This window comes from Pongo pygmaeus, chromosome Y (assembly GCF_028885625.2).
Source record: "Pongo pygmaeus isolate AG05252 chromosome Y, NHGRI_mPonPyg2-v2.0_pri, whole genome shotgun sequence".
NCBI lineage: Eukaryota > Metazoa > Chordata > Mammalia > Primates > Hominidae > Pongo > Pongo pygmaeus.
The window spans coordinates 32,337,193-32,409,281 of NC_072397.2; the positions used below are offsets into that span (position 1 = coordinate 32,337,193).

Sequence of the window (72,089 nt, forward strand, 5' to 3'; positions counted from 1 at the left end):
GAGAGGTTCTAAGAGGTGGGCTAGTGGCTTGTACTATAGAATAGCCTGCCTTTGCTGGTGTGTGGTGATTAGGCCTGGTGGAACTGCCATCAATAAATCAAGCATGATCAGGGTGAGGATAGAAGGAAATATGGGGAAATGGGGTGAATGTCAGGTGGATCTGAGAGATACAGTCATGGGGGTCATGTGTGGTATCAGGAATAATACAGGAGGCCGGATTGAAATCCGGGCCAGGACCAATGGTAATTGTGGGACTTAACAAATAGTGAGCACAGCTGAAAGAGCCAGGGAGCAGAAAGTATATGTATCAGGTATGAGGAAGAAAATAGATTTTGGAAGTTATGGGAAATGCAGAGACTGAGTTGAGCATAGTTTATGATTTTCAGGGCCTGTAAAATTATTAAAGCAGTGGCAGCCACTGCACACAGACGTGAGGGCTAGGCTAAAACAGTAAGGTCAAGTTGTTTGGACAGAAAGGCTACAGGGTGCAGTCCTGGTTCCTGTGTAAGAATTCTGACCACACTAACCATGCCTAGGAAGGAAAAGAGTTGCTGTTTTGTAAGGGATTGAGGTTTGGGAAATTAGTTGGGCATGATCAGAAGGGAGAGCACATACGTTTTTATGAGAATTATGCTGAGATAGGTAACAGATGTGGATGAAATTTGGGCTTGACTGAAGTAATGGGGGCTATCTGTGAAGCCTTCTGGCAGTACAGCCCAGGTAATTTGCTGAGCCTAAAGGGTTTCAGGGTCAGTCTAAGTGAAAGCGAAGACAGGCTGGGATGAGGGTGGCAAAGGAGTAGTAAAGAAAGCATGATTGAGATCTAGAACAGAATAATGGGTTGTAGAGGGAGGTATTGAGGATAGGAGAGTATATGGATTTGGCACCATGGGGTGAGTAGGCAAAACAATTTTGTTGATAAGGTGCAGATCCTGAACTAATCTGTAAGACTTGACCAGTTTTTCGACAGGTAAAATGGGGGAATTGTAAGGAGAATTTATATGTTTTAGAAGCCCATGCTGTAGCAGGAGAGTGATAACAGGCTTTAATCCTTTTAAAGTGTGCGGTGGGATGAGATATTGGCATTGATCAGGTTAAGGGTGATTAGGTTTTAATGGGATGATAAGGGGTGCATGATCGGTTACTAAGGAGGGAGTAGAGGTGTCATACTTGTGGGTTAATGTGGGGAGATACAAGGGGAATATGGGAAGGAGGCTTTGAGGCTGGGGGAAAAGGCAGCAATGAGGTGTGGCTGTAGCCTAGGAATAGTCAGGGAAGCAGATAATTTAGCTAAAATATCTCAGCCTAGTAAGGGAACTGGGCCGGTGGGGATAACTAAAAAAGAGTGCATAAAAGGGTATTGTCTAAGTTGGCACCAGAGTTGGGGAGTTTTAAGAGGTTTTGAAGCCTGGTTGTCAATACCCACAACAGTTATGGAGGCAAGGGAAACACGCTCTTGAAAAGAAGGTAATGTGGAGTGGGTAGCCTCCATACTGACTAAGAAGGGGACAGACTTACCCTCCACTGTGAGAGTTTCCTAGAGCATCTGTGATGGTCCTGTAGGCTTCTTAGCCAATCGGGCAGTGTCAATCTTCAGCTGCTAAGCTGAGAACATCTGAGAAGGAGTCGCTCAGAGAAACTTGGACCAGAGTTCCAGGGGCTCTGGGAGTGGTAGCCAAGTGAGTTGAACAGTCCGATTTCCAGTGGGGTAACACACAGGTGGGAGGAGGCTTTGGAGGAATCCTGGGCTGCAGGCATTCCTTGGTCTGGTGGTCAGATTTCTGGCATCTGTAGCAAGCTTCTGGGGGGAGGAGGTTCTGGAGGAATTCCTGGCCACTGTGATTCAGGCATTTGGAAATCCTTGTATGCTGGAGATGTGGCTGGGGTTTGTCTCATAGTGGAGGCAAGGAATTGCAACTATTTTCTATTCTTGTACACCTTGAACGTGAGGTTAATTAAGTCCTGTTGTGGGGTTTGTGGGCCAGAATTTAATTTTTGGAGTTTTATTTGATGTTGGAAGCAGATTGTGTAATAAAATGTATATTGAGAATAAGTCTTTTGACCTTTGAGGGTCTAGGGCTGTAATGTATCTCAGGGTTGCTGCCAAATGAACCATGAACTGGGCTGGGTTTTATATTTGAAAAAGAGTCTAAATGCTATCTGATTTGGGAGAGGTCAGATAAAGAAAAAGGAGCATTAACCTTGACTATGCCTTTAGCTCCAGCCACATTTTAAGAGCAAATTGCTGGGCAGGTGGGGGAGGGCTACTCACGGAATGAAACTGTAAACAAGACCGGGTGTGAGAAGGGAGGTAATAAAAAGATTATAGGGTGAAGGAGCAGAGGTTGAGGAAGAATTGGCACCTAGCTCGGCCTGGTGAGGAGCAGCCTGGGGAGGAGGGGAGAGGTCAGATTGGTCTGTAGAAAAGGAAGATTAGGAAGACTCAGTGACACTTGGGGTTGGGACTGAAAGGACTTGCTGGAGGGAAAGAAGAAAGATTTGGGACAAGTTGGACTGGACACAGAGACTAGTGAGGGACCGATGTGTAAAAGAATGCCTGGATGTCAGGCACCTCAGACCGTTTGCCCATTTTACATGAAGAATTATTTAGATCTTGCAGGATGGAAAAATTGAAAGTGCCATTTTCTGGCTATTTGGAACCATGGTAGAGTTTGTATTGGGGTCAAACGGCATTGCAGAAGAAAATAAGACACTTAGATTTTATGTCAGGTGAGATTTGAAGAGGTTTTAAGTTCTTAAGAACACAAGTTAAGGGAGAAGAAGGAGGAATGGAGGGTAGAAAGTTGCCCATAGTGAAGGAGGCAAGCCCATAGAAAAGAGAGATTAGAGACATGGAGGGAAGGGGTTAGGGGGTTCTTACCCTCCAGAAAAGTGGGAAAGGGGTCAGGGCACACAGATATGAGGTCAGGGTGTGGAAATAAATTATTGGGTCACAGAGATATATGAGGTTGGGGTGTGGAAATAAGGGATTGGGGTGCAGAGATATAAGAGATTGGGGTGCAGAAAAAAGGGATTGGGGCACAGAGATATGAGGTTGGGACACGGAAATAAGGGATCAGGGCACAGAGATATAAAGAGTTGTGGTACTTGTCCCTCCCCCAGAAAAGTGGGACTTGTAACCAAGGGTGAAGGAGAAGGGGTGGGAGCTTTCTTGCCCCCTAGAAAGGCGGGGAATGGGTAGAGACATGGAGAGAAGGGGTTGGGGTACTTGCCCTTCCCCCAGAAAAATGGGACTTGCTGCTAAGGGTGAAGGACCAAGACAGGCAGCCTTGCGTGGTCTGACAACTCTGAAACCTGGGTGAATAATCAGAGAGGCATCCCTGCAATGATTAAATACCAAGGGAAGGCTGCCTTCCCTAGCCTGTGACTGGTGCCAGAGTTTTGGGTCCAAAGATAAAACATGTCTCCTTTATCTCTATGAGAAAATGAAAAGAATTGAAATTAAGAGAAGGGAGAGATTGAAGAGTGGCATCAAGATTGAAAGGAGAAAGAGGTTGAGGGAAAGTGAGGGAGGTTGGAGAAGAGAGTAAAAAGAAGACACTTACCAGATTTGAAATTGTTGAGATATTTCTTGGGCTGGTCGGTCTGAGGACCTGAGGTCATAGGTGGAGCTTTCTCATGGAGCAAAGAGCAGGAGGACAGGGGATTGATCTCCCAAGGGAGGTCTCCCGATCCAAGTCTTGGCACTAAATTTCATGCACGTCCATGTGAAGAGACCACCAATCAGGCTTTGTGTGAGCAATAAAGCTTTTAATCACCTGGGTGCAGGTGGGCTGAGTCCGAAAAGAGAGTCAGTGAAGGGAGATGCGGTGGGGCTGTTTTATATGATTTGAGTAGGGAAAGGAAAAAGGGGGGTTGTTTTCTGGCGGGCAGGAGTGGGGGTCACAAGATACTCAGTGGGGGAGCTTTTGAGCCAGAATGAGCTAGGAGAAGGAATTTCACAAGACAATGTCATCAGTTAAGGCAGGAACCAGCCATCTGGATGTGTACATGCAGGTCACAGGGGATATGAGGGCTTAGTTTGGGCTCAGAGGCCTGACAATAACTTAATTAAGGAAACACATTTTTGAAGGCCCTCAAGCTCACTTATCCATTGTGCCTGAAGCTGAGGTGTTACATCAGGTGGCAGAAAATATTTATGGATTAAACCCCACGACTTGGATTAAGTCTACTGGGGGCCCCACTGTAGTAAATTTTGTAATTATGTTTCTCTGTTTAATTGGCTTGTTTTTAGCATGCCAGGCTAGTCAAATAATCCTGTGTCAAAATCAAGAGAATGAACAAGACTTCATCACCATGACACATTTATATAAAAAGAAAGGGGGAGATATGCTGTGGAGAGTCAGGTACCCCAAATGGAGTGACCGGCTGAAGTCATGGCAGAAGAACATAAATTGTGAAGATTTCATGGACATTTATTAGTTCCCCAAATTAATGCTTTTGTAATTTCTTATACCTGTCTACTGCAATCTCTAAATATAAATTGTAAAGATTTCATGGACACTTATCACTTCCCCAATCAATATCCTTGTGATTTCCTTGCCTGTCTTTACTTTAATCTCTTCATCCTGTCAGCTGAGGAGGATGTATATCACCTCAGGACCCTGTAATAATTGCATTAACAGCACAAATTGTACAGCATGTGTGTTTGAGCAATATGAAATTTGGGCACCTTGAAAAAAAGAACAGGATAAGAGGAATGTTCAGTGAGCTGGACAGAACAGAGCCTTATTTCTCTTCTTTCAAAGGCAAATGAGAGAAATATCACTGAATTCTTTTTCTCAGCAAGGAATATCCCCGAGAAAGAGAATGTAAACCAGGGTTGGGGATCTCGGTCATCTCTTATGGTCAAGACTGCAGGATGAAATAGACCCCAGTCTCCCATAGTGCTCCCAGGCTTATTAGGAAGAGGAAATTCCTACCTAATAAATTTTTGTCAGACCGGTTAATCTCAAAACCCTGTCTCCTGATAAGATGTTATCAATGACAATGGTGCCCAAAACTTCATTAGCCATTTAAATTTTGCCCCAGTCCTGTGGTCCTGTGATCTCACCCTGCCTCCACTTGCCTTGTGATATTCTGTTACCTTGTAAAGTACTTGGTGTCAGTGACCAACACCTATTCGCACACTCACTCCCCTTTTGAAACTCCCTAATAAAAACTTGCTGGCTTTTGTGGCTTGTGGAACATCATGGAACCTACCAACATGTGATGTCTCCCCGGGATGACCAGATTTAAAATTTCTCTCTTTTGTACTCTGTCCCTTTATTTCTCAAGCTGGCTGATGCTTAGGGAAAATAGAAAAGAACCTAAGTGAATATTGAGGCAGATTCCTTGATATGAAGTGATCTTGAATCTCTGATATACAAGGCTGATGTTGACATAGTATTCTCAACAAAATAGTGGTTTATTGCATGGTCTCAAGCTCTATCAAGGTTTAAATTGTGTCTGGCATGTTGGCTCACATTTGTAATCCCAGCACTTTGGGAGGCCAAGGAAGGAGAATTGCTTGAGCTCAGAATTTTGAGACCAGTCTGAGCAACATAACAAGACACCATCTCTACAAAAAAATTTAAAAATTAGTTGGGCATGGTGACATGTATCTGTAGTCCTAGCTACTGAGGAGGCTGAGACAGAAGGATCACCTGATCCCAGGAGTTTGAGGTTGTGATGAGCTGTGATCACGCCACAGCACTCCATCCAGGGTAACAGAGCAAGACCCTGCCTCAAAAAAAAAAAAAAAGAAAAAAAAAATCTTTACCAGCTCTAGGACCTAACACAATTTGTTTGAGTTTTGCAGGCCTCATCCAAAGACAATAATTGGACTTATCTTATTGGTTATGACAACTAAATAAAAAATAATACATGAAAAGTGCTTAAAATAGTTCCTGGCATTTAGTAAGAGCTTTGTGAGTATTAACCGTTTTTAGTAGCATCAGCATCTTTATTGCCACTGTTTAGTGGGTAATACGTACCAGACATGTTTAAGCACATATATATAGTACGTGCATTATTAGCCCATTGAACTTCACTTTGTTTGTTTGTTTTTCTGGGGTGGTTCTTGTTTTTTGAGATGGAGTCTCACTCTGTCACTCAGACAGGAGTGCAATGGTGTGATCTCAGCTCACTGCAACCCAGGTTCAAGAAATTTTCCTGGTTCAGCCTCCCAAGTAGCTTGGACTACAGGTTTGTGCCAACACACCTGGCTAATTTTTGTATTTTTAGTAGAGACAGGGTTTCACCATGTTGAATAGGTTGATCTTTAACTTCTGACCTCAAGTGATCAGCCCACCTCGACCTCCCAAAGTGCTGGCATTACAGGATTGAGCCATTGTACCTGGCTGAACTACACTTTGAAGTAGAGGTTAACCCTTTGCTTCAGTTGAGGAAATTAAAAATGGGAGAGTTTAGTAACCTACACAAAGTTAAACCTGCAAGTAATTGGAGTCAAAATGTAGACAAGGGTTTTTTGTTTATTTTTTGTTTTGGAGACAGGACCTTGCCATGTTGCCCAGGCTGAAGTGCAGTGGTGCAATCACAGCTCCCTTTAGCTTCAACCTCCTGGGCTCAAGCAATCCTCCTCCCTCAGCCTTCTGAGTAGCTGGGATGAGAAGTATGCACCACCACACCTGGCTAATTTTTTTATTTTTTATTTTTTATAGAGAGAGGGTTTCACTATGTTGTCGTGGCTGGTCTAGAACTCCTGGGTTCAAGTGAATCTGCCACCCGCCTTGGCCTCCCAAAGTGCTGGTATTACAGGCATGAGCCAGTGTTCTGGCCTGGAATCGAGTTTTCCTAACTCTGGAGTTATGTTGTTATTGCCCTCTACTACTGTCCATAGTAACAGGCATATTAATGAATACTTCCCACTTGCTGAGTAGGGTGCTGAGCACTTTACATGTCTTATTTCATTTAATGTTCACAATAATCCTATGAGGTAGTTTCTCTTGTTATTCCCATTTTAGAGATGAGGTAACCAAGGTTCAGAGCAGTTAAGCCGCCTCTACAGATTTATACAGTAAAGAAAGCCAGCATTTAAATCCAGGCCTGTATGACTCTAAAGTCTGTTCTACTGAGTTTGGCTGGCAAACAGGTAAGCACGATGCTCCTAGGAGAATAGTAGCAGTGATTGGTGATCCATGACATCTAGGATCCACTGAAACTCGGGGCTACAGTTCACCTAATCAGCCCTATTTTCTGAGCTATTGTTAGGGACAATTTTCACTTTCTCTAACACTTCATTTCCTTGCAGCTTCTGAAAGCTGCTGATTTGCTCAGATTAAGACCAGCTTCTGTGCGTTTCACATCTCAGATTGTTGTGTACATGCTCAAGTGTATGGAGGAATCATAAACATTCCAGAAGGAGACCCTGGCATACTATGCAAAGTTTTTGCCACATTGTTGTGGGAGGCATCTGTCTCTCTTGACCAAACACTTGAGGTTATGTGACTGCAAGATTCCAAATGTGCATTTCAACACCAGGTCGTGACGGGCAACTTGTTTTGTGATGAATAGCACTATAAGTAGAATATATAAAATAGACAAGGGATTCTTAGCCAGGGATGCAGGGCGGGGCTTCTGAGGCTCTGGGAACATTCTGCATGTGTGTGTGTATTTTCCTGGAGAGAGGGCTCCTAATTTTTATAATATTCTCAAAGGACTTCATGACTCAAAAAAATAATTAAAAAGCCATTGTTCTCTGGCCAAGTGCAGTGGCTCATGCCTGTAATCCCAACACTTTGGGAGTCCAAGAAGGGCCATTCACCTGAGACCAGACTGGCCAAAATAGTGAAACCCCATTTCTACTAAAATTACAATTTGCTAGGTGTGGTGGTGCCTGCCTGTAATCCCAGCTACTCGCGGGGAGAGGCAGGAGAATAGCTGGAACTCGGGAGGTGGAGGTTGCAGTGAGCAGAGTTCAAGGCTCCCATCTGCTTTTGCAGAATCAGAAAATGTGATCGCTGCAAGGGTTGAGGGGAGGGTGCAGAGGACTGAAGGGGGAGGGCCAAAGGCTGAAGGGACAATAGCTCACCCTGGACTGTTTCCAGATTTGGTGAAGATGACTCAGGAAACAAGTCGACACTGAAAATGTCACAGAATTCAGTGTTATTGCTTCTTTGAAAGGTGGGCAGTTCGTGTTTTTTCCTTAACAGTCATTCATATACTTCTAGAAAGGGCCATTTAGTTTCATACAATTTACATATACCTGGTTTCCCGGCATCTGGAGAGATTCAGGACAGTTCTTGTTAATGAGAAATCCCAGGGTGGAGCTACAATGCATTCTCCATTGTGAACCCTAATCACTTGAGACAGGTCTCAGTGAATTTATAAAGTATATTTGGCCAAGTTTGAGGACACACACCTGTGACACAGCTTCAGGAGGTTCTGAGGACGTGGCCTAATGTCATCAGAACAGTTTGGTTTCATACATTCTTTGAACACAGCAGACATCAATCAATGTGTGCAAGATTAACATTGGTTCAGTCTGCAAAGGCAGGAAAACTTGAAGCAAAAGCCGGAATTCTCAAAGCGAGGAGGGGACTTCCGGGTCATAGGTAGTTGAGAAACAAATGTTTTCAATGACAAAAATACTTATGATTGACTGCAGAACTGGAGGCAAAATCTTCATATTTGTATTATTTCTCCTTGTTCATACTACAATTTTTGGAGGGATTTCAAAAGGCTCAGGTGCACATTGCACATACGGAAGATTCGTATCACAGCTGAGCAACCTCAAGATTAAGAAACCTTAATCTTTTAAAAGTAGGTTACAGGAAAACCTGTCCAACATTTGCCTCACAGAGAAAAACTGTCTTTTTTATATTGGTTGAGTAATTTATCTGCCATTCACCTGAAAAGAAAAAGATTACTACCCTTTTCCCAGGCTATTTCCGTACAAAAATCTGCAAAAAATAACCTGGAAAGGGAGAGATATGTGACATAAAAATTAACAAAACAATAAACTCTGAAAGACTTTTGGAGAATTACATCTCAGCAGTGTGCATCCTTTCCATTTAATAATACGGTAAGCAATCTTCTGATGTAAAAGATCCATTGAAGATTTTTGACATGTAGACTAACTTTGGTTGTTTTGTGTTGTGAGATTGTTAAAGATTGTAAGAGACAGGAATAAATACAATTACCACGGCCTTTAGGGACATTAGAGGAATGGAAGTTGTTTGATTTTTTCTTTTTCCTTTTTTTTCTTTTTTTTTGAGATGGAGTTTCTCTGTCTCCCAGGCTTGAGTGCAATGGCGTGATCTCAAATCACTGTAACTTCTGCCTTCCAGGTTCAATTGATTCTCCTGCATCATAGCTGAGACTACAGTCTCCTGCCCCCCAGCCCAGCTAATTTTTGTTTTTTTAGTAAAGACAGAGTTTCACCATATTGGTGAGCCTGGTCTCAAACTCCTGATATCAGGTGATCCACCCATGCTGGCCTCCCAAAATGCTAGGATTACTGGCATAAACCACTGCATCAGTTACCAGAAATGAAAGTTCTATGTGTGAAATTATGACAGGTGAGAGGAAATGAAAATAAAACACAATTGAACATATTTAGAACACAGTGAAATTAGTTGGCTTATTGGAAATTGTTAAGTGACTACCAATATAAACAGCATATTTATTCTGAATGAATTGCAAAGTTACATTTGAGAGATAAAATCATTATTTCTACAACACAGAAACATAAACTGCATTTCCGTATGCCAACAATAAATTTGAGAGTAAATTAAGAAAAGAATTGTTTGCAAAACATTGAAATAATATAATGCTTAGCAATAAATTTAATAAGGAGGTACAAAACATGTGTGATGAGAACTACTAGATAATAATATTTATGAAATAAACTAAAAAATACTTAACTAAGTGGCAAGGAATTCTATGTTCATGGACTGGAAGACTTAATAAAGTTAAAAGGTCAATATTAGCCAAACTAGTGTACAGAGGTACTGTAATCCCAATTTTTAGTTTTTTCCACGTTTTCTTCTGCAAAAAAGAATAGCCGATTTTAAAATTCATATGAAATTTGAAGGTGATCTGAATATCCAAAATAATCATGAAAAAAAGAAAAAAGATAGGTGGCTCACATTTTAAACTTCAGAACATAAAATGCTGCTACAATTAAAAGTTTGATACTGGCATAAAAGCAACGATAGAGAGAAAATTAATAAAATAGATAACTTTGAAAAAAATACCTTGCATAAACTGTTGATTCTCTTTTGATAAGGGTACCTAAACCATTATGTAAAGGAAATGACAGTTTGTTCAACAAGTGATGCTAGGAAAACAAGTCCAAATTTAAACCAGTAAGTTTAAATCTGTATCACATTCCATGTAAAAAATTAAACAAAAATCAATTCAAAACATAAAAATGACTGTTAAAACTTTAGTGTTTTCTGATAGTTGTTTTTATTTATGTGGGGTCAGTACTACCATGAACAACTTTATACACACAATTTATAAAATTTAGAAGGGATAGATGCATTCCTAGACACAAACACACCCTTCGAAAACTAAGCTAGGAAAATATTGATTTCCTAAACAGACCAATAACGAGTTCTGAAATTGAATCAGTAATACATAGCTTGTAAGTCAAAAAGAGCGCTGGACCTTGTGAATTTACAGCCAAATTCTACCAAATGTTCAAAGAAGAGCTGGTACAATTCCTACAGAAACTGTCCCCAAAAAATGAGGAGAATTCCCCCCCCCTCCACAACTCATTCTATGAGGCCAGCATTATCTTGACACAAAAACCTGGCAGAGACACAAGAAGTGTAGAAAACTTTAGGCTAACGTTCTTGATGAACATCAACATAAAAGTTCTGAATAAAATATTTGTAAACCGAATCTAGCAGCACATCAAACAGATAGTCATCATGGTCAAGTAGGCTGCCTCCTTAAGATGCAAGGTTGGTTCAGCATATGCAAATCAGTCAATGTAATTCATCACATAGAATTAAAAAGAAAACACAATTATCTCAATAGATGCAGAAAATAATAACAGCCGTCTATAACAAACCCACACCCAACATTCTGCTGAATGGGCAAAAGTTGGGAGCATTCGCTTTGAAAACCAGTACAAGGCAAGAATGCCCTCTCTCACCATTTCTATTCAACATAGTATTGGAAGTCCTGACCAGAACAATCAGGCAACAGAAAAAAAATAAAGAGCATCCAAATAGGAAAAGAGAAAATCAAACTATCTCTGTTTGCAGATAATATGATTATATATCTAGAAAACCCTGTAGTTACAACTCTAAAACTTCTTTAGTCAGTGAACAACTTCAGCAAAGTTTCAAGATACAAAATGAGTGTGCAATAATATATAGCATTTCTCTCTACCAAAGACAGCAACACGTTAGCCAAATCAGAAAGGCCATCCCATTCACAATTGCCACAAAAATGATAAAATATCAAGGAATACAACTAACCAGGGAGGTGAAAGACCTCTACAATGAGAATTGCAAAACACTGTTTGGAGAAATCAGAGAAGACACAAACAAATGGAAAAGCAGCCCATGCTAATGGATAGGAAGATCCAATATGACTAAAATGGCTATACTGGAAAAAGCAATTTATAGATTCAATGCTATTCCTTTCAAATTACCAATGAAATTATTTACAGAGCTAGACAAAACTATTTTAAAGTTCATATAAAACCAAAAGGCCAGGAGTGGTGGCTCACACCTGTAATCCCAACATTTTGGGAGGCTGAGACAGGCAGATCGTGAGGTGAAACCCCTTCTCTACTAAAAATACAAAAAATTACCAGGTATAGTGGCGGGCACCTGTATTCCCAGTGACTCGGGAGGCTGAGGCAAGAGAATGGCATGAAACAAGGAGGTGGAGCTTGCAGTGAGCCGAGATTCTGCAACTCCACTCCAGCCCGGGTGACAGAGTAAGACTCTGTGAAAAAAGAAAAAAAAAAAGCACAAATAGATGAGGCAATTTTAAGCAAAGAGAGCAAAGCTGGAGGAATCACGTTACCTGACTTCAAACTATTCTACAAGGCCACAGTAACCAAAACAGCATGATATTGATACAAATACAGGTATATAGAGAAATGGAACAGAATAGAGAACCCCGAAATAAGGCTGCACATCTGTGACCATGTGATAATAAACAAAGCTGAAAAAAACAAGCAATAAGAAAAGGTTTCTTATTCAATAAATTGTGCTTGGATAACTGGTTAGCCATATGTGGAAGACTGAAGCTAGATCCCTTCTTTACAGTATATATAATAAATAAATAAATAAGTTCAAGATTGATTGAAAACTTAAATATAAAACCAAAAAGTATAAAACCCTAGAGGACAATCCAGACAAAACAATCCTGGACATAGGAATGTGCAAAGATTTCATGACAAAAACACCAAAAGCAATGGTAAGAAAAACAAACATTGACAAGTAAGATCTAACTAAACTAAAGAGCATTTGCACAGCAGAAAATAAAACTATCAACGGAGTAAACAGAGAACCTAGTGAGTGGAAGAAAACATTTGGAAGTTATGCATCTGAAAAAGATGGAAATTTAGCAAAATTCCATCCCTACAAATAGTACAAAAATTTGCTGGCCTTGGTGGTATGTGCCAACAGTCCCAGGCACAGTGGAGGTCCATGTGAATCAGAAGGTTCACTTGAGCCTGGGGAGACTGAGGCAGCCCTGAGTCATGACTGCATTGCTGTGCACTCCAGCCTGGGTGAAAAAAGACTCCATCTCAAAAAAAATAAAAATGCAATGCTGATACATGCTACAACATGGATGAAATTTGAAGACATTATACTATGTAAAACAAGCCAAATATAAAAGATAAATATTTAACGTCAAATTTTCTATGTAGGGGAATGTCATATGAGGCTGGCCCATTCTGAGAAGGAGAAGATTGTTGGGTTGTTAGAATACTGATAGCTCATGTTTACAAACCGGGTCATGGTTGGCAAAGCAGGAAGGCAAATTCTGCTGTGGTACCCATCCACCTGAATTGATTGTTCTGAGCCCTGGAGCTGTTATCTGGTACCTTCCAAGGCTGAAGGTCTGTTCAGACATAATTCTATGCCTTACCTGGGGAGCAGAAAGTTGCATGGGGTATAAGGAGCAGCAGTGATGACCAGAAATAGCTCTGAGTCTTCCAAATCTGGCTGCCAGTTACTGTCTTCACAGATCTCCACACAGGAGATTAACCAAAAGGTTTTAATCGGGTCACACTCTGTTTCCTCTGGTGCAGGGCAGAAACTTGCTGTTGCCAACAACGGCCAACATTGAAATTAGGTGAGTGGAAGAACAGAGGGTTCTCTAAACCAGCCCAGAGATGGCTGAGAAAGGCCCCCTGCACAGACACCGCCATGGCAACCCAAAAGGGCTCTGTCCCATATATTAACACACACATAGATACTGACACAGAGGTAGATATTTGTTCTATTCCTTCTATTTCTCTGAATAAGTCTAATACAAACTATAACTAGCAAAAGACTGCATAAATTATCAAAATCATACTAACAAGAAAAGTCGAAAATCAGATGGCTTCACTGATGAACTCTTTTAAACATTAGAAGATGTAAATCCAATTTATCTGACTCTAACAATTGCAATTAGTCAAGGCAATCAATATACCACCTCAACAGAATGAATTTTAGAAAAAAAAAGATCATCTCAATTGATGGAGAAAAAATTTGAAATAATCCAAAACATTTTTATAAGAGCACCTAGTAAACTAGATATAGACTAAAACTTCCTCAACATAAAAAAAAGGTACCTACAAAAAACTCAAAACTACCACTACATGCAATGGTGAAAGACTAAAAACTTTCTCCTTAAGATCAGGAACAAGACAAGGATAATTGCTTTCATCACTTCTGATCAAAATTGCAATACAAATCAGGTCAGAATTATTGAGCAATACAAGAAAAGAAACATTCGAATTGGAAAAGAAATAAGCTTATTTCTACATATAGATGTTATAATTTTATATATATAATTAAAATCCTAAGTAATAATAAAACTGTTAACACTAATAATCAAATTCTGCAAAGTTGTAGAATAAAAGATCAATATATACACATTAATGTAACAGAATTAAGGGTCAGGAAATATATCCATAAGTGTAATTTTTTTTTTTTTTTTTTGAGATGGAGTCTTGCTCTGTCGCCCACGCTGGAGTGCAGTGGTGCGATCTCGGCTCATTGCAAACTCAGCATCCTGGGTTCACATCATTCTTTTGCCTCAGCCTCCCTAGTACCTGGGGCTACAGGCGCCTGCCACCACGCCTGGCTAATTTTTTGTGTTTTTAGTGGAGACGGGGTTTCACCGTGTTAGCCAGGATGGTCTCGATCTCCTGACCTTGTTATCCGCCTGCCTCAGCCCTCCAAAGTGCTGGGGTTACAGGCAGGAGCCACCGCGCCAGTCCCCATACACGTAATTTTTTAAACATGGACTTGGCAAAGCTTCAGGAATTATTGGAAACCATTTAGTTCGTGTATTTGCCCTGTGTGTGTGTGTTTGTTTTTTTTTTTTTTTTTTTTTTTGAGACGGAGTTTTGCTCTCCTTGTCCAGTCTGGAGTGCAATGGCGCGATATCCGCTCACCGCAACCTCCACCTTCCGGGTTCAAGTGATGCTCCTGCCTCAGTCTCCCAAGTAGCTGGGATTACAGGTATGCGCCACCACGCACGGCTCATTTTGTATTTTTAGTAGAGACAGGGTTTCACCATGTTGGTTAGGCTGGTCTGAACTCCCGACCTCAGGTGGTGTGGATGACTCGCCCTCCCAAAGTGCTGGGATTATAGGCATGAGACACCATGCCCAGCCAACTCTAACCAATTCTAGAACTTGGCTTGCCTTCTTATGTACCTTATAAAAGCCTTTCCTGCATGTTTCTCGGGTGGACTACAAATCATGGCTGGGTGCTTTCCATTTCACTGATCACTGTTTGCTCAAATAAACTGGTTAACATTTTAACATGGACTCTCTTTATTTTTATTTTATTATTATTATTATATTATTATTATTATTATTTTGAAACAGAGTCTCGCTCTGTTGCCCAGGCTGGAGTGCAGTGGCGCGATCTCGGCTCACTGCAAGCTTCGCCTCCAGGGTTCACGCCATTCTCCTGCCTCAGCCTCCCGAGTAGCTGGGACTACAGGCCCCAAAGTGCTTGGATTACAGGCGTAAGCCACCGCGCCCTGCTCAACTCCCTTTAATTTTTAACAAGAGAGAATGGAGACCCCTGGGGCCACAGCTCCTCCAACGCACACTGCCAGTCATGTTTCTGCCCTTATGACCCACTGGCATCCCTGAACAATCTGAAGAGTACTCGGAGTTGTGGGCGCACAACGGAACGCTGCACAGGGAGAGGACAGGACTGCACTAGGTGGGACTCGGGGATCCCCACTGCAGGCCCAGCCACCATCTTGTCGCCACAGGAGACTGACCGCCAAGCTGCACGGGAGACTGGGAGCTGACTGTGGAGAGGCCAGTCCTGCCGGTTTCACAGCCTGCTCTCTTCTCTCGGGATGCCGAACCCCCGTACTCACCATTTCACAGCTTGCAGGATGCCCTGGTATCTTAGCTATGCATCAGCAAGTACCTGCAGATTACAGGGCTATTAACAGAGACTGTGAGGAAGTCGCCTGGAGCTCCCAACCTGGAGAAGGCGGAAGAGGAGAGACGGTTCCCAAGTTCCGGCGCAAGGGAGAGAAAAAGTTCCCGCCAAATGCTGGAAGCCACGCCCTCCCTTCCTCTACAACTGCATGCCTGATGGGGCGGTTCCCACGCCACTGCCACTGATTGGATAAAGTTCCAGGGCCCACCCACTCCCGCTCCTCCCCCCACTCTTGCCCCTCCCCCCACTCCCCCTCAGCCTTAGTGCCTTTTTTTTTTTTTAAATTAAGTTCTGGGATACATGTGCAAAACGTGCAGGTTTATTCCATAAGTTTACATGTGCCATGGTGGTTTGCTGCACCTATCTCAAACTCCTGACCTCAGGTGATCCACCCACCTCCGCCTCCCAAAGTGCTGGGATTTCAGGCGTGAGCCACCTCGCCCCTCTGCTGCACCTATCAATCTGCCATCTATGTTTTGAGCCCCACGTGCTTTAGCTGTTTCTCCTAATGCTCTCCCTCTTCTTGACGCCCATTCTCAGACAGGCAGCAGTGTGTGATGTTTCCCTCCTTGTGTCCATGTGGTTTCAGCGTTCAACTTCCCCTTATGAATGAGAACATGTGGCGTTGGATTTCCTGTTCCTGTGTTAGTTTGCTACGGATGATGGTTTCCAGTTTCATCCATGACCCTGCAAAGGACATGAACTCATCTTTTTATGGCTACATAATATTCTATGTTGCATATGTGCGTAATTTTTTTCTCCAGTCTATCACTGACGGGCATTTGGGTGGGTTCCAAGTCTTTGCTATTGTAAAGAATGCAGCAATAAACACACATGTGCATGTGTCTTTATACTAGAACGATTTATAATGCTTTGGGCATATACCCAGTAATGAGATTGCTGAGTCAAATGATATTTCTGTTTCTAGATCCTTGAGGAATTGTCACACTGTCTTCCACAATGATTGAACTAATTTACACTTCCACCGACAGTGTAAAAGTGTGTCTATTTCTCCACAGCCTCACCAGCATCTGTTCATTCCTGACATTTTAATAATTGCCATTCTAACTCGCGTGAGATGTTATCTCACTGTGGTTTTGATATGAAGTTCTGTAAGGACCAGTGAAAATGAGGTTTATGTTTCTTTGTCACATAAATGCCTTTTTTATTATTTATTTATTTATTTGCTTATTTATTTATTTGTTTATTCATTGAGATGAAGTCTTGCTCTGTTACCCAGGCTGCAGTGCAGTGGCAGGATCTCAGCTCACTGCAATATCTGCTTCCCAGTTTCAAGTGATTCTCCTGACTCAGCCTCCTGAGAAGCTGGGGTTACAGAGGCCCACCCAAACGCCCAGCAAATTTTTTGTATTTTTAGCACAGACGAGGTTTCCCCAAGTTGGCCAGGCTGGTCTTGTGATCCTCCTGCCTCAGCTTCCCAGAGTGCTGGGATTACAGGCCTGAGACACCTCGCCCAGCCAAATGTCTTCTTTTGAGAAGAGTCTGTTAATATCCCTTGCCCACTTTCTCATGGTGGTGTTTGTTTTTCCTTGTGAATTTGTTTATATTCCTTCTACATTCTGGATATTAGAGCTCTGTCAGATGGATAGATTGCAAAAATTTTCTGCCATTCTGTAGGCTGCCTGTTCACTCTGATGACACCTTCTTTTGCAGTGCAGAAGCTCTTTAGTTTAATTAGATCTAATTTATCAATTTTTCTTTGTTGCAATTGCTTTCAGTGTTTTAGTCATGAAGTCTTTGTCCATGCCTATGTCCTGCATGAAATTGCTTAGGTTTTCTTCTAGGGTTTTTATGGTTTGGATTCTTACATTTAAGACTTTAATCCAGCCAGGTGCATTGGTTCACGCCTGTAACATGAGCACTTTAGGAGGCTGAGGCAAGCAAATCACAAGGTCAGGAGTTTGAGACCAGCCTGGCCAACATGGTGAAACTGCGTTTCTACTAAAAATACAAAAAAATTATCTGGACGTAGTGGTGGGTGCCTGTAATCTCAGCTACTTAGGAGCTGGAGGCAGGAGAATTGCTAGAAAGGTATTTCCATTTCTATTTGAAAACGGAGGTTGCACTGAGCCGAGATCAATCCACTGTACTCCAGCCTGGACAACAACGTGAGACTCCATCTCAAAAAAATCCATGAAACAAAAAAACTTTATTCCATCTTGAGTTAATGTTTGTATAAGATGTGAGGAAAGGATCCAATTTCTGTTTACTGCATATGGATAGCCAGCTTTTTCAGCACCATTTGTTAAATAGCGATTTTTTCCCCTTTGTTCTTTTCGGTCAGGTTTATTGAAGATCAGATGGTTGTAGATGTGTGGTGTTTTCTGAGGTGTCTGTTCTCTTCCATTGGTCTATATATCTGTTTTGTACTAGGACCATGTTGTTTTGGCTGCTATAGCTTTGTAATATAGTTTGAAGTTGGGTAGCATGATGACTCAAGCTTTGTTATTTTTGCTTAGGATTTTATTGGGTGAACAGGCAAACAGGCTCCAATAGTTGGAGTCACATGCCCAGAGTATCATAGCTAATAAAGAAGTGAGCTGAGACTTGAAATGCACTTGTTATTTCCTTTTCCTGAGTCTGTTGCACAATGCATCTTAGCAGCTATTTAAAGGTAGGAAGTAGAACATTTGGACACATTTTTCACAACTTTTTAAGCATTTTGTTAATGCAGGAAAGACCCTCGTCCCATCTCTAAACCCCTCTCTCATCACACTGTACCCCACTGCTGACCACATCCTGAGGTGGCCATTAGGAATCAGGTGGGAAGCAAGGGCTGGGAATAAATAAGCGAGAATTATATTGCCCAAATTTGCTCATCTAAGAAAGGCTCCTCAACCATTCTGTGTGAGGAGGTTATTCCAGGGTAGTTGTGCTCTGACTGTGCTGCATCTCTGTCTGATTTCTGTTTTTGAGAATCACTGTATTACTCTTATTAACGGGGATAATTTTCTTTCTACTTGAAAACAACCAACTGTCCTCTGCAGTTGTCCTGCTTTGGGTTGCTAGTTTAGATTCTGAAGGTAGTGGTGAGAAAATATTTGGGCTGCATTTAGAATACCTCGTTCACAGCTGGAGGACATATAGAAATTTTTAAATACTATCTAACTGTTTTCACAATAACCATTATATTTAACTGTGGTAGCTTGGAGGGCAGGGCTGGACACAGATGACACAATATTCAAAGCTTAATTTGATTGTATTTTTTTGTTTCATTTTGCTTTGTTTTTGGATATAAGGTCTCGCTCTGGTGCCCAGGCTGGAGAGCAGTGGTACAATCATAACTTATAATTTGGTTGTAACGGTTCTTTAAGATATATATTTTTGGCTGAGTTTTGTAGCTCACAGCTGCAATCTAAACACTTTGGGAGGGAAAGGTGGGATGATTGCTTGATCTCGGAAGTTCAAGACCAGTCTGGGCAACATAAGTAGGCTCAGTTTCTAGAAAACAGTTTACAAATTGTCTGGGTGTAGCATTTCTTGCCTGTAATTGAGAGGCTGAGGTGGAAGCATGACTTGAGCCTAAGAGTTTAAGGCTGCAGTGTCCCATGATTCAGCCACTGCACTGTAGCCTAGATGACAGAGTGAGACCTGTATGTGTATGTGTGTGTGTGTGTGTGTATATATATTTATATATATATAAAATATATGTACGTTAAAAAATTATATATACAAATATAAATATATACATATACACACATATGTATATACATATACATACATATATGTGTATACATACATATATACACATACATACATATATAATATATACACATACATACATATATAATATATACACATATATACGTATATACGTATATATACGTATATACGTATATATACATATATACATATACATACATATATACATATATACATTTTTATATATATAATATATGTATGTTTAAAAAATAAAATATATGTATGTTAAAAATAAAATATATGTATGTTAAAAAATTCAAGCATGGGAGATAAGTGAAAGTCCACAGTGAAGGATGTGGAGAAAGGTGAGTATGGCTCCAGCAACTCAGTGAGACTTGTTTTACCATCTTGAAGAATAGCCCATCCACATTGAAACCATAGCCTAGCACAAGCCAGTTCTCACACTACACCTGCTGGGATACCACTATGTACCCTTGTTAAAAAAATAACATATTTCACCCAAGAGAAGGAGAAAATGAGGGTTTCACATTCAAAGCCTTTATTTATTTTTTTTTATGAAACAACAGCCACTTGTCATTTGAGTTGTCCAAAGGTGACTGACAGCACTAATACACTTAAGGAATTAACCAAAGAAAATAGGCCTCTCAGGTGAGGAGAAGGCACAATGGTAAATAAACCCAATCCATTCTCAGCTTTGCATGGTGAAGGCATCTCAAGAAGTGGTGTTAGCCGTGTGAACAGTGTTCACTGCACAAGCCCAGGGGAAAGGAAATTCTAAGACAAAGAGCACTCTCTATATACTTCAAAAGACATTCAGCTATACACGTGGCTGATGACCAGAATACTCTGCAGAGGGATTGCTGAGAAGCAGCCACCAGCTGTAAAAGCTTTCAACTCTTCCTCTCATAAGGACAGGCCACCCCCACAAGCACCCACCCCGAGCACCATGGGCTCCGGTCGTCAGGTGCACCTGGGGGACTGCCTTCCTCCCATCTCATTAGCTCTCCAAGAGTGTCCAGATCACTCTAAAACCTACCCTAGGCTGGCCATTTGTAGATTCTCCTCCATTCTCCCAGCACAGTGTGACTTCTGAAGAGTGCTGCCCAATCCTCTTACCTCAACTCATGTGTCAAGGGCCGGTTCCCAGGCAGTTAGTTGTCCAGTGACCGAACAGGCTCAGCATGCCCAGGGCACAGCCCCACAGCCTGGCACCTCTCCCCCACCTAGTCTTCATGCTGGCCTTTTCTCTTCTGTCACCAATGTCAGGTGAGGTTCACCAGAGCTACACTCATGAGCCTGGAAAATGACAGGTGGGTGAACTCCAACTGAGTGCCTGTTACTCCACCCTCTTATCTCCCACACAAATGACATTATAAGCATAATTTTACATTTGATCTAATTTATACATATTCTTCTTTTCATAACATTTCTGACAACAGCCGTCACAACCAAATGAGTCTTGGTTACAGAACACATGGCCGAGGCTGTTGTAGCAGGTTTCACTTACTTTATTCCAATGTGAAATGAAAATGTGATGGTTTAAAGACAAGAAAAAGTTATTTATCAAGTGTGGGGTTTCTGCACTTGCTAGTTCATGCTCACTTCGTTTGAAACAAGGTATCTGGACAGACCATATTCATAAGTAGCTCTATGCAAAACCCCAGACAGAAGCCCCGGTCAGACACATCTCCCTCAGGCTCACAGGGTGGCAACCTCCCCCTCCATGTTGGGCTCTGCCAGCAGGAAAGGTAAGGAGCACAGACAGGGGGTGACAGGGAGCAGCCCAGAGCCTTAGGGATCCCCAAACTTGCCAGAGCTGGTCTCTGTAGATGGGGCTGTGTGGCAAGGATCAGGTAGGGAGCTGGGCTACACAGAGAGGTGACAACCACCCCTGTATCTCTAAATTTCCACCAGGATCCATGATCCAGCCCTGCTTTCCCCCAGGCCCTTCACTCACCCATCCCCTCTGTGTGTTAGGTGGCTCAGGTCAAACTGGGAGGATGATACATTCAGATTGTAGCTTCCAGGTATTCCCATCTGGCATTCAAGGAGTAGGGAGGCAAGTCAGCGCCTGTGGTGGTGCCTCTTGCTATGTCTGAGGGCAGGCAGGCCAGGATTGGACACGTGGATGTCTGCGTGACCACCACTGCTGTCTCCCTCCCCATCACTCAGAGCTACAACCAGGCCTGGCCTATCACGATTAATAAAACCACTGCAGCTCTCATCCTGTCACAAAACTAATGTGCACCCAGTGCCAGCCCTACACAGATCTCTGGCTTCCTATTCCAGGACACAGAAAAGCCTCTTATCTTTTCTATTTAAATCCAGATTATAAGCCAGATTGAGCCTGGGGATAGTGGCAGCAAAAGCAGCAGCCAGATGTATACACTCCAGGTGTATACACTCATGGCTTGGGCACGTTCCACAGTTGCTGGAGGATGAGGCCTGAGAGGCACCTGTTTCCCAGCTGCTAACTGATGTCCACACACTCCATTCATGTGTCTTCATTTAGGTCTCTGCATCAAATATTCCTTGAGCCATTGCCAACACATCGTTTGGGAGGCATTGTTTATTGCAGCACCAGCCCCTACTTCTTCTAAAGGCAGTCAGGAGCTATCAGGTCAGCTCCTAATCCCCCATGACAAAGGTTCTGTCCTCTTGCCAGTGCTCACATCCAGCAGCACCATCTCAGGATGTTTTTTTCAAACACAAGCAGTGTGAGGTAGCAGGCATGGCATGACAGGCTCAGGACCATGGGCGGCTGACTGCTGGAGAAGCAGCACAGGACAGATACTTCTGTGGGTGGTGCCATAACAAGCCAAGGTGGCTTCAGCCCCTGCCCACCACAGCCCCAGCCCAGATGGCATTCAAATTTTCCGAGATGGTATTGGGGTGCCTGATGCCCATCACTGACCCGCTAATTAGCTCTGCCTTGGGTGGTTACTCAGGAGAGGGGGTGTGGTGTGTAGATCAAGGGTGGGCATCACCTCACAGCCAGGGTCCACCTGACTGCAGACCAGGAAGCAAGTCTAGGCAGCTCTTCTCTAGACACTTGGCCTCATCACCTATGGCTGCACTTTCTGTGTATACTTTGCACAAAGGTAGCAAAAAGAGTTCAACAGTACCTGTTGTGACATGAAGTCTATGCTCCCTTAAGACCTAAAATATTGTTGTCTTAAGCCCTCTTTCTTCTAATAAAATTTTTACAAATACACAAATACAAGCTTGAAATTACCATAAATGAAATATTAGGATATTTTAAACCCATAAATGAACAGACAAACATGAAAACAGTCACTGTTTGGTTGCAGAGCACACCCTCAGGCAGCAATGCTCAGATGAGCAGACAGGCCGCAGATCCCCCACCCCATGATGTTCCGTCCCACTTGGCAGAGCTTTTGCATTGGCCATTCCCCACTGCTTTCTAGTGAGATGTCCAAGGTGAAGTGAGTGTTGAAGGCTGTACAGCTGATGGAACTGACTGCCTTGCACACATTGAAAATCACCCCCTGGCTCCAAGGGTCAGCTGTGTTGACACCTCTTGATGGGAGGTAGTGCCAAGCCACCATCAGTGTGCCTGGGTTGCCCTGGTCTACATACCCCAGCTCCTTGCTGGGATGTCTGCCTGCTTCTCTCAGGGGCTGGGACATAAGCCACCTCTAGAAATGACCTGCTGGCTGGACAGGCTGGGCACTCTCCCCCAGCATCCTCAGCAGCCCTGCCTAAGCTGTCACCTGTGCTGATGCTCTCCAGGGTAAGATTAGGGGAAATTTTTCAAGGCAACTCTTTCCCCCTAATTTCTCTATCTTAATAACAGCACTGATAACTTTTAAGCCCTAGTAAGCTGAACCTGTAAGACAAATGGGGTCCTGCCTTAGAAGGGCCATGGTTGGGCAGTGTGTGCCCAGGTGAGAGCCCATTGGTTGTTACTGAAGGGGGAGAGATGGATGGTCCTGGCCACTTAGCCTAGTGAAAAGTAGGGCCTTCTCCTTCCAGAGAATCAAAGTCTCAAAGGCCAGAAAATGATGCTTGGGTGGTCTGCCAAGAAACAGAAGGCTAGAAGGCCTTGCAGGGAACACCAGGCAACCTTCAGGGTGACTGAGAGGGCTGGGCTCATTCCTGTTTTCCTTGTTTTCATTCTGTCAGCAAGAAAACCTGCCTGCAGATGGTAGGTGGGCCTGAGGCTGCCAGTCAGTCACTAGGGGCTGTAGGCACTTTGACTGTGGTTCTTTCTTGAAGCAGCCACTAAGGCCTGTTCTTGCAGAGTGGTTCCCTCATTGTCTGCAGCTCCTTTTTTCAGTCCTGGGACCATAGAGGGACCAGGGAGGAAGGCAAGGGCTCAGCCTGTGCCCCACAGTGTGCTCTGAGAAGTCTCCCTTTTCTTTCTTTCTTCTTTTTTTTATTTTTTTTCCAGATGGAGGAGAAGTCTCTTTCATTACCTGCCTATGGACAGCCTCAAACTTCCAAATGAACAGACCCAGCATGGAGCCTTCAGGAAAGTGCACGGAATTCTGTCTAGTACCCAGGAGGAAGGGGGTTCCCACTGAGGTCTGGAACAGTCTGCATGCCCCTGTTCAGGAATGTTCTCCTCATAGTACAGCCTCAAGCTGTAGGCATTCTCTGTGTGCACACAGTCCATGGCAGCCTCTGCCTGGGGAGCCATCCAGCTGCACACGTGCAATGGAGCAGTGACCTCAGTGAGTGTGTGGTGCTGGACCTTGTGACAAGCAGGGGAGGGGGAGATACACAGCCCACCGAGCCCAGAACCCTGCCATAGGCTTCTTCTCTAAGACTTCCATCTCCTCTAGGATCTTCTTGCTCTGAGAATCTGCCCTGAAGTCAGATGGAAGCAAATGGCCAACACTCCCAGGGATGCCCCCTGTCACATGGACAGCTCCCTAGAGGGGACTCAAGCAGTGGGGGCAGATAGTTTGGGCAGAAGCTCTGGAGTTTTGGCTGGCTGCTTCATCCCGTAAGCATCTGTAACTTGACACAAGACAGGGGAGATGAAACAGTGACAATACTTTTATTTTATTTTATTTTATTTTACTTTATTTTATTTTATTTTATTATTTTTTGAGAAGAAGTCTCACTCTGTCACCCAGATTGGAGTGAATCAATGTGATCTGAGCTCGCTGCAACCTTCACCTCCCGGGTCCAAAGAATTCTGCCTCAGCATCTTGAGCAACTGGGACTACAGGCATGCATCAACACACCCAGCTAATTTTTGCATTTTTCATAGAGACAGAGATTCACTGTATTGGCCAGGCTGGTCTTGAACTCCTGACCTGGTAATCCACCCACTTTGGCCTTCCAAAGTATTGGGATTACAGGCATGAGCCACCAAGCCAGGCAGACTTACCTTTTCTTTCATGGCATGACAAAGTGTTTTGTGAAGTTCAGGCTGTTGTACTTGAGCAGCTCCAGTAGGGAATGGCTTAGGAAGCAAGGGCTGGTGGGCTTGCGGTTGAGCAATAGGCTGTAGGCCTACAAGGAGGAAGTGGGCACTGAGCACATGTCCTGGTTATCTGTCCACAGACCCAGAAAAAGTGACATCCCAGGAGTCTGTAGGGAGCTGGCAGAGACACTGGATCCAGTAAAAGCCCCATGCAGATGCAGTGATGGGGCCCTTCTGGTCCTTGTCTGTAATTACAAAGAGGTACATGAAGTCCCCTTGCATCTTGCAGTTTCCAGGAAGTGGGTTCCAGCTGCTCATGCTAGGCACTTTCAGTCACTGAAAGTGCTTCAGGAATGGTCAAGTAGAATTAAGCTCTTCATCTCACTGAGGACCCTCTTCTTTGTTCCCTTTGGGAGTTCCACCTTCCAGTCATGGCTCTGGAGACACAGTGGCTCCTCCTGGGTCCCTAGAAAGATGTACTCAGGTGGAGTCAGTTAGATTCATCTCCAAGCCATTCTTTCACTTCTTATTGTTTGAGGGACTTGAGGCCTGTGGTCAGCACAGGGCCACCCAAGACCAGCTGTCTCCACCTAAATTTGACCCTGGTTTGAGTGCCTCTAGGCCAGACCCCTCCAGGTGGGAAAACCTGGTCCTCAGCTTCTGGTCTTCATGCTCCCTTCCCCTCTTTTCAATCTTGGCCCCAATGTCTCCCCCACCACTAAAGTCATTGGAGAAGATGCTCAGGAAGAACAAGGAGCTTTAGTCAGCCCTGCTGAAGGTGGCACATGGGTCCAGGCCCTTAAGCTGCTCTTTGATGTGGTTCATGTGGAAGCAGGCCTTGAATAGTGTGTGTAACTCTTTCAGGGAGAGGGAAATAGGATGTTGCCAGGGCCCTGTACCCTTAAACATCACATCTAGCACAGAAAATATTTTGTAAGATACTTTCACGGGTGATTTTAACTTTCAAATTTAGGCTTCCATTTTCAAATTCCATAATGAACACATAAGGTGGGGTTCTAATTTCAACACACACACCCACACTCACACAAACACACACTCCTGTCTGCTAGTGGGCAGGGATCCTTTCTTACAAAGAATCTTCTACCAAATGCCTCTGAAGCACTCATGGGCCTTGAGGAGCTGACAAGGCTAACTGCTTTTTTTGCACTAGTGTCTTGGGTAGATGGAACATTTAGAGCTGCCTTTTTGGGCAGCCCTCATGCAGGGGTGTGCTGAGGACTCCCCAGGGACTCCAACTTCAGGACCATCTTCCAGTATGGGTTGCATAGAATTTTAATGGTGGCTGTTTTGGGAAAGAGAAAAGATTCTGTGATCAATTATGGGCATCACTGAGCTCCAAATCTTTTCCACAATTGCTCTTAGCAAGCAGGTAGACCCTGGGAACATGAGTGGCTTTTACCCAGGGAACATGAGTACATGAGAGATTTTGCTTTACAACCAGGTGAATCTCACCACAGCAGTTGGTGCTGCACTGGGCAGATTTCTGCACTCAAATACTGTGAATCTTTTTAAGTTTTTTTTTCCCAAGACATCATTTATCTTTATAGAATTTTATTGGGCTGATATCAAGCCTGGCTTTGTATTGCCTGATTTTTTTAGAATCACAACTCTGTTCTTTAACTTGTGGGATATGAAGTTATAAGGTGTTGGTGGGACAGGCTGAGAAGGAGGCCTGGGCTCGAATCCTACATTCACATGCTTATCTGTGACACAAAGACCTCCGAAGAGTGGGGAAGTGCTGCCTGGCCCTTCTTTTGGGATCCCTCCTCTAGGCCGTCTACCCAACTTCCAAACCAGCCTTCCCTCTTACACAGCCCTGAGCTCCCTGCAGGTCCTCACTGTTTTGCAGCCCTGGGAAGTTGTTTGGCATGTTGTTGTCCAGGTGCAGTGAGAAGCAGGTGCAGTGTCACAGATCTTCATGGACCATCAGCACCGGCTAAATCTCCTGCAACATCTCCTTAAGGGACATCTGCAGGGAGAAGGCCCCAGCAACTCTGATGAGAAACCGCATGACTGGAAGAAAGGACTTACCGTTTCCCCAGCCCAAAGCCCTGAGAATCATGCCCAAAATTCTCAGTTTTCCACTTTTTGAATATTTAATTCCTCTTAGAATCCCAGACCCCCTCTATACACGCCAGGCTTACCTACACCTGTCTGTGTGTGCAGAACAGAACCTGGCCACATTGACTATTCCTGCAGACCAAGAAAAATCCCTATGCAGAGTGGGGGAGATGGGAGAACTAAGGGAGACAAAATGGCAGCTTTGTCGCATCCCTTGCCCAGTGCTAAGGTCCCCAAGGCAAACAGCTTTTGCCTTCAACTTCAAGTTAACAGCATACAAAATATACTCATTTTTACTTCCCCCACTCTCTTACTAATGTTACAAATTATATCTCTATATATTGTGTCTATTTTCACAGATATTTAAGAATTTTATGCACCATTATTATTACAATAGCAAATTTTATATCGGTGTATATACTTATATTTAACAGAGAGCTTTATATTATCATATGGTTTTATGATGCTGTCCAGCATCATTTAATGTTTCAACATAATTGACTCTCATTTGTATTTTTTTCTAGGGTTATTCTAGCAGTAAGCAACTTTAGATTTTTTATTTTAAACTTAGAAAGGTTTTCTTTTTTTCTAATTTTTGAAGTATAGTGTTTTCCAGATCAATTATTCTTGGTTACTGGTATGTTTTATTTCATCACTGAAATGGGTAAGGGTCTCAGCATGACCTCTATTTCTCCTAAATAAGATTTATGTCATTTTCTTCCTATATTCTTTTTATAAGACTCTTTCTCTGAATATATTGGTCTACTTGATCGTGTCCAGTAAGTCTCATATTTCACACTTATTTTTTCCATTTTTTTCAAAAATTTGTTTCCAGGCTTAAATGTTTGTGAATAATATATGTTTAATTTCCTGATTCCTTTTTTGCTCCATTGTTTGCTGTTGTGTCTCTGTAGTGAATTTGTAAATGCCAGTTATTGGATCCTTCAATGCCACAATTTCTGTTGGGTTTTTAGAAAAATGTTTCATCTCTTTGTTGATATCATATTTTGGTCATTTATTATTTTTAAATGTTATCAATTGTTTATTTTTGTTTTATTTTTGTTCACTGAGACTGTTTCATTATTTTTAATTCTTTATCAGATATGCAAAAATCTTCATTTCTTAAGATTCAACTTCTGGATATTTATTCTGTTTCTTCCAGTGAAGTGTATTTTCCACCATCTCTGTATGCCTTGTAATTTTTTAATAAGATCTGGAAAATTACACAACATCCATCAAATGTAGCACTTAAAACCTGGCATGGTTGGGCATGGTAGCTCATGCCTGTAATCCCAGCATTTTGGGAGGCTCATACGGGCAGATTACTGGAGGCCAGGAGTTTGAGACCAGCCTGGCTAACATAGCAAAACCCGTCTCTACTGAAGATACAAAAAAAAATTAGCTGGGCATTGTGGTGTGCACCTCTCATCCCAGCCACTCAGGAGACTGAGAGAAGAGAATCACTTGAACCGAGGAGACGGAGGTTGCAGTGAGCTGAGATCACTCCACTGCACTCCAGCCTGGGTGACAAAGCAAATCTCTTTCTCAAAACACACACACACACACACACACACACACAAATACTGGCTTAGTAAAGGGGGATATTGACAGCACTCAGCCAGGCTATAGATTCTGGGTGCTTCACAGATGCATTCTCAGATATGTCTTCTCTGGATCTGTGTGTATTTCTCAGTTAAAGGGAATTTGTTTCATTGTTTTTAGATGGATTACCTATTTTCTTCCCCAGTTGACTCTCTGTGGTATTACAGTTTCTCTAGTGCTGCAATTTTCTTTCTTCTCATCAGACACAACTGTCATTTGTATGACTCCATCATGTCCTTCAGCACTCCATGTCAGGAAAGACAGAATGTATTCATTAGGCAATCTCTCCAAAAGACAAACATTTCAACACATACACTACAGTGTTAATTCTTTCCTGAGGAAGATGCTGGGAGTTGGGCATTTTCTGGTGAGCCCAATTACTATTGTGGGGAAGGAAAAAAAAGAAAAAACTTTGGTGGATATTCTGTAGCAAAGAAAAAATTCCTGCAGTGTGGAAAGAGAGGAGGCAACAGCCATATACAAAGCAAGGTGAAAATAAATGAGCAGGTAACACATGGAAGAGGTCCAAAAGTCACAGAGAAAACCAGAGTTTAAGTATGGTTTAGTCATCCCTATTCCAATGGAAATTGTTTTAGAAAAGTGTAATTTTATTTTTCTTGCTGTCACAGAGAAACATGTTCCTGTCCCATGCTTACTATTCTCTTCAATCTTCTACGGCTTCTTTTCTCCCTCCCAGAATCTTCCAGTGCATTCACACTGAAAACCAAAGTCCTCCCAGAATCTGTAAGAACCTACATGATCTGACTAGTTTTCATTAGTTTTGAGAATCTGGGGAAATGTGTTCACATTTCTGGAGACCTCTATGTTATGCAATTTTTTAATAAATATGTGGTGTCTGAAGTCAAATGTGTGTGAAGGGAGTTGTGGAGGCATTGGGATTTGGTTTAGAAATTCCAAGAACAGTAGTGCAAAGGACATGTGAACAGGCACTCGGAGCCCTCGCGGCAAGCCATCATTGCTTCTGAACATCCTTCCCACCGGTACACCAGCGGGTGGAAGAATCACACTAGGCAAAGAACTTGCATGAATATCAGGATTGAAATACATTGATGTGGGTGATTTATCTGGAGAAGAGCAATTGTATGATGGCTATGTTGAAGAGTATGGTTGTCCCATTTTAGATGAAGACAGAGTAGTTGATGAGTTAGATAACCAAATGAGAGAAGGTGGAGTTATAGTTGATTACCCTGGTTTTGATTTCTTCTCTAAACGCTGGTTTCATATAGTTTTTGTGCTGAGGACAGATACCAATGTATTGTATGAAAGACTTGAAACAAGGGGTTGTAATGAGAAGACTCTAACAGACAATATTCAGTGTGAGATTATTCAAGATCTTTATGAAGAAGCCACAATATCCCACAAGGAAGAAATCATGCATCAGTTGCCAAGAAATATACCAGAAGAGCTAGAAAATAATGTAGATCAGATTGGCTGGGTGCAGTGGCTCACTCCTGTAATCATAGCACTTTGGGAGGCTAAGGCGCGTGGATCACCAGGCCAAGAGATCAAGACTATCCTGGCTAACACGGTGTAATTCCATCTCTGGTAAAAATACAAAAAAAAAAAAAAAAAAAATAGCCGGGACCTGGTGGTGGGTGCCTGTTGTCCTAGCTTCTCAGGAGGCTGAGGCAGGAGAATGGCAAGAACCTAGGATGTGTAGCTTGCAGTGAGCTAAGATCGCACCACTGCACTCCAGCCTGGGTGACAGAGCGAAACACCCTCTCAAAATAAATAAATAAATAAATAAATAAAAATATATAAATAAAAAAGAAAATAACCTACATCAGATCTAGAAATGGATTGAACAGTGGATCAAATATTATAACTCTTGACTTATAAGACCAGCTGCTTTACAATCATTCTTGTTGATATTACTCTACTGACATCATAGAAATTGTTCAAGTATCAGCAACACTTTATTAAAATCATGTTGCAGGACTAGCAGCTGGATAGTACAGAGGTTTATGCCTGTGTTTCTTTTTCTCCGTGAGAAACCTAAACATCTGAAATATAATGAATATAGTATTATTAAGGATTGAGACAAAAACTCTACTTTTAAAACAAATTGCTAAGGAATAAATAAATCTGACAAAATGGGTGGATATGTTTTAAGTTTATTACAGAAAAAAATGCAGATGATCTCTTAAAATAAAACTAAAGACTAAAGAGTATTCCTTTTGTAAAGATAAATATCAGAGTATTCCTTTTTTTCTTTCTATAAATTAGAAAATAAGGGAAGTGTTGTACTCTATACAAAATTTAAAAGGCACAAAAGAGCATGTTGAAAAGTTAGGTCTCCCTTCCAGACCACAATATTCACAGGCACTCCAGGATCCTTCACTTTAGGAAATAATGTTACTGGTTTCCCGTATGTCTTTTGAGAGGTTTTATGCCTGGACAGTGTGTGTGTGTATATATATATGTACAAATTTTTTAAGAATATACTAGTATATTGCACTCACTATTCTGTACCTCTCATTTTTACTAAATATATTTGGAGGTTATATCATATCAGTACAGAACTCCCTGTTCTTTTTTTTTTTTTTAGCTGAGATATACATATCATACAATAAAATTTACAATTTTGAAGTGTATTATCAGAATTGGATATGGTGACTTATGTCTGTAATCCCAGCAGCTGGGGAGGCTGAGGTGGAGAACTGCTTGAGGCAAGAGTTCAAGAACAGCCTAGGAACATAGTGAGACCTTAGCCTCTAATAACAAACATAAATGAAATATACAATCCATTGGTTTTTAGTTTACTAACAAGGTTATGAGTGTCACCACTGTGGGGGAAGCAGTGATGATAAAGGGAAATCCTACACCCTTTAGCAGTCACTCTCTATTCTTTCTTCCTCATCCCTTTGCAGTTACTAGTCTGCTTTCTGTCTCTATGGATTTGCATATTGTGGATATTTCATATAAATGGGATTACACAATAAAAAAAGAAATTCCAGGAATACCAAAGAGAGACGACACATGTTTTCTGCTATATAATTTCACATCCTATGAAGGTTTAAGACATAATTCTACAAAAAAATTTGATGGAAAATCTTTATGTGCAAAAGTGTCTTGTTAAATATAAGAAAATTATTTTATGGAGAATTCTTTTTTATTATCAGGACCTAATTTTAAAAATTTAACCTCTGTATGCCAACAGTATCTACTGTAGGGTGGCTTATTGTATGTAATCGTTTTATGGATTCCTTACAAAAACTTTTCCCATCGGGGAACTTAGAACACTGCTCTACATACATTGAATTTCCCATTCTTACCTTATTTCTCACTTATTATTTTGTGATTCTGTCTTCTTCAGCATGAAGATTATCATGACTGGGTTTTCACTTTCTGAATTGTCATATGTCTGTAATTTGTCTGTAATCTTAGTTTCAGAAGTTCTACAGTAGCACGCTCAAGGCCTGGCATGGTCTCTCATGCATGTAATCCCAGCACTTTGGAAGGCAGAGGTGGACAGATCATGATGCCAGGAGTTTGAGACCAGCCTGGCCAACATAGTGAAACCCCAACTACTAAAAGTACAAAAATTATCCAGGTGTGCTGGAACGCACATGTAATCATAGTTACTCGGGAGGCTGAGGAAAGAGAATCACTTGAAATTCGGAGGCGGAGTTTGCAGTGAGCCGAGATCCTTCCGCTGTACACCAGCCTGGGCAGCAGAGTGACACCCTGCCTCAAAAAATAAATACATAAATAAAATAAAACAACATTCTCAAATGTATATGTTATATGTAAATTATATAATTTATTAAAATATTTGTCTTGTATGTTTCATCGACTTTAGGCACAATGTTATTACTAGCATTTTCTTCCATTTTCCTCAACTTTTACCTGAATAATAGCAAAACTAATTCCCAATTTTATTTTATATATCAATTTTTTTATACTCTATTTAAAATATGTATAGTTATTGTATTTAGAAATGTAAGACTTTTCTTCTAAAGGCTAGATTACAGCCTTACCATTTTGAAAGAAAAGCAACAATGGGCCAGGCACAGTGGCTTATGCCTGTAATCCCAGCACTTTGGGAGGCCAAGCTGGGCGGATCACCTGAGGTCAGAAGTTTGAGACAAGCAGCCTTGACCAACATGGAGAATCCCTGTCTCTGCTAAAAATACAAAATTAGTTGAGCATGGTGGCACATATCTGTAATTCCAGTTGCTCAGGAGGCTGAGACAGGAGAATAGCTTGAACCTGGGAGGCGGAGGTTGTGGTAAGCGGAGATCATTGCCTTCCAGCCTGGGAAAAAAGAGTAAAACTCTGTCTCAAAAAAAAAAAAGAGAAAACAAAGCAGCAACATATCAATGTATTAGTAGCATAATTTAAAAGTTTCTCTAGTATTTATAAAATGCTTATTTTTTAAAACTTTCTCATCAATGCTCTTTATGAATAATTATAATGTGTTTTCTTTGAAATGCTGTTGCCCTAACTGTATCAAACAATTCAAAATCCATGCTTTTCGTGGATGCACAGTTAGAGTTGAAAATTGTAGTTGTCTAGATTTTTTTCTCTGTTATTGAGGATTTTATGCGTTAAAGTTGCTCTTCATTAAGTTTTGTATTTTATATTTCTGTATTTTTCAGAGTAGGCTGCCTCACATCAGTTGTGTTTCTAGTTTCTACCTATTTATTATGGTTTTGATTTGCAGTATTCAAATCAGAATTTTGGAGGTTAATGTTAATTTTAACTTTGTTTGCAATTTTATATCTGTTTGTTTCATTTTTTAGGGTAGGCCACCTTACATCAGTTTACTGTTCTTAGTTTTAATTTATGTATTATAATTTTGTATGACAATTGTCAACTCTGTACATCTTAATACAGTGTGAGGCAAAAGTCAACTATGAATCAGCCCTGCCTCCTTTGTCAATATAATTATCAAAGTGTTTCTTTGCCTGTATAAAGTTTACCCCTATTTTGTTTACGATTTGTATATTTTTCTTCTTGGCTGGTGGCCAATAATTGATTTTGTCTATGTGAGTATTCATGGAAATGTCTTAATTTCAACATCTTTATCTTATAATATCTTAGAGTGAAAGAAACCATTTTGTGGTTTGAAGGTAACATTTTAGAAAGTTTGTATCTCTATCTCTGTTAGCTATCGTATTTACTTTTAAGACAGACTCTTGTTCTGTCACCCAAAGTCTTGCTCTGTCACCCAAAGTGCAGTGGCACAATCTCAGCTCACTGCAACCTCCACCTCCCAGGTTAAAGCATTTCTCCTGCTTCAGCCTCCTGAATAGCTGGGATTAAAGACATGCACCACCATGCCTGGCTAAGTTTTGTATTTTTAGTGGAAATGGGGCCAGGCTGGTCTTGAATTCTTAATCTCTAGTGATCTGAACACCTTGGCCTCCCAGTGTGTTGTGATTCCAGGCCTTAGCCACCTGCCCTCCGGTGTCATTGTTAATTTTAATTGTAGTAAAAATACATAACATAAAATTGAGAATTTTAAATATTTTTTCTTATACAGTTTAACTATGTTAAGTGTATTTACTTTGTTATGCAACATATCTGTAAAACTTTTTTCTGTTGCAACACTAAAACTCAATATAAATTAGTAATATCCATGGTTTTTTTACCACTTGGCTCTGGATGAAAACAATACCATTTTCTGTTCCTAAGGGTTTCAATACTTTAGATATTACATGTAAGTGGAATCATAGAGTATCTGTTTTATTGTGGCTAAGTTTATTAGCATCATGTGCTCAAGGTTTATCTTTATTGTGGATGTTACAAGATTTTCTCTTTAAAAGGCTGAGTAGTTTTCCATTACTTTTATATCACAAATTGTATTTATTCATTTATTCGGTGAGGAAAGTTTGTTTTGCTTTCAAATATTGGCCTTTGTGTATAATGCTTCAATGAGTATAGGTGTTCCAATAACTATTTTCACATATGCGCAAGGTTTTCATCTGTGCTACTTTGTGCTTTTTTGGAAAACTTGTCTGACTTCATGCCAGAACCAAGCTGTTTTTATTACTTTAGCTTTGTAATGTGCTTTGAAATCAGAAAAAGTGACGTCAATATCATTATTTCTTTTTTTAAACATTTTTTGGCTGTTTTGTGTCCTTTGAAATTCCATACAATTTGTTGGTTACTTTTTCTATTTCTAAAAAAAAAGAAAAAAGTGTTAATTTAAAAGGGATTGCATTGAATCTGTAGTTCACTAGGAAGTATGAACATTTTCACAATATTAAGCCTTACAACCCTTGAACACAAGCATGCTCAAAAGAAAGTTGTTTAATTTCCATATGTGCTGATATTTTTGTTTTCTTCTGTTATTGATTTCTAGTTTTATTCCATTTTGATCAGAAATAATAGCCTTTAAGATTTCTGTTCTAAAAAATTGTTAAGTCTTGTTTTGTGGCCTAATAAGTGGTGTATCTAGGAGAATGTTTTATGAACTATTGAGAAAATTGTGTTCTTCTGTTGTTGTGTATTCTGTATATTCTCATTAGATCTAATTTTTCTCTAGTGTTTTCAAAATTTGTTTCCTTATTAGTATTTCGGCTAGCTTTACTATTTATTATTAAAAGTTTCAATTAAAATATTCTACTATTATTATTTTTCTCTCTATTGTAATAATTATTTCAGTGTTTGCTTTGTACATTTGGAAATACTGGTGTGAAAAATTTATGTGTATATATATGTACGCATACATATATATAATAAAATTTCATAAGTTCTAAGTGAATGAGCCCTCTTATTATTATTAAATGGCCTTCTTTGTCTCCTGTGACAGTTTAGACTAAAAGTTTATTTTTATTTTTGAGAAGGAGTCTCACTCTGTCGCCCAGGCTGGAGTGCAGTGGGACGATCTCAGCTCACTGCAAGCTCCGCCTCCTGGGTTCACGCCATTCTCCTGACTCGCCTCTCGAGTAGCTCGGTCTACAGGCACCCGCTACCATTCCTAGCTACCTTTATGTATTTTTAGCAGAGATGGGGTTTCACCGTGTTAGCCAGGATGGTTTCCATCTCCTGACGTCATGACCCGCCCACCTTGCCTTTCAAAGTGTTGGGATTACAGGTGTGAGCCACCATGCCTGGCCAACTAAAAGTTTGTTTTATGAACTATGACTAAAATGTATTTTGCCTAACACAGCTGTGACCAGCACTGCTGTCATTCGATTTCCATTTACATCAAACTTCGATTTTGATCTTACTACTTTCAGTATAGTTTTGACATTAGATCTAAAGTGAGTCACTGATGGAGAGGATAAAGTTGTTGTTGTTCTTTATTAATCCCTCTATACAGTTTATATGTTTTGATTGAAAAGTTTAGTTCATAAATATTAAGATGTGTTTTTGAAATTGAAGAAATTAATTTTGTCATTGTTTTCTCTGATTTTTATAGCTATGTGGTCCCCTTTACTCACTCCTTTTAATCTTCCCTTTTGTGTTGATTTTTGTAGTGACATGCTTTAATATTTTTTTTTGTGCGTGTGTGTGTATCTCTGCAAATATTTTTCTTGTGGTTACCATGGGGATATCATAAAATCTTCTTTCTTTTATTTTTTTTTTTTTTGAGATGGAGTCTGACACTGTCACTCATGTTGGAGTGCAAGGGTGTGATCTCAGCTCACAACAACTTCTGCTTCCTGAGCTCAGATGATTCTCCTGCCTCAGCCTCCCCAGGGGTTGGGATTACAAGGGACCACCACCATGCCCAGCTAATTTTTTGTATTTTTAGTAGAGGCGGGGGGTTTCACCAAGTTGACCATGCTGGTGTCAATCTCCTGACTTCATGATTTGCCTGTCTCAGCCTCCTAAAGTGCTGTGATTACAGATGTGAGCCACCATGCCAAGCCAGTAAAAACTTAATTTTAATTGCATACAAACATTCTTTCTCTTTCCATCTGCCTCAACTTAATATTATTGATGTCGCCAATATCTTTTTATATTATATATCATTAACAAATGTTTTTGCATATTTTAGGCTTTTGTTTTTAATTATGTTACATAATTACATATGTTTTATGAGCCATCATTTGAATTCATCAGAATTTTATTTTTGTGCCTATGTATTTCTTTTTCAGAGAGTTATGTACTTTCATCTAATTTTGCAATGCTATTTATCATCACTTTATTTTTATCATGAGAAAATCTCTCTTTAGCATTTCTTGTAGTGCAGTCCTAGTGGTGATATGCTATTGCAGTATGTGGTCATATGCTATTGCAGTATGTGGTCATCATGAAAAGACTTTACTTTTTCTTCATTTTGATAAATAGTATATCTGGATACAGTATTATTGCTTAAATTTTTTTCTTCTTTCAGCACATTAACAATATTACCCATGTCCCTTCTGGCCAGCGAGATTCCTGCAGCTAGAGTCACTGATTATCTCATAGAAGCACCCATATAAATGACACAAAGTTTTTCTTTTTTGGTTTTCAAGATTATCTGCTAGTCTGTGACTTTCAAAATTTGCTTATAATTTTTCTCATTATGAATCTTTTTGTGTTTATCCTAGTTAAAATTTGTTGAATATTTTTAGTTTTTATCTTTTTTTCCTAAGCTTGATAATTTCTCAGGCAGGTTTTCTTTTATATTCTTCAACTCCATAATTTTCTCTTTAATATTTTTTATGTTATTGTTTATATTCTCATTTTCCTGATTTTATTTCATCGTCTGTGCTCTCACATTTTGCTCGCTGAGCACCATTTAGATAATTATTTTAAAATTTGTTAAGTAATTTATACTCTCTATTTCTTTATGGTAGATTTCTGGATATTTATCTTTTTTATTATTTTGCCGTATTACCCTAATACTTTGTATATAATGTAATATTTGGCTGATTATATTATATTACATTAGATATGTCCATTAAACTTGACCATTTAAAATAATCACTGGTCACAGTTTTTACATAGAGGCTTTGTTCTTAGAGAGTCTGACAAAAACTTGTTGGCCTAGAAATTCTGAAGTTCTCTCAAAACTTTTCTCAAGATTTATTTTCTTTTATTACATGTGGTCTCAGCCAAACCAATCTGTCATTCAAAGTACACTACCATGTCTTTGAGCATTCTGAAGCCAGGAGTTAGGAGTCCATTCCTACATGCACCTTTCTGTATTGGGAAGGAGAAAGAACTGTCGTGTGTAAATGTAACAAACATTCCTTTTTTTTTTTTTGTGAGGGGGATGTGGTTTCACTCTCGTTGCCCAGGCGGGAGTGCAATGGCATGATCTCAGCTCTCTGCAACCTCTGCCTCCCAGGTTCAAGTGATTCTCCTGCCTCAGACCCCCGAGTAGCTTGGATTACAGGCATGAACCTCCATGCCTGACTAATTTTGCATTTTTAGTAGAAACGGGGTATCTCCATGTTGTTCAGACTGCCCTTGAACTCCTGACCTCAAGTGCTCTGCCTGACTTGACCCCATACAATGCTGAGATGACACGCATGAGCCACCGCACCTGGCCACAAACATTCCTTCTTGTGAATGTGGAGGACATGCATGTCCCTGACAAAAAAAGTTTTAGGCTTTAAAAAATTTGATATGGGTTTGGGGGTAATCTAACCACTACTAGCTCAAGAAATCCTCAAGTAATTTTGTCAACTGTGAAGCAACAGCATCCATCAGCATTAATAGCCTGTATGAAGTGCATTTTTCCCACTGAGTTCTCCAAAAAAGTCCTCAGTGTATAGATGAGAAAACACAGGCTACGCAATTTCAAATGGCTGCTGAACAGCACATGGGTCAGACCTAAGAACCTTCCAGAGAGGGCTGCATGAAATTTCTTCTAAATTACCTGAAACACAGAAGCTTCTGACATTGAGTGTAAGAACCTGGAGAAGCCATATTTCCTCTCCATTTTGGAGACAGTGAACAGGGCAAGATAGCTTAGAAAGAATTAAAGCAACATTTTTTTCCTTTTTTTTTTGAGACAGAGTCTCTCACTGTCACCCAGGCTGGAGTGAAGTGGCATAATCTCGGCTCACTGAAAGCTCAGCCTCCTGGGTTCATGCCATTTTTCTGCCTCAGCTTCCTGAGTAGCTGGGACTACAGGAGCCTGCCACCACTCCTGGGTAATTTTTTTGTATTTTTATTAGAGACGGGGATTCACCGTGTTAGCAAGGATGGTCTCGATCTCCTGACCTCGTGATTCACCCATGTCAGCCTCCTAAAGTGCTGGGATTACAGGCATGAGCCACTGTGCCTGGCCTTTCTGTCTTTAATATTAAAGAAAGTCTTAAGAAAGGGACACAACATTTTCAGACCTGGTAAGAAGATAAATGCTGGAAGACTGAAGGATTAATAAGATAGTCAAAGATCTGAGGAGATAAATTGAGGAACAGAACACCCATATCTATATTTAAAATAACAACTAACAAGTGACTTAAACATATCAGTTGGAAAAATGGAAATAAAAGGATCAATGTGGTTTTATTGGCCCCACACACATGAGATTGTCAGAAAATTAAAAGAATGTTAATATCCAGGTGAGGCTGAGTTCAGAGAATCAGCTTTATTCTGGGACTGTGGATGACAATGTACTTGCTACAGACCTTGTGGAAAGTCACCTGGCTGTAGCTTTAAACATTTTACATGTGTATATCCTTTTACCCAGTAATCATTTTCCTGGCAATCAACAATTAATACATATCATGTTCTAAATTGTTTCCCTTCTCCCAAATTTATAAGTTGCTATTCTAATATTTATATGTTGACATTCTAAGGCATATATAATGTAATTAACCTCAAACTGTGAGTTAAGCGTGTGTTTGGACATATCATTTTCAAAGAGGTGACTATGATTAAGTAAGTTCAGTAAAGTGGAACCTAATCTAACATAACTGGAGTCCTTTTAAAAAGAGTAAAGATGCAGAGGCTCAAGAGAAGACCCTGAGAAAAAAGAAATAGAAGGTGGTCAATTAATCTCCAATAGAAAGAGGCGTTAGAGAAACCACTTCAGCCAATAGCTTGTTGTTCAATTTCTAACCTCCAGAATTATGAGAAACTCAGTTTCCATTGAGAGCTTCAGTACACGGTACTGGATTATGGAAGCCCAAGCAAGCTGTTACTGCCAATCATGACACACAGATAAATTTTCTTCATTACAACTAAAATGAAAATAGAGTGTTATCATGGCAGTCTCCACCATTATTGAAAGGCTAAGCCACTCTGGGAAATGGCCTTCTTTAATAGAACATTACAAAGACATGTGAGGTCACAGCTTGTACCCTGGTGGGCTACAGGGATGAGTTCCCTGAGGTGACATATTGCAGGCAAATGCAGGGAACAGCATAACCTTTGTTTCGTGTAACCACTTCCCTATTTTTGTGTAAAAACCTCCCTAGTAATAGTGGTGGCTTTTAAGTCTCAGAGAAAGTCTGTCAGTACAGTGAAGCTGCCTGCTACAGAAGATACCTGGGGTAAATAGTTAAAACAATACAAACTGTAGCAACATGAATAAATACAGCCTGGTGTAAAGTAAAAACAACACAAAGGCCTCCTCTGGTATTTCTACAAGTATGTGAACAGGGAATTTACACTTAATCAAGTTGCCATTGGGACTAATAAAGGCCAGATTTTTTGATGGCAGAACTTTGGGTCACTCTGAGAAAAAAAGCTCTAAGACAGAGCCCAGAGAGAGTCCATATTTGGATCTGGGTTTTGGACCCATCCTGGCCTTGTTAGGCCCCTGTCTGTAGAGACTCCCATGTGCCTGCTCTCACCATAGCTCACTGTAGGACATGCTTGGTGGTATGGCAAAACTGCCCCTTGTCGAAGGAGATGGGGACTTGAACTCATCAAACAGCTGCTCATTGACTTTAATACAGCTCTGTAAAGAGAATACCCAGCAGCCAAGCCAACCCAAAAAAACAAAAAAGTTAATGGCCTCCCTTGTATTTACCACAAGGTGACATCCCGATTAGAAATTCTGCTCCCGGCTGGGCATGGTGGCTCACACTTGTAATTCCAGCAGTTTGGAAGGCCAAGGTGGGTCGATCATGTGGTCAGGAGATCGAGACCATCCTGGCTAACACGGTGAAACCCCATCTCTCCTGAAAATAAATTTAAAAAAATCAGCTGGATGTGGTGGCAGGAGCCTGTAGTTCCAGGTACTCGGGAGCCTGAGGCAGGAGAATTGTGTGAACCCAGGTGGCAGAGCTTGCAGTGAGTGGAGATTGAGTCGCTGCACTCCAGCCTGTGTGACAGAGCAAGATTGTCTTTAAAAAAAAATTTTTCTACTCCCCAGATCAGGCACACAGGAGCATCTACATAGACCCCCAGCCCATGAGGAAACCAGAGGACAGCTTAAGGCCTTGGGATTCACATCTGAGTAGACACACTTGGTCTCCAACACTCACTTTTTATTCAACCAGCCATGGCCTGGGTGTGAACATGACAGACTTACCAGGGTTCCAATGCCTGACAACCTGCATATGTGAGGAAAAGCCACTTCCTTTCCTGTTCCCCCTGCAACACATGGTTATGGTGGGCCAGATGGTGTTTCCCAGATTAGAAGACAAGAGAGGCCTGGAATGGACAGACCTGCCCTGGGCTACAGTGCCTTATCTTTGGGTGTCTCTTGCCAAATAGACACAGGTGTCAAGGATGTGGGCTTAACCAATGTCTGTATTATTTGAGAAGGCTCTCACTTTGGACATTTCTAAGGCAACAGTTTAGAAATGTCACCATGAAATAAGAACACAATGTTCTCTTTAGCATCTCCCATAAAATGAGCTAGGTACAGGGCTGTCTCTAGAATGTGTCTCTAGATTATGTCTAGTTTTCAAACTTGTAAATTCTGTCAGGTTCTGTCACAAGAGGAGTGTGTTAGTTCTTCAAGGTTCCATCATTTCCTGAGCGCTTTTCTTCTATAAATGGATGCAAAAGTACCTGTGCAGCTGCTGATTACTCACCTTCCTCTCCTACATCAACTCTTCACCTGTACACAATTATGCAAACACAAGCCCCTAACCGCATGAAGATATCTAAATGTAGCCAGGGCCCCAGGTTTGAGGGAACAGAGCTGGATTAAAACATTATTTTCTTCTCATTTCCGTGACCATCAAAAATCACTCTTTCAGGTCTCCCCAGCCTTGAAATATATGCACAATGGGGATTATGCTAGCATTGACTTCCAAGCAATTTCTTTGAGTATATATGAGATAGAGTGAATAAAATTCAGTTAGGTGCAGTGGCTCAGGCCTGTAATCCCAGCACATTAGGAGGCCAAGGCAGGTGGATCAAATTAAGGCCAAGAGTTCGAGACCAACCTTGACCAACATGGCCAAAACTCAGGAGGCTGGGGTCAGTGAGTCACTTGAACCAGGCAGGGAGAGTTTGCAGTAAGCCAAGAGTGTGCCACGGCACTCCAGCCTAGGTGATAGAGCAAGATCCTGTCTCAAAATAATAATAATCAGAATAAAAATGATAAAAACATTAGCTAGGCATGGTGGTGCATGCCAGTATTCTCAGCTACTCAGGAGTCTGAGATAAGGAGATCACTTGAGGCCTGAAAGTTTGAGGCAGCAGTCAGTCATGACCCACTCTAAACTGGGTGGTCCTGTGAGAAAGAAAGAAAAGAAGGAAGGAAAGAAGGAAAGTAGGAAAGAAAGACAAAGAAAGAAAGAAAGAAAGAGAGAGAAAGAAAGAGAGAAACAAAGAACCAAATGTGGACAGATCATGAGGTCAGGAGATCAAGATCATCCTGGCCAACATAGTGAAACTCTGTCTCTAAAAAAAATCCAAAATTAGCTAGGCATGGTGGTGCATGACTGTAATTTCAGCTACTCGGGGGGCTGAGGTGGCAGAATGGCTTGAACCAGGGAGCCAAAAATTGCCGTGAGCTGAGATCCCACCACAGCACTCCAGCCTGGTGTCAGAGCTAAAAATAAATAAATAAAAATAAAAATAAAAAAAGAAAACTGCAAATCAAACTTGGCCACCATCCTATGTGCATCTCATACTGGATCTACCCATTTGTCAACTCTGAGATCTATACCTTCCATCTTCTTTTTATTTTTATTTTTGAGATGGATTCTCCTTCTGTTACCTAGGCTGGAATACATTAGTCCAAGCTCGGCTCACTGCAACCTCCGCCTCCCAGGTTCAAGTGATTCTCCTGCCTCAGCCACCTGAGTAGGTGGGACTACAGTAGTGCAACACCAAGCCTGCTAATTTTGTATTTTTGGTAGAGATGGTGTTTCACCATATTGGTCAGACTAGTCTCAAAATCCTCACCTTATGATCTACCTGCCTTGGCCGTGAAAGCACTGGGATTACAGGTGTCAACCACCGTGTCCAGCCTCATCTTTTTTTTTTTTTTGAGACAGGGTATCACTCTGTCATCCAGGCCAGAGTGCTGTGGCTCGAATTAGGCTCTCTGCTACCTCCACCTGCCAGGCTCAAGTGATTCTTGTGCCTCAGGTTCCCTGAGTGTCTGGGATCACAGGTGTGTGCCACCATGCCTGGCTGATATTTTCATTTTTAGTAGAGATGAACGGGGTTTTGCCATGTTGGTCAGGCTGGTCCACTCATTCTGTTTTTTTTTTTTAAATATATATATATATTTTGAGACAGAGTCTTTCTCTGTCATCCTATATATATATATATATATATATATATATATATATATATATACATATATATATATATTTTTTTTTTTTTTTTTTTGAGATGGAGTCTTGTTTTGTCACCCGGAGCAAGAATGCAGTGTCCTGATCTTGGCACACTGCAACCTTCACCTCCCGGGTTCAAGTGGTTCTCCTCCCTCAGCCTGCCTGGTAGCAGGGATTATAGGTTCCAACCACTGCACCCTGCAATTTTTGTATTTTTAGTAAAGACATGGTTTCACTATCTTGGCCAGGCTGGTCTTGAACTCCTGGCCTCATGATCCACCCACTTTGGTCTCCCAAAGTTCTGAGATTACAGGCATGAGCCACTCTCATCCCTGGCCCCAGTCACATTTAAGATGACAACACTGTACAGTAGTTTAAGAAAACGGGATGCGTTTACTGAATCCTACGCACATTCCTTCCTTGTAGGGTTTGTGTAATGTTAGTCACCAGTCAAAGATATACACCTCCCCCCACTTTTTTTTTCTTTCTTTATTTTAATCCTCCCACCCTGGCTTCAAAAAGTGCTGGGATTACTGGGGTGAGCCATCATGCCTATCTGACCTAAAGAGATATCCATTGAAAGTAAGAAATAGAGAGGTCCTTTCAGTGATTTGATTGATTGATTGATTCAGAGACAGCATCTCACTCTGCCACCCTGGCAGAGTGCAGTTGTACCATCATAGCTCACACACTGCAGCCTAGACACACATTAGCTCAAGTGATCCTTCCTCCTCAGCCTCCAGAGTAGAGTAAATGGGACCACAGGCACACACCACTGTGCCCAGATTATTTTTAAATGTTTTCTACAGACAGCGTCTCATCACTTCGTTGCAATCCTCCTGACCCAGCATCTCAGAGTGCTGGAATGACGGGCTTGAGCCACTTCGCCTGGCCTCCCAGTAATCACTCACGACCACGACGAGTGTTCTAATTTTTTTTCTTTTTCTTTTCTTTCTTTCTTTTCTTTTTTCTTTCTTTTTTTTTTTTGACAGAGTCTAGCTCTGTGGGAGGCGAAGAGCATCAACTTAGAAGCCACAGCACCGCATTCCAAAGCCCCGTTCAAAAGCCCAAATCTTTGTTCCCTTCCTGGAGTCCTAGCTGGTGATTTCTATAGCCTCAGGCTTCTCTCCATTCAGAAGCTTTTGCAGGAGCCACCCCACCCGAAGGCTGGGGAGTGGGGATAGATAGTCAGTCTCCCACCTTTTCTAGCTTGGCAATGACATCCCCAGCCCCCCACCTCTTGCTCACCCTTTGAGATCCCCCGCCTCCACTGACTTGGATGCTGACCTCTTGCTTTACTTTCTGTCTTTCTTCCTTTCTTGGGCTTGAGCATGAGGTGCAGGGGTGCGAGTTTGTGTGGGGAGGGATCTGTGTGGTGAGGACGGAGGGGAGTGTCCTAAAGGTTGATTTACTCTCATACCTCTTTTATTATCATCACCGTAGATGAAATCAACAATAAACTAAGAGACCCACGTTCTGCGGAGGGTCCTGCACCTTCCACGAAAGGAAGGAGCGCTGTCCTTGGAGAGGAGGAGAGGAATCTAGACAGACAGGTCTTGTTGGGCTTCCCCACTCGGTTTATGATTTCTGGCGGTCGAGGCCAGATACGCACTTGGATGGAAGGGGCATGTTCAGACATTTCCCCCTGTCACTTGTGAAGTCTACTTCTCATATTTCCCTTACAAACTCCTCAATTTAAAAATAAACGGTTAAAGAAAATCTTACCTAGTGAAACCAATTCTGAAGGCAACGAGGAAGAAAGCTCACTATTGTGGTGTAAAATTCTATACACATGGTGGGGCGCGGTGGCTGATGCCTATAATCCCAGCACTTTTGGAGGCTGAGGTGGGCGGATCACCTGAGGTCGGGAGTTCGAGACCAGCCAGACCCACATGAGAAACCCCGCATGTACTAAAAATACAAAATTAACCGCGCGTGGTGGTGCATGCCTATAATCCCAGGTACTCAGAAGGCTGAGGCAGGAAAGTCGCTTGAACCTGGGAGGCAGAGGTTGCAGTGTTCCGAGTTTGTGCCACCGCACTCTAGCCTGGGCAACAAGAGCGAAACTCTTGAGTGATTTCTAGTAAATGGCACTGTATCGCTACCTGGATAATACGGCGGTGATATTTTCTTGACAAGACACTGCTCTTCCGCCCCCCCCCCAACTACCTCCACCCTGACCCAAAACTATGTATCGTTCGTTTCTTTTCCGTGCTGACTGACACTTGCAAGCATCGGTTGTCTTCGAGCATCATCTAGCGGCCACTATTATTTAAAGTGGAGGTGGCACAGAGGGAGGTCAGGCCGACTTCACAGAGCCTGGGTCACCTGGTTTCTCTTCCTCCCTTCTGGAGACCCCTCGCTCTCTCCCTCATTCCTAGGGAACCTCTGCCCTGGTGGGGCCTCTGTTGGTCTTTTATCAGCACATTATTTTTCTTCATGTGTTGGTTACTTTAATGCTCATAGGATCTTCCACTTTGGCCTTATGTAGGGTCACTTTAATTTTTAAGTCACCCCCCGGCCCCTCAAGCCCTTTTACTGTAATTTAGTGTTAGTTAGGTGGGTTTCCCGCAACCCTTCCACCTCCCACCACCGTGCTTGGAAATGTTCGAGTGCCACCCTGGTGTGCCTCCGTCTTCTCTCCCCTTCCCCCACCCCTCCCCGGTGATCTCATTCTCACCAGGCTGACATTTGCATTGGTGGTCGTCAGGTCTCACTCATTGGCCACAGTTTTTGAAGATGGGGAAGGCACGGTCCCACTGCCGCAGAGGCAGCTTGGGCCCATGGCATAGACCTTGACATGCGTGGACAAGCGGACAGGCAGGTGGGCCAGACTGCAGTTGAGTTTTTTCCCCCTTAGCTCCTCAGGCCTCTCTCCCTAGGAAAGCTTCATTCTGGATTGGTGTCAATCACCTTTCATCAAGATGTATTTTTTTTTATTTTCTCCTACCACAGGCCAGCATATTTTCAAAATAGGAAAGGCATCACTGCTCTACTCTGGGCCTTATTAGTATTTGCCCAAAATAGAAACGCTTTCTACAAAGCATTTTGCTCTTTTAAGATTTCCAGAGACAATGCTGTGGCCCGTGTTTGTTTGCTTGTTTTGTTTTGTTATTGTTTTTTCTTTTTTGTGTTTATTTTCAGCTTAAGTAGAATTCACCAACTTTTAGGAAGATGTATATTTTCCCCAGGACAGATTAGCCGCTGTTTTCTTCTGTTATTAACCAGCACTTTTGCAAATCTCTCAACATGTAGTGAGAACCAGTTGAGGCAAACTATAGTTCATAATATCCTACTTTCTAAAAATCTGTAAGTGAGTGTTGCTGCTGCCGCTGTTGTTTTTGATGTTCTTGTTTTCAAAGCGTACTCTGGCCACTGTTTATGGCAACAGAGCATTATAAAATATATGTAATTATTTCTTGAGTACCCCCTTCCTCTTCCTCTCTCTCTTTCTCTGCCTCTGTCCCTCTGTCTCTGTCTCTATCTCTCTCTGTCTCTCTCTATCTCTCTTTCTTTGTATCTTTATTTTTCTGTCATATTCTACTATAGGCTCATGTAGATCTAATCTAATCTGTTACCAAGGCTGAATTCTTAACTTCAGAAATCCCAGATTTGATCCCCATACAGAATCCTCTACAGAACTGGGGAGTTCATTTCTGATCTTGGATATCTCATAGATATTACATACTAATAAAAATCCAAACTTAAAATCTGGGTTTGCTTTTCCCTCCCCTTGGCTGTGACCCAGATTACTGTCTCAATAAATCGTACCTCTGTTCACCTAGGATGCTTGGAGGGTTTTCTCAATCTGTATCCCCTGTGTCCTAAACAACTCATGACCAAGCTCTGTCCATTCTGTCTAAAATATATATCTCCCAACACTTATCTCAATTTCCAGAACTCCCACAGCCACTTGTGGAACGACTGACTCTTTGAAAAACCTCCCAGAAGTGGTTTCAGCTTCTTGGATAGGAAGCCTGCTGAGAACTTTCCTTCCCAGGATTCAGTGTGAAAAAAAAAAAAAGAAAAGCCTCTGCTGGGAGCTGTGATCCTGGAGACCATGCTTGCTAGCACTGAATGACTCTCTGGAAGGATGCACAGGACTCCACAAAGCTGACCACCCCCAAAGAGGTCAAATGCATACCTCTACATTGGCCTGCTCCCTCCCCCATACATCCCTCTCACTGTCACCATCAGCATCTTTGTGAGCCTGCCCAAGGCATCCACTCCAGTGAAACCCCTGGGAGGGCGGCCTTCCTTTGCTTAAGTCCCAGGTGATGGAAACCTCCACCTACATCGTCTCCACTGCACTGTGAGGATGTGGAGAGTAGGGCAGAGAGGAAAGCAGAAGGCGAGATGTCTTGACAGGTGATGAGTTCCCTAGACTCTGACCAACCCAACCGCATCCCGTGTCTCTGGCACATGCTGGACACAACCACCCTCTCCACTCCTCTGTCCACAGCACCCCCCCACCAGCACATATGCTGGAGGTTACAAAACCACATGGTGTGAGTAGAGCCTGACATTCTTCTTATGCGAGTGTCCAGATCATCGTTCATTGGCAGCTGCATGCTAGGAAACAGATTCTCCCATTTTCATTGAATGGAGCGAGAGCCCATTTCAGGAGGAGTTCTGTAGAGAGCCTAATTATCTCACATGGGTGGCTACAGGCTAGAAGTGAATATTGCTTCTTGAGTGCAGGGGATTCCTTAGGCTATCAGGTTTGTGGGACTACCTCTCAAACCCTCCCTTGAGGCCACAAAATAGTTTCCACCCCAACCCCTGACATTTCCCTGCATGCTCAATGTACCCTGTCAATAGACCCGAGCATGACACTGAGTTAAACACATTCATTGGCTTTGTTTGTTTGTTTGTTTCTGAGATGGAGTCTCACTTTGTCCCCCAGGCTGGAGTTACAGTGGCTCCGCCTTTTGGGTTCCAGCGATTCTCCTGCCTCAGCCTCCTGAGAAGCTAGGATTACAGGCATGCACCACCACCCTCAGCTAATTTTTGTAATTTTAGTAAAAATGGGGTTTCACCACGTTGGCCAGGCTGGTCTTGCAATCCTGACCTTGCGATCTGCCTGCCTTAGCCTCCCAAATTGCTGGATTGACAGGCATGAGCCAAAGCGCTTGGCCACCTTTGTTGGTTTTAAATGGAGTTTCAAGATTCAAACCACACCTCATTCTATGCCACAGAATGATTTCTTTATCCTACTGACTCAGGGAAGGCTAGCCCCTTGTCATACATTTCCAACCAGGAGTCACCTCATGTTTGGAAAATCGATCCGCTTTCAAGTTCAGTGGAGGGATGTGGCATGTAGGATGAGGGATTTTTCCTTCTGACTTGGTCTGCACAGTGGGGCCTAGGGCAAGAACTCAGTGAGGACCGATGGCTCCTTCTACCCTGTATTCCATAGACCCCTCAACCCGCAACATGGGCCTTGTCAGATCCTGGACCTTCCTGGCCCTTCAGACACTGTCAGAAACCCCATCCTTTGCTCTAGATGACTGTGGCTTTTGCCTCTACAGAAATATTTGAAATCTATCCTCTACACGTGGCCACCTAAAAGCACAGAAGTGCAGGACATTTGGCCACCATCCACCTCCCTGCTTTAGGGAAAGGATGCTGAAAGTCTCTTGTTGATTCTCCCTTGATTTGAGTTCTTCACGGGCATGTGGTCAAGGTGTAATAAGACCAGATGTATTAAGTCAGGCTGGGTGCAGTGGCTAATGCCTGCAACCTTAACATTTTGGGAAGTTGAGGTTGTAGGAATACTTTAGCCCAGGAGCTCAAGTCAAGTCTTGGAAAACGCAGCCAAAACCTGAAGTGCATGCCTGTGTGGTCCCAGCTACTAGGGAGGCCAAAGTGGAAGACTCACCTAACCCTGGGGAGGTTGATGCTGCAGTCAGCCATAATGGTGTCACTGCACTGCAGCCTGGCTGACAGACAGAGTGAGACTCTCTCACAAGCAGATGGACAGTCAGACAGACAACAGCTATATTATGTTCTTCTCAGGGTACAAAGCAAAAATAAGCGAAAACTGCATTTAAGATTTTGTATTTTTAATTTTAATCTATTCATTAATTTTGAGTCAAGGTTATGAAACCAGTTAATTTTTGTATTTTTGTAGAGAGGTTTCACCATGTTGCCTAGGCTGTTCCAGATTGCCTGGGATCAAGGGATCCATGTGCCCTCAGGCTCCCAAAGTGCAGGCATGACAGGTGTGAAACAGTTCCCCTGACAGCATTGTTTTTTTTTTTTTATTTTTCTTTCCCTTTTTCAATCTCTTGTCTTTATGAGAGTTTCACTGCACAGTGTTTGGCTGGCTTGTTTAAATTCAATCTAAATAGAAATTGAAGATGTCAGCATCTGGTCTTATGGACTCTGAGGTGATGAGTCCCCTGATCTGTTTATCATAGGACCGTACACATAATGAGTAAAAAGAAAATGTCAACTCTGTGAAATAAACCCACACATCCCAAAGTGGCTTCACAGATAGCTTGTTTCTGCTTTTTTATCTCCAGATATTCAGTTTTTCACCATAGGCCTTAATGGGCTCTGAAATGTCCCTTTATATATTTTACAAAAAGAGTGCTTCCAACGTGATAAATCTAAAGAAAGGTTTATCTTTGGGAGATGAATCCACACCTCACAATGAGATTTCACTGGGAGATTGTTTCTCATTTTTATCGTGGGATATTCATTTTTTTAATAGACTTCATGGGCTCTAAAATGTCCCTTCTTAAGCTCTACTAAAAGAGGTTTCCAACATGCTGAATCAAAAGAAAGGTCCACCTCTGTGAGATTAATCTACACATCACACAAAGGTTTAACAGAGAACTTGTTTCTAGATTTATTTATTTATTTTTTTTTTTTGAGATGGAGTTTTTCACTTCTTGACTAGGTTAAAGTGTAATAGTGTGATCTCTGCTCACTGAAACCTCCACCTCCTGGGTTTAAGCAACTTTCTTGCCTTACCCTCCTGAATAGCTGGGATTAGAAACATGCACCACAATGCCCAGAGCAATTTGTATTTTTAGTAGAGAAAAGGTTTCTTCATGTTGGTCAGGCTTGTCTCAAACTCCCGACCTCAAGTGAGTTATCCTCATAATGTGCTTGGATTTTAGGTTTTAGCCACAGTTCCTGCCCTTGTTTCTATTTTTTGTTCTGTGATATTCAGTTTTTCAAAATAGACCTCAATGGGTTTTGATATCTCACTTCAGATATTCTACTTCAAGAGTGTTTCTAACTGCTGGATCAAAAGACAAGTTTAACTCTGTGAAATCAATCCAAATATGACATAGGCATTTCACAGATAGCTTGTTCTAGTTTTCATAGTAGGATATTCAGTTTTTCACTATAGGTCTCAGTTGGCTCTGAAATGTCCCTTTGCAGATTCTACAAAAAGAGTGTTTTGAACCAGCTGAATCAAAAGAAAGGCTTCACCCTGTGAGATGTATCCATACATCATAAAGCGGTTTCACAGATATCTGCTTGCTAGTCTTTATTGCAGGATATTCAAGGGATATTCAATTTTTCACTGTAGGCTTCAATGGGCCCCAAAATGTCCCTTAGGGGATTCTTTTTTTTTTTTTTTTTGAGATGGAGTCTCACTCTGTCACCCAGGATGGAGTGCAGTGGCATGACATTGGCTCACTGCATGCTCTGCCTCCCAGGTTCACACCATTCTCCTGCTTCTGCCTCCCAAGTAGCTGGGACTACAAACGCCCACCACTACACCGGGCTAATTTTTTTTTTTTTTTTTTTTTTTTAGTAGAGATGTGGTTTCACCATGTTAGCCAGGTTGGTCTCAAGCTACTGACCTCGTGATCCACTCTCTTCAGCATCCCAAAGTGCTAGAATTACAGGCGAGATCTACCACACCTGGCCATCCCTTAATAGATTCTAAAAAAAAGGGTTTTCAACCTGCTGAATCAAAGAAAGGCTTACCTCTGTTAGATGAACTCACACATTGCTAAGTTGTTTCCCAGATAAGTTGTTTCTAGTTTTTATCACGTGATATTCTGTTTTTCACTATAGTCCTTGATGGGCTCAGAAATGTCCTTTGTACATTCCACAAGAGAGTGTTTGTAGAATTAAAATAATTTTTTAACTCTGTAAGATAAATCCACACATAGCAAAGCAGTTTTACAGATATCTTGTTTCTAGTTTTTATCATGGGATAGTCAGTTTTTCACTCTATGCCTCAATGGTCTCCAAAATATCCCATTGTAGATTATAGAAAGAAAGTGTTTCCAACATGTGGAATCAAAAGTAAGATTTAACTCTGTGCAATAATAGCATACGTCATACAACAATTCAACAGAAAGCTTGTTTCTAGTTTTTCTCACAGAATATTTGGTTTTTCACTGTAGGCCTCACTGGGAATTGAAATGTCCCTTTGCAGATTCTACACAATGAGGGTTTCCAACCAGCTGAATCAAAAGAAAGGTTTAACTCTGTGAGCTGAATCCACACACCACTAAGTGGTTTCACAGGTAGCTCCTTTCAGTTTTTGTCACGGGATATTCAGTTTTTCACTATAGGCCTTCTGGGCTCCAATATATTCTTTCCCAGATTCTACTAAAATAGTGTTTCCACCCAGCTGAATCAGAAGAAAGTTCAACTCTGTGAGCTAAATCCACACACGAAAAGCAGTTTCACAAATAGCTTCTTTATAGTTTTTATCACAGGATATTTGGTATTTCACTGTAGCCTCATAAAGCTCTGAAATGTCCGTTCATAAATTCTATACATAGAGTGGTTTCAACCTGCTGAAACAAAAACAATGTTTATCTCGGTGAAATGAATCTGCACATAACAAAGTGGTTTTACAGTTGGATTCTTTCTAGTTTTTTTTTGAAGTATATTCCATTTTTCTCTATAGGCCTTAATGGGAACCGAAGTGTCCCCTTGTAGATTCTTCAAAAAGAGGGTTTCCAATATGCTGAATCAAAGGAAAGATTTAGTTCTTTAGGATGAATTCACACATCACAAAGTGGAGATCTTCTTTCTAGTTTTTATCGTGGGATATTCAGGATTTCAATATTGGCAACAGTGGGCTCTGAAATGTTCCTTAGAAGATACTAGAAAAAGAGTGTTTTCAACCACTGAATCAAAAGAAAAGTTTAACTCTTTGAATCCACACTTTCCAAAGTGGTTTAACAGTTAACAACTTTCTAGTTTTCATGGCGGCATATTCAGTGTTTTAATATAGGCCTCAGTGGGCTGCAAAATGGCTCCCTGTAGACTCTACAAAAAGAGTGTTACTGAGCTGCCATATCAAAAGCAAGATTTCACACTTGGAGATGAACTCACACATTGCAAAGCAGTTTCAGAGATAGCTTCTTTCTAGTCTGTATGTCAGGATATTCAGTTTTTCATTATAGGCCTTACTGCACCTTGAAATATCTCTGCAGATTCTATAAAAAGAGTTTACAAACTGCTGATTCAAAAGAAAGTTTTAACTCTCTGAGCTGAAACCACACATTACAAAGCATTTCACAGATAGATTTTTTTTCTAGTTTTTATTGCATGACGTTCGGTTTTTCACTATAAGTCTCAAGGCCCTCCGAAATGTCCCTTTGCAGATTCTACAAAACATGTGTTTCAAAACTGCTGAATTAAAAGTAAGGTTTAATTCTGTGAGCAGAATACACACTTCAGAAAGCATTATCACTGATAGCTTCTTTCTAGGTTTTATGGTGGGACATTTGAGTTTTTACTATAGGCCTCAATGAGGTGTGAAATGTCCCTTCACAGATTCTACAAAAAAAGTGTTTCTAACCTGCTGAATCAAAAGACAAGTTTAACTTTGTCAGCTGAATCCACATCTCACAAAGCGGATTCACAGATAGTATCTTTCCCACAATTATGGCTGGACATTTGATGTTTTACTATAAGTCTCAGTGGGCTGAGGAATGTCCCTTCACAGATTCTACAAAAATAGTGTTTCCAACCTGCTGAATCAAAAGAAAGGTTTAATTATGTGAACTGAATCCACAAATCACAAAACAATTTCAGATACTTCTTTCTAGTTTTTGTGACTGAATATTGGGTTTTGCACTATAAGCCTCACTGTGCTCAAAATGTCCCTTCACAGATTCTACAAAAAGAGTATTTGCAAACTGCTGATTCAAAAGTAAAGGTTAATTCTGTGAGCTGTTTGCACATATGACAAAGCACTTTCACAGAGAGCTTCCTTCTAGTTTTTAATCTAATACAATTCTGTGTTTCACCATAGGCCTTACTGCACTAGGAAACGTCCCTTTGCAGATTCTACATAAAGAATGTTTCCAAAATGCTGAATCAAAAGAAACACTTAAATCTGTGAGGTGAATCCACACACCACAAAGCAGTTTCACATATAGCATCTTTCTAGTTTTTAATCAAGAAATATTTGGTTTTTCACTACAGGTCAAAATGACCTTTGAAATGCAGCTTTGTGTATCCTACAAAAGAGTGTTTTCAAACTCCTGAAGCAAAAGAAAGATTTAAACCTGTGAGCTGAATATCCACATCACAAGGCAATTTCACAGATCAGATGTTTCTTGCTAGTTTTTATCAAGGCATATTCTGTTTTTCACCATGTATCTTAATGACCTTCAAAATGCTGCTTCACCAATTCTGCAAAAACAGTATTTCCAATCTGTTTAATCAAAAGAAAGGTTTCATCCTGTGAGATGAATCCACATGTCACAAAGCAGTTCTACAGATGCCATTTTTCCAGTTTTTATTGTGGGATATTCAGATTTTCACTGTAGGCCTCACTACGTTCTGAAATGTCCCTCTGTAGATTCTTCAAACAGACTGTTTCCAAATAGATGAATAAAAAGTAATGTTAGCACTGTGAGCTGAATAAACACAGAACAAAGAAGTTTCACAGATAGCTTCTTTCTAGTTTTTATTATGGGATATTTAGTTTTTCCTTATAAACCTCAGTTTGCTTTGTAATGTCCCTTTACAGATTATACAAAAAGAGTTTCCAACCAGCAGAATCAAAAGAAAGCTGAATCGACCCATCACAAAGCAGTTTCACAGATAGATTTTTCTAGTTTTTATCATGGGATGTGTATTTTTTCACCATAGGCCTCAATGCACTACGAAATCTCCCTTTGCTGATTGTACAAAAAGAGTGTTTCCAAACTGCTTAATCAAAGAAAAAAAAGTTTAATTCTGTGAGCTGAATGTACACACCATAAAGCAATTTCCCAGAGAGCTTTTTTTCTACTTTTTATCACAGGTTATTGGGTAGTTTAATAAAGGTCTCAGGGGCTTCTTTCTTCACAGATTCTACATAAAGAGTGCTTCAAAACTACTGAATCAAATAAAAAGTTTAACTGTGTGAGGTGAATCCACAAATCACAAAGAAGTTTCACAGATAGCTTCTTTCTAAATTGTATTGTGAGATATTCAACATTTTACTATAGGTCTTAGTGAGGTGTGAAATGTTCCTTGGTTGATTCCACAAAAAACAGTTTCTAACCTACTGAATCAAAGATAGGTTTAACTCTGCCAGCTGAATTCACACCTAAAAAAGTGGATTCACAGACAGCATCTTTCCCATTTGTATGGCTTGATATTCTGTGTTTTGCTATAGGCCTCAATGGATTGAGAATATTTCCTTAGCAGATCCTACAAAAATAGTTTTTTCCAACATGCCTAATCAAAAGAAAGGTTTCACTCTGTGAGCTGAATCCACACATCACAAAGCAGTTTCCTATATAGCTTCTTTCTATTCTTTACCAAAAGATATTCAGTTTTCCACTATAGGCCTCAATGCTCTTTGAAGTGTCCTGATGCACAATCTATGAAAAGAATGTTTCCAAATTGCTGAATCAAAAGTAAGGTTTAACTCTGTAAGCTGAATGCACACATCAAAAAACAGTTTTACAGGCAGGTTCTTTCTAGTTTTTATTTCAAGATATTCAGTTTTTCACTATAGGTCTCTGTGGGATCAGAAATGTCCCTTCGCAGATTCTACAAAAAGAGAGTTTCCAAACTGCTGAATCCAAACAAAGACTTAACTGTGAAGTGCATGCACACATCACAAAATGGGTTCACAAATAGCTCCTTTCTTGTCTTTATTTTGGGATATTCTGTTTTTCACTTAATCCCTCAGTGGGCTTTAAATACTCCCTTCAGAGATTCTGCAAAAAGAGTGTTTTTAAACTGCTGAATCAAAAGAAAGGGTTAACTCTGTAAACTGAATGCAGACATCACAAAGCAGTGTCACAAATAGGTTCTTTCTAGTTTTTATCGTGGGATATTTCCAGATTGATGAATCACTCTGTGAGCTGAAAGAAAGGTTTCACTCTGTGAAACTGTGAGCTGAATCCACACATTACAAAGCAGTTTCACGTATAGCTTCTTTCTAGTTTTCATCATGAAATATTCAGTCTTTTACTATATGCCTCCATGCCCTCTAAAATTTCCATTTTGCATATTCTACAAAAAATCCTTTCCAATCTGCACTATATGTCTCAACAGACTGAAATGTGCCCTGGCTGATTCCAAAAACGGTGTTTCCAAACTGCTTAATCAAAAGAAAGGTTCAACCCTGAAAGTTGAATCCACACATAAGAAAGCAGTTTCACAGATAGATTCTCATTTTTATGTTAGGATATACATGTATTCACTATAGGCCTCATTGGGCACCCAAATGTTTCTTTGCAGCTATTATAAGAGGAATATTTTCAAACTGTTGAATCAAATGTTACATTGAACAATGTGAACTGAATGCTTATGTCACAAAGCAATTTCGCAGATAGATTCTTTCTAGATTTTATTTCAGAATATTGTTTTTCACTATAGGCCTCACTGGGGTCTGCAATGTCACTTTGCAAATTCTACAAAAAGAGTGTTTCCAAAATGCTGAATCAAAAGTAAGGTTGAAATCTTTGACATTAATGTACACATCACAAAGCAGTTTCACAAATAGCTTCTTGCTAGTTTTTATTTTGTGATCTGTTTTTCATTGTAAGCCTTACTGTACTCCAAAATGTCCCTTTGTAGATTCTAGAAAATATGTTTTTCACAATCTGCTGAATCAAAAGAAAGCTTTCACTCTGTGAACTGAATGCACACTTCACAAGGCAGTTTGGCAGGTAGATTCTTTCTAGGATATTTTATTTTGGGATATTCAGTTTTTCACTTTTAGGTCTCAGTGGGCTCAGAAATGTCCTTTTGCATATTCTACAAAAAGAGTGTTTCAAAACTACTGAATCAAAAGTAAGGTTCAACTCTGTGAATTGCATGCACACATCACAAAACAGGTTCACATATAGCTTCTTTCTTGTTTTTATTTCACGATATTTGGTTTTTCACTATAGGGCTCTGTGGTCTCTAAATTGTCTCTTGATGGACTCTATAAAGAAACTGTTTAAAAACATCTGATTCAAAAGTAAGATTCAACTCTGTGAACTGAATGCTCACATCAAAAGCAGTTTCACAAATATCTTCTTTCTAGATTTTATCTAGAGATAGTCAGGTTTTCACTATATGCTTCAAAGAGCTCTGAAACGCCCTTTGCAGATTCTACAAAAAGTGCGTTTCCAAACTGCTGAGTCACACAAAGGTTTCATTCTATGGGCTGAATGCATGCATCACAAAGTAGTTTCAAAGATACCTTCTTCTAGGTTTTTATCATGCTATATTTGTCTTTTCACGATAGGCCTCAATGCCTTCCAAAATGTCCTTTTGGAAAAACTACAAAAAGAGTATTTCCAACTTGCTGAATCAAAGGAAAGGTTTACCTCTATGAACTGAATTCACACATTACAAAGTAGTTTCACAGGTAGCTTTTTTGTAGTTTTTGTCTTGGGATATTCAGTTTTTCACTAAATGCTTCAGTGCATTCCCAAATGTCGCTTTGCAGATTCTACACAATGAGGGTTTCCAAACTGCTGAATTAAAAGAAAGGTTTAACTCTTTGAGCTGACTCTACACATCACAAAGCAGTTTCACAGATATTTGCTTTCTAGTTTTTATCAGAAGATTTTTCATTTTTCACTATAGGCATCAATACACTCATAAATGTACCTTCTCAGATTCTACAAAAAGAGTGTTTCCAAACTGCTGAATTAAAAAAAAAGAAAAGTTTCACTCTATGAATTTAATGCACACATCACAGAGAAGTTTCATTGACAGCTTCTTTCTAGTTTTTATCATGGGAAACAGTGTTTTTCAGTATAGGCCTTTTGGGCCTTGTAATATCCTTTCACAGATCCTACAAAAAGTGTGCTTTCAAATTGTTGAATCAAAAGTAATGCTGTACACCATGAACTGAAAGCACACAACACAAAGCAGTTTCACAGATAGCTTCTTTCTAGTTTTTATTTCAGGATATTCAGTTTTTCACTATTTGCCTTAGTGGGCTCCTAAATGTTGCTTCACAGATTCTACCAAAATAGTGTTTCCAAACTGCTGAATCAGAAATAAGGTTTAACTCTCTGAGCTGAATGTATGCATCACAAAGCAGTTTCACAAATAGCTTCTTACTAGTTATTTTGGGATATTTTGTTTCTCACTGTAGGCCTTACTATATCCCAAAATGTCACTTTATAGATACTGTAAAAAGAGTGTTTCCAATCTGCTGAATCAAAATAAAGGTTTTGCTCTGTGAGCTGAATGCACACATCCCAAAGTAGCTTCACAGATAGATTCTTTCCAGATTTTTTTTTTTTTGAGATGGAGTCTCAATCTGTCACCCAGCCTGGGGTGCAGAGGCTTGATCTTGGCACACTGCAACATCTGCCACCCTGGTTCAAGTGATTCTCTGGCCTCAACCTACAAAGTAGCTGAGATTTAGGCTCCTGTCACTGTGCCTGGCTAACTTTTGTTTTTATGCAAGCAATGGGGTTTCACCATCTTGGCCAGGCTAGTCTTGAACTCCTGACCTCATGATCCACCCACACAGGCATCCCAGAATGCTAGAACTACAGGCATAAGCCACCATGCCCAGCTAATTTGTTTCTAGTTTTAAAAGTGGCTATTCATTTTTTCAGTATAGATCTCAATGCCCTTTGACATATCCCTTCACAGATTCTAGAAAAAGAGTGTTCCCAAACTGTTGAATCAAAAGTTAAATTTAATTATGTGAGATGGATGCACACATCACAAAGCAGTTTCACAAATAACTTCTTACTAGTGTTTATTTTGAGATATTCTGTTTTTCACTGTAGGCCTTACTGTGTCCCAAAATATCACTTTGTAGATTCTACAAAAAGAATGTTTCCAATCTGCTGAATTAAAATAAAGGCTTAACTCTGTGAGCTGAATGCACACATTACAAAGCATTTTCACAGATAGCTTCTTACTAGCTTTTATCCTGGGCTTTTCAGTTTTTCACTGCAGACCTCAATATACTCTGAAATGTCTCTTGGTAGAGTCTAAAAAAACAGTGTTTCCAAACTGCTGAATGAAAACAATGGTTTAGCTCTGTGAGTTGAATGCACACATCACAAATCAGATTCAGAAATAACTCCTTTATAGTTTTTATTGTGGGATAATCCATTTTTCATTATAGGCTTTACTGCACTCTGAAATGTCTCCCACAGATTCTACAAAAAGAGTGTTTCCAAACTGCTGAATGAAAACAAAGGTTTAAATCTGTAAACTGAATCCATACCTCTCAAAGTGGTTTCACAGAGAATTTCTTCCAATTTTTTATCAAGGAATATTCAATGTTTCACTATAGGCTTCAATGCCCTCCAAAATGTCCCTTTGCTGAATCTACAAAAGGAGTGTTTCCAAACTGCTGAATTAACAGTAAGGTTTAACTCTGTGAGCTGAATGCACACATCAGAAATAAGTTCTATGATAACTTCTTTCTACTTTTTGTTGAGGGATATTCTTTTTTTAACTATAGGCCTTAATGCAATTTAAAATGTACCTTTGTAGATTCTACAGAAAAAGTGCTTCCTAACAGCTGAATCAAAAGAAAGGTTTAACTCTGAGCTGAATGCATACATAACAAAGCGGTTTTACAGATAATTTCTTTCTAGTTTTTAGGGATATTTGGTTTTTTAATATGGGCCTTGCTGTTCTCTGAAATATCCCTCACAGATTCTAAAAAAAGAGTGTTTCCAACCTGCTGAATCAAAACATAGGTTTAATCCCGTGAGTTTAATGCACACATCACAAAACAATTACACAGATTTCTTCTTTCTAGTTTTTATCATGGAATATTCGGCTTTTCACTATAGGCCTTACTGTGCACTGAAATGTCCCTTCACTGATTCTACAAAAAGAGTGTTTCAAAACTGCTGAATCAAAGAAACAGTTTAATTCTGTGATCTGAATCCACATTTCATAATTCAGTTTCACAGACAGTTGCTTTCTAGACTTTATCACAAGATATTCAATTTTTTCCTGTTGGCATAGTGGGCTCTGAAATGTCTCTTCTAGATTCTACAAGAAGAGTGTTTCTCAACTATGGAATGAAAAGAAACTCTGTGAGATGAATGCAGACACCACTAAGCAGTTTCACAGTTAGCTTCTTTCTGTTTTTATTATGGGATATTCAGTTTTTCACTGTAGGCCTAATGGCCTCTGAAATGTCCCTTCACAGATTCTACAAAAAGAATATTTCCAAGTGTTGAGTCAAAATAAAAGCTTAAAGCTGTGATCTGGATGCAGACATCACAAAGCAGTTTCACAGATAGTTTCTTCCTAATTTTTATCATGGGATATTGGGTTTTTCACTATAGGCCTTAATGTGCTCTGAAATGTCCCTTAGCAGATTCTACAGATAGAGTGTTTCCAGGCTGGTGAATTAAAATACAGGTTTGACTCTGGAAGCTGAATCCACACATTGCAAAGCAGTTTCACTGATAGCTTCTTGTTAGTTTTTATCACAGGCTATTTGTTTTTTCACTATAAGCCTCAATGTCCTCCGAAATATGCCTTTGTAGATTCTACAAGAGATGAATTCACACACCAGGAAGCAATTTCACAGATAGCTTCTTTCTAGATTTTATCACGGGATATTCAGTTTTTCACTATAGGCCTCAATGCCTTCCAAAATGTCCTTCTCAGATTCTACAAATAGTGTGTTCCAAATGGCTGAATCAAAAGTAAGGTTTAATTCTGTGAGCTGAATGCACATAACAAAAAGCAGTTTCACATATAGCTTCTTTCTAGTTTTTATCTAGGGATATTTGATTTTTCACAATAGGCCTTACTGCACTTCTAAATGCCCATTTGCAGGTTCTACCAAAAAGTGTTTCCAAACTGCTGAATGAAAGGAACAATTTAACTTTGTAAGCTGAATCCACACATCACAAAGCAGTTTCTCAGATAGCTTCTTTCAATATTTTATCACAAGATATTCAATTTTTCACTACAGGCTTAGTGGCCTTGGAAATGTCCCTCACAGATTCTACAAAAAGAGTATTTCCAAAATTCTGAATCAAAGGAAAGGTTTAACACATGATCTGAATGCATGCAACACAAAGCATTTCACAGATTGCTTCTTTCTTGTTTTTATCACAGCATATTCAGTTTTATGCTATAGGCCTTAGTGTGCTCAGAATGGTCCCTTAGCTGATTCTACAAAAAGCATTTTCACACGTAGCGTCTTTTTAATTTTTATCTCAAGATATTTGGTTTTACACTCTCAGCTGTACTATGCTCTGAAATATCCATTTGCATATTCTACAAGAGTGTTTCTAAACTTTTGAATCAAAAGACAGGTTTAATTCTGAGAGCGGAATCCACACTTCACAAAGAAGTTTCACAGATAGCTTTTTCTAGATTTTAATGGTGAGATATTCAGTTTTTCAATATAGGCCTTTGTGCACTATGAAATGTCCCTTAGGTGATGCTACAAAAAGAGTTTTTCCAAACTCCTGAGTCAAAACAAAGATATAAATCTGTGATCTGATTCCACACATCACAAGGCAGTTTCACAGATAGCTTCTTTGTATTTTTTATTGTAAGATATTATGTTTTTCACTATATACCTCATGGTGCTCTGTAATGTTTTCTCACATATTCCACAAAAATAGTGTTCCAATCTGTTAAGCCAGAAGAAAAATTTAACTCTTGAGCTGAGTCCTTTCATAACTAAGCAGTTTTATACAGAACTTCTTTCTAGTTTCTAATCATAAGATACTCAGTTTTTCACTATAAACCTCTATGTGCTCTGAAACGTCTCTTCTATAAAAAAAGTATCTCCAAAGCCAGGTGCAGTGGCTCATGCATGTACTTCCAGAACTTTGGGAGGCTGAGGCAGGCAGAACGCCTGAAGTTGGGAATTCAAGACAAGCCTGACCAAGATGGAGAAACCCTGTCTCTACTAAAATTACAAAATTAGCCAGGCATGGTGGCATATTCCTGTAATCCCAGCTACTAGGGAGGCTGAGGCAGGAGAATCACTTGAGCCCGGGAGGCAGAGGTTGCAGTGAGCTGAGATCGCTGCACCCATGCTGCAGTCCAGCCTGGGTGACAGAGTGATACTCCATCTCAAAAAAAAAAAAAAAAAAAAGTGTTTCCAATCTGCTAAATCAAAAGAAAGGTTTCCTTTGTGAGCTAAATGCAGATGCCACATAGCAGTTTCACATAACTTCTTTCTAGTTTTTATCTAGGGGTATTCAGTCTTTTACTATAGGCCTTACTGCCCTCTAAAGTGTCCTTTCACAGTTTCTACAAATAGAGTGTTTTCAACCTGCTGAATCAAAAGAAAGGTTTAACTCAGCTGAATCCACATATCTTAAAGCAGTTTCACAGATAACTTCTTTCTAGTTTTTATCACAGGATATTTGGATTTTCACTATAGACTTATTAGGCTCCAAATTGTCCCTTGCAGATTCTCCAAAAACAAAAAAAAATTCCAAACTGCTGAATCAAAAGAAACCTTTAAGTTTCTGAGGTAAATGCGGACATTACAAAGCAGTTTCACAGACAGTTTCTTTCTAGTTTTCAACACAAGATATTTTTTTTTTCACAATAGGCCTCACTACACTCTGAAATGTCTCTGCAGCTTCTCCAAAAAGTGTGTTTCAAAACTGGTGAGTCAAAAGAAAGGTTTGGCTCTATGAGTTGAATACAGACATCACAAAGCAGTTTCACAGATAACTTTTTTTTCCAGTTTTTATCAGCAATACTCAGTTTTTCACAAAAAGCCTTAACGTGGTCTGAAATGTCTCTTCTCAGATTCTCCAAAGGAGTGTTTCAAGCCTGTGGAATCAAAATAAAAATTTAACTCTGTGAGCTGAATCCAAAATCACAAAGCAGTTTCACAGATACATTCTTTCTCGATTTTATTGTGAGATATTAGGTTTTTCGCTATAGGCCAAGTTGTCTCTGAAATATCCCTTTGCAGATTTTAGAAAAAGAGTGTTCCCAAACTGCTGAATCAAAAGAAAAGTTTAATTTTGTGAGTTGAATGCAGATATCACAAAGCAGTTTCACAGATAACATCTTTTTACTTTCTGTCATGGGATATTCTGCTTTCACAGTATGGCTTACTGTACACTGAAATATCTTTTAGCAGATTTCACAAAAGGGGTGTTCCAATACCAGAATCAAAAGAAAGATTTAACTCTCTGAGCTGAATTGAGACATTCCAAAAGAAGTTTCACAGATAGTTTCTTTAAGATTTTATGGTGAGATCCTCTGTTTTACACTATCGGCCTAGTTGTCTCTGAATTGTCCCTTTGCAGATTTTCCAAAAAGGGTGTTCCCAAACTGCTGAATCAACAGAAAATTTTAACTCTCTCAGCTGAATGACATCACAAAGCAGTTGTGCAGATAGCTTCTTTTTGTTTTTATTGCATGATCTTCTGTTTACTATTGGCCTTCCTGTGCTCTGAAGTGTTCCCTCACATATTCTAGAAAAAGAGTGTTTCCACTGAACCAAATAAAATGAAAGTCTTAACGTTGTAAGCTGAATACACACATCTCAAAGCATTTTCACAGAAAGCTTTTTACTAGTTTTTATTGTAGGCTTCAATGTCCACCGAATTGTCCCTTTGCAGGTTCAAAAAAAAGAGAGTTTCCAAACTGCTGAATGAAAAGAAAGGTTTACTTCTGTGAGCTGAATCCAGACATCTTGAAGCAGTTTCAAAGGTAACTTCTTTTACTTTTTATCATGGGATATTCAATTTTTTACTACATACCTCAATACCTTCCAAATTATACAAAATCAAAAGCAAAAGAAAGATTTCCCTGTGTGAGCTGAAAGCACACACCAGAAAGCAATTTCACAGATAACTTTTTCTAGTTTTTGTTTAGAGATACTTGGTTTTTCATTGTAGGACTTATTGTGCTCCAAAATGTCCCTTCTCTGGTTCTACAAAAACAGTGTTTAAAACTGCTAAATCAAAGGAACAGTTTAACTTTGTGAGTTGAATCCACATTTCACAAAGCAGGTTAACCAATAGATTATCTCTGGGTTTTATCATGGAATATTCTGTAGTTCACTATAGGCCTACTGGATTCCAAAGTGTCACTTTGCAGATTCTACAAAAAGAGTGTTTCCAAACACTGAATCAGAAGAAAATTTTAACACTGTTAGCTGAATAGAGACTTCACAAAGCAGTTTCACAGATAGCTTCTTTCTAGATTTTACTTGAGATATTCAGTTTTTTTCTTACTGCACTGTGAAATGTCCCTTAGCAGATGCTACAAAAAGAGTGTTTCCAAACCACTGAATCAAAGGTAAGTTTAACTTTGTGAACTGAATGCACACATCACAAAGCAGTTTTGCAGATGGCTTCTTTTCAGTTTCTGTCGTGGGACTTTTTGTTTTTTACTGTAGGTTTCACTTTTCTCTGAAAAGTCTCTTCATATATTCTACAAGAAGAGTGTTACCAACTTACTGAATCAAAAGAAAGGCTAAACTCTATGAGCTGAATCCACACATCACAAAGCAGTTTCACAGATAGCTTCTTACTAATTTTTATCACAGGCTATTCATTTTTTGACTATAGGCCTCAATGTCCTCAGAAATGTCCATTAAAGATCCTGCAAAAAGAGTTTTTCCAAACTGCTGAATGAAAAGCAGGGTTTAATTTTGTGAACTGAGTGCATACATCACAAAGTGGACTCACAACTACCTTCCTTCTAATTTTTCTTGTGGGATAATTGGTTTTTCACTATAGAACTTACTGCACTCAGAAATGTCTCCACATATCCTACAAAAATAGTGTTTCCAAACTGCTGAATCAAAAGACCAGTTTAATTCTGTGAACTGAATGCACACTTCACAAAGCAGTTTCAAAGATGGCCTCTTTCTAGTTTTTTATCATGGGATATTCACTTTATCATTATGGGGCTCACTGTGCTCCAAAATGTCTCTGCATATTCTACAAAAAGAGGGTTTTCTAACTGGTGAATCAAAATAAGGTTTAAATCTGTGAGCAGAATGCAGAGGAAGCAGTTTCACAGAAAATCTCTTTCTAGTTTTTATCTAGGAATATTTTATTTCTCAATGTAGGTCTGATGGTGGCCTGAAATGTCCCTTCACAGATTCCACAAAAAAAGTGTTTCCAAACGGCAGAACCAAAAAAATGGTTTAACTTTTTAAACTGAATCCTCAAATAGCAAAATAGTTTCTCACATAGCTTCTTTCTAGATTTCATCATGAGATGTTCACTTTTTCACTGTAGGTCTAGTGGTCTAGAAGTGTGCCTGCACAGATTCTACACAAAGAGTATTTGCAAACTGCTAAATCAAAAGAATGGTTTAACCTTGTGAGCTGAATGGAGACTTGACAAACTTTTTCACAGACAGCTTCTTTCTATTTTTTATCATGGGATATTCAATTTTTCACTATAGACCTTACTGTGCTCTGAAAGGTTCCTTCACAGATTCTGCAAAAAGACTATTTCCAAACCACTGAATTAAAAATGGTTTAACTTTGTGAGCTGAATGCACCCCATCACAAAGTAGTTTTACAGATACCTTCCTTTTAATTTTTGTTGTGGGATATTCAGTTTTTCACTATGGGCCTTACTGTGCTCTGAAGTATCCCTTTGCAGATTGTACCAAAACACTCTTTCCAAACTGCTGAATCAAAACAAGTTTTAACTCTGTGAGCTGTATACACACATCACAAGGCAGTTTCACAGATACCTTCTTTCTAGATTTTATTGTGGGATATTCTGTTTCTCTATAAACAAAATGGGATTCAAAATGTTCTTTGGCAGATGCTACAACAAGAGTTTCTCCAAACTGCTGAATGAAAAGAAAGGCTTAAATGTATGAGCTGAGTCCACACATAACAAAACAGCTTTACAGATACATTCTTTCTAGTTTTTTAGTGGGATATTCCATTTTCAATGTAAGATTCACTGCACTCTGAAATGTCCATTTGCAGATTTTACATAAAGAGTGTTTCCAACCTGCTGAAAAAAGGAAAGTTTTAACTCTAGGAGCCTAATCCACACAGCATAAAGCCATTTCACAGATAGCTTTCTTCTGTTTTTTTATCACAGGGCATTCAGTTTTCCACTAAAGCCCTCAATATCCCCTCATGGATTGCACAAAGAGAGTTTCCAAGCAGTTTCCAAGCTGTTGATTCAAAAGTATGTTTTAACACTTTGAGCTGAATTCATACATCATAGAGCAGTTTTATAGATAACCTCTTTCCAGTTTCTATTGTGGGATATTCAGTTTTTTAATATTGGCCTTACTCCAATCCAAAATGTGCCTTCACAGAATCTATAAAAAGAGTGTTTCTAAACTGCTGAATCAAAAGAAAGACTTAACTCTGTGTGCTGAATCCACACAAAACAAAGCAGTTTCACAGATAGCCTCTTTCTAGTTTTTAATGTGAGATGTTTTGTTCTTCACTATAGGTCTTAGTGCATTCCAAATTGTTCATTAGCACATTCTACAAAAAGAGTGTTTCCAAACTGCTGAATCCAAAGAAAGCTTTAACTCTGTGAGCTGAATCTGTATATCACAGAGCAGTTTCACAGGTAGCTTCTTTTTAAATTTCACATGGGCTCTTCTGTTTTTGCTGTATGCCTGGTAGGCTTTGAATTGTCCCTTCACAGATTCGACAAAACAGAGTTTCCAAACTACTGAATGAAAAAGAAAGTTTAAATCTGTGAGCTAAATGTAGAACTAAGAAAAAAGTTTCAGATATAGTTTCTTTTTAGTTATTCTCATGGAATATAGATTTTTCACTATAGGACTTACAGTGCTCCAAAATCTTCCTTAGCAGATTGTACAAAAAGAGTGTCTCCAACATGCCGGAAGTAAAGGGAGGTTTAATTCTATGAGTTGAATACATATCATCAATCAGTTTCACAAATAACTTCTTTCTAATATTCACATAAAGATATCTGATTTTCTACTATAGACCTTGCTGCCCTGTGAACTGTCCCCTCACAGATTCTTCAAAAGAGTGTTTCCAAACTGCTGAATGAAAGGAGTGGTTTAACGTTGTGAGCTGAATCCACACATCACAAAGAAGTGACTAATATAGCTTCTTTCAATATTTTATTGTGGCATATTCGATTTTTCTCTGTAGGTCTTACTGTGCTCCAAAATGTTCTTTAGCAGATTGTACAAAAATAGTGTTTCCAATATGCTGAATCAAAAATAAGGTTTAACTCTGTGAGCTGAATCAACAAATTGCAAAGCAGTTTCAGTTTCTGTTTAGTTTTTCTCATGGAATATTCGGTTTTTTACTGTATGCATTACTGTGATCTTAAATGTCCGTTCACATATTCTACATAAAGAGTTTCACACCTCCTGTATCAAACTAAAAATTTAACTCTGTGAGCTGAAACCATTCATTGCAAAGCAATTTCACAGATAGTTTCTTTTGAAATTTTATCATGAGATATTCTGTTTTTCTCTATAGGTGTAATGGGCTTCAAAATGTCCCTTTGCAGATTCTACAAGAAGAGTGTCTCCAACTTGCTGAATCAAAACAACAGTTTAACTCTGAGTTGTATCCACATATCACAAAGGAGTTTCACAGATAGCTTCTTTATACTTCTTATCAAAGGATATTCACTTTTTCACTATAAGCCTCAAGGTCCTTCAAAGTGTCCCTTTACAGATTCTACAATAAGAGTGTTTCCAAACTGCTGAAACAAAAGAAAAGTTTAACTCTGCAAGCTGAAAGGAGACAAAGCAGTTTCACAGAAAATGTGTTTCTTTGTTTCTAGGTATATTTGGTTTTTCACTATAGGCCTTACTGCTCTCCAAAATGACCCTTCGTATATTCTAAATGACCTTTTGTAGATTCTAAAATAGGAGTTTCTGATATGTGGAATCAAAATAAAGGTTTAGTCTGTGCTGAAGTCATATGTCACAAAGCAGTATCACAGATAGCTTCTTACAAGTTTTTATTGTGGGATATTTGGTTTTTCACCATAGGCCTTAAATGCGCTCCAAAATTTCCCTTCACAGATTCCACAAAAGGAGTGTTTCCAAACTGCTGAATTAAAAGAATGGTACAATCCTGTGAGCTGAACCCACACATCACAAAGCAGTTTCATGGATACCTCTATGCAGATTCTCCAAAAAGAGTGTTTTTAACCTGCTGAATCCAAAGAAAGGTTTAACTCGGTGACATGAATCCACACATGACAAAAGCAGTTTCACAGATAACTTCTTTCTAGTTTTTACCCGAGGATATTAGTTTTTACCCAATAGGACTTAGTGGGCTCTCAAAAATCCCTTCATAGATTCTTCAAAAAGAGTGTTTTTAATCTGCTGAATCCAAAGAAAGATTTAACTCTGTGAGATGAATCCACACATCACAAAGCTGTTACATAGATTCTTTCTAGTTTTTACCTGTGGAAATTCAGTTTCTCCTCATGGGCCTCAATGCGCTCACAAAAATCCCTTCACAGATTCTCCAAAAAGACTGTTTCCAAACTGCTCAATCAAAAGAAAAGTTTAACTCAGAAAGATGAATCCATACATCATAAAGCAGTTTCATAGAAAGCTTTTTTCTAGTTTTTGCCTGGGGATATTGGATTTATCCCCATATGCCTCAACGGGCTACCAAATGTGCCTTTGCAAATTTTCCAAAAAGATTGTTTCCAACATGTTGAATCAAAGAAAACGTCTAACCCTAAGAAGAATCAACAAATCACAAAGCAGTTTTACAGATAGCTTCTTTCTAGTTTTTACCTGGAAATATTTGGTTTTTCACATTGTCCTCAATGGGCTTCCAAACATCCCTTTGCAGATCCTCCATAAAGAGGGATTCAACCTGCTGAGTCAAAAAAGTGGTTTATATCTATGGGATGAATTCACACATCACAAAGCAATTTCATAGGTACCTTCTTTCTAGTTTTTACCTGGGAATATTTTGATATTCCCCATAGGCTTCAATGGGCTCACAAATATTCCTTAGCAGAATCCCTAAAAAAGAGTGTTTCCATCCTGCTGAATCAAAGGAAACATTTAACTCTGTGAGATGAATCTACACCTCACAAAGGAGTCTCACAGACAGCTTTTTTCTTGTTTTTGACTGGGGATATTCAGTTTTTCCCCATATGATTCAATGGGCTCCCGAATATTCCATTGTAGATTCTCTAGAAAGATTGTCTTTTACCTGCTGAATCAAAAGAAAGGCTTACCTCTGTGAGATGAATCCAGGCATCACAAGGCAGTTTCCTTGATAGCTTTTTTTCTATTTTTTACCAGGGAATATTGTGTTTTTCCCCATAAGCTTCAATTGGTTCCCAATTGTCTCTTCTAAGATTCTCAAAAAGAGTGTGTCCAACTTGCTGATTCAAAAGAAACGTTTAACACTGAGAAATTAAGCACACATTACAAAGCAGTTATACTGATAGCTTCTTTCTGGTTTTTACCTGGGTATATTTGTTTTTCCTATGGGCCTCACTGGGCTTCCAAATTTTCTTTTACACATTCTCCAAAAAAAGTGTTTCCAACCTGCTGAATCAAAAGAAATGTCTAACTCTGTGAGATGACTCCACACATCACAAAGCAGTTTCACAGATATATTATTTCTAGGTTTGGGGAAAAATTGGGATTTTCCTTGCTCCCAAATGTCTTTTTGCAGATTCTCCAGAAAGAGGGTTTCCAACCTGCTGAATCCAAAGAAATGTTTAACTCTGTGAAATGAATCCACACAAAACAAAGCAGTTTCACAGAAACTTTCTTTCTAGTTTTTACCTAAGGATATGTGGGTTTTTTCTGCATGGGCCTCAAAGTTCTCTTAAGTGTCCCTTATCAGAATCTCCAAAAAGAGTGCTTCCAACCTGCTGCATCAAAAGAAAGTTTTAAACTGTGTGAGATGTATCCACACATCACAAAGCAGTTTTACAGATAGCTTCTTTCTAGTTTCTACCTGAGGATATTCAATTTTTTCCCTTAGGCCTCAAAAGTGTCCCAAATGCCCCTTTGCAGATTCTCCAAAAAGAGTGTTTTCAAACTGCTCTATCAAAAGAAATGTCTCACTCTGAGAGATGAATCCACTCCTCATCTGTGGAACAAGGCAGTTCCACAGAGAGCTTCTTTCTAGTTTTTACCCGGGGATATTCTGTTTTTCCCCATAGGTCTCAATGGCCTGTGAAATATCCCTTTGCATATCCTTCACAAAGAGTGTGTCCAATCTGCTGAATCAAAGAAATGTTTCACTCTCTGAGATGAATCCACACATCATAAATCTGTTTCACAGATAACTTCTTCTAGTTTTTACCTGCAGATATTCAGGTCTTCTCCATTGACCTCAATGGGCTTCCAAATGTCCCTTTGGAAATTTTCCAAAAAGAGTGTGTCCAACCTGCTGAATCAAAAGAAATGTTTAACTCTGTGAGATGAATCCAGACATCACAAAGCAGTTTCACAGATAACTTCTTTCTTGTTCTTTTCCTGGGGATATTCTGTTTTTCCCCATTGGCCTCAAAAGGCTCCAAAATGTTCCTTTGCAGATTCTCCAAAAAGAATATCTCCCACCTACTGAATCAAAGCAAAATTTAACACTGTGAGATGAATGCACACATTATAAAGCAATTTCATATGTTGACACTTTTTAGCTTATATCTGCAGATATTTGATTATTTCCCTTAAGCCTCAAAGGGTTCCCAAATGTCCACTCACAGACCTCCTGAAAGAGTGTTTTCAACCTGTGAAATTAAATAAATGTTTACCTCTGTGAGATGAATTCACACATCACAATGCAGTTTCATATATAGCTTCTTTCCAATTTTGATATGGGGATTTTTTTTTTTTTTTTACTCTAGGCCTCAATGGGCTCCCAAATGTCCCATCAGAGATTCTCCAAATACAGTGTTTTTTAACTGCTGAATCAAAAGAAAGGTTTAACTCTGTGAGATCAATCCACACACCACAAAGCAGTTTCACACACATTTTTTTTCCAATTTTTATCTGGGGATACTGTGTTTTTCACCTAGGCCTCAATGGGCTACCAAATGTCCCTTCACAGATTCTCCAAAAAGTTTGTTTCCAATCTTATGAATCAAAAGGAAGATTTTACTCTTTAGATGAATCCATGTATCATAAAGCAGTTTCACAGATAGCTTCTTTTCAGTTTTTTCTCTGAAGATGTTTGGTTTTTCCCCATAGGCCTCAAAAGGCTCCAAATTTTCCATTTACTGATTCTCCAAAAAGAATGTTTGCAACCTGCTGTATCAAAGTAAGATTTAATGCTGTGAGATGAATCTACACATCACAAAACAGTTTCACAGACAGCTTCTTTCTAATTTTTTTATTGGGGAATATTCATTTGGTCCCCACATGCCCAGATGAGCTTCCAAATGTTCCATTGCACATTCCCCAAAAAGAGTGTTTCCAACCTGCTCAATCAAAAGAAACATTTAATTCTGTGAGATGAAACCACACATTACAAAGCAGTTATACAGATAGCTTCTTTTTAGTTTTTACCTGGTGATGTTCAATTTATCCCCATGGGTCACAATGGTCTCTCAAATGTCCCCTTGCAGATTCTCCCAAAAGAGTTTTTCCAACCTGCTGGATCAGAAGAAATGTTTAATTCTTTGCAACAAATCCTAACTTCACAAAACGTCTTCACAGAAAGCTTCTTTCAAATTTTACCTGGAAATGTTTTTTTTTCCTTATAGGTCTGAAACGGCTACCAAATATTCCTTTGTAAATCCTCCAAACAGAGTGTTTCCAAACTCCTGAATCAGAGGAAACGTTTAACTCTGTGAGGTGAATCCACAAATTGCAAAGCTGTTATACAGATAGCTTCTTTCCAGTTTTTACCTGGATATATTCAGTTTTAATTTTGGGCTTCAACGGGCTCCCAAATGTCTCTGTGTATATTCTTCAAAAACACTGATTTCAACCTCCTGAATCAAAGAAAGGTTTAACTCTGTGAGATGAAGCCACACATCGAAAAGCAGTTTCACAGAGAGCTTTTTTCTAGTCTTTTACTGGAGGTACTCCTTGTTTCCACAGTGGTAACAAAAGGTTCTGAAATGTCCCTTCACTGATTCTCCAGAAAGAGTGTTTTCAACTGTTGAATCAAAAGAAAGGTTTAACTCTGTGAGATGAATCCACACATCATAAAGCAGTTTCAACGATAGCTTCTTTCTTTTTCTGGCAATATTCAGTTATTTTCCATAGGCCTCAATGGGCTCCCTAATGTCCCTTAGCATATTCTTCACAAAGAGAGTTTCCAATCTACTGAATCAATATAAAGTTTTAACTCTGTGATATGAATCCACATATCACAAAGCAGTTTCACAGATAGCTTCTTTCTAGTTTTTAACTGGGAATGTTTTTTATTGGTCTCAACTGGCTCCCAAATGTCCTTTTGAGATTCTACCAAAAAAGTGTTTCCAACCTGCTGAATAAAAGGAAACATTTTACTCTGTGAGATGAATCCAAAAACTACAAAGCTGTTATACATATAGCTTCTTTCTAGGTTTTACCTGGAGAGGTTGTGGTTTTCCCATTGGCCTCAATAGGCTCCCAAAATTTCTTTGCAGAATCCCCAAAAAGAGTGTTTCCAACGTGCTGAATCAAAAAAAAGTTTAACTCAGTGAGGTGAATGCACACTTCACAAAGCAGTTTCACAGATTACTTCTTTCTAGTTTTTATCTGGTGATATTTGCTTTTTCACCATAGTCCTCAATGACCTCCCAAATGTCCCTGTGCATATTCAAAAAA

At 40.0% G+C, this 72,089-nt stretch overlaps 1 pseudogene; it reads left to right on the top strand.

Moving 5' to 3' along the window:
* Positions 1-680: 680 nt before the first annotated feature.
* Positions 681-30,239, top strand: LOC129025744 (adenylate kinase isoenzyme 6-like; annotated as a pseudogene).
* Positions 30,240-72,089: the final 41,850 nt, after the last annotated feature.